Source organism: Bos taurus, chromosome 15 (assembly GCF_002263795.3).
Source record: "Bos taurus isolate L1 Dominette 01449 registration number 42190680 breed Hereford chromosome 15, ARS-UCD2.0, whole genome shotgun sequence".
In the NCBI taxonomy this organism is placed as follows: Eukaryota; Metazoa; Chordata; class Mammalia; order Artiodactyla; family Bovidae; genus Bos; species Bos taurus.
Window position 1 is genome coordinate 19,553,606 of NC_037342.1, and position 72,089 is coordinate 19,625,694.

General features: G+C 39.4%; 1 pseudogene; it reads right to left on the reverse strand.

Annotated features, from left to right (window-relative positions):
- Positions 1-25,381: 25,381 nt before the first annotated feature.
- Positions 25,382-35,794, reverse strand: LOC786394 (heterogeneous nuclear ribonucleoprotein A1-like; annotated as a pseudogene).
- Positions 35,795-72,089: the final 36,295 nt, after the last annotated feature.

The following is a 72,089-nucleotide window of genomic DNA, read 5'->3' on the forward strand; positions in this document are numbered from 1 at the left end:
AACTATCCCAAATCCTCAAAGATGATGCTGTGAAAGTGCGGCACTCAATATGCCAGCAAATTTGGAAAGCTCAGCAGTGGCCACAGGACTGGAAAAGGTCAGTTTTCATTCCAATCCCAAAGAAAGGCAATGCCAAAGAATGCTCAAACTACCTCACAATTGCACTCATCTCACATGCTAGTAAAGTAATGCTCAAAATTCTCCAAGTCAGGCTTCAGCAATACGTGAACTGTGAACTTCCTGATGTTCAAGCTGGTTTTAGAAAAGGCAGAGGAACCAGAGAAAAATTGCCAACATCCGCTGGATCATGGAAAAAGCAAGAGAGTTCCAGAAAAACATCTATTTCTGCTTTATTGACTATGCCAAAACCTTTGACTGTGTGGATCACAGTCAACTGTAGAAAATTCTGAAAGAGATGGGAATACCAGACCACCTGACCTACCTCTTGAGAAAAGTGTATGCAGGTCAGGAAGCAACAGTTAGAACTGGACATGGAACAACAGACTGGTTTCAAATAGGAAAAGGAGTATGTCAAGGCTGTATATTATCACCCTGCTTATTTAACTTATATGCAGAGTACATCATGAGAAACGCTGGACTGGAAGAAGCACAAGCTGGAATCAAGATTGCCGGGAGAAATATCAATAACCTCAGATATGCAGATGACACCACCCTTAAGGCAGAAAGTGAAGAGGAACTCAAAAGCCTCTTGATGAAAGTGAAAGTGGAGAGTGAAAAAGTTGGCTTGAAGCTCAACATTCAGAAAACGAAGATCATGGCATTTGGTCCCATCACTTCATGGGAAATAGATGGGGAAACAGTGGAAACAGTGTCAGACTTTATTTTGGGGGGCTCCAAAATCACTGCAGATGGTGACTGCAGCCATGAAATTAAAAGATGCTTACTTCTTAGAAGGAAAGTTATGACCAAGTTAGATAGCATATTCAAAAGCAGAGACATTACTTTGCCAACAAACGTTCGTCTAGTCAAGGCTTGGTTTTTCCTGTGGTTATGTATGGATGTGAGAGTTGGACTGTGAAGAAGGCTGAGCGCCAAAGAATTGATGCTTTTGAACTGCGGTGTTGGAGAAGACTCTTGAGAGTCCCTTGGACTGCAAGGAGATTCAACCAGTCCATTCTGAAGGAGATCAGCCCTGGGATTTCTTTGGAAGGAATGATACTAAAGCTGAAAGTCCAGTACTTTGGCCACCTCATGTGAAGCGTTGACTCATTGTAAAAGACTCTGATGCTGGGAGGGATTGGGGGCAGGAGGAGAAGGTGACGACCGAGGATGAGATGGCTGGATGGCATCACTGACTCGATGGACGTGAGTCTGAGTGAACTCCGCGAGTTGGTGATGGACAGGGAGGCCTGGCGTGCTGCAGTTCATGGGGTCGCAAAGAGTCAGACACGACTGAGCGACTGAACTGAACTGAACTGAACCCAAGTCAGAGGCCTTTATGTCATCCACCTATCCTATTCATCAGTGTTTATATTTTGTTGAATAATATTAAAAGGCAAAAGCCATGTCAACATTTTAATGCCTTTGAAAATCAAAGTGTCAGTGAGGAAGTAAGGAATAGAATTTTTCTTTTGAGCTTTCAGGAGGTTAAATCACATTCAGATCATCTGACATGGGTCAGTCCACTTTTAGTTACACAGTCTAGAAAAACTTGCATACTTATGCCCAGGATCCATAAAGAGGAATACACACACACACACACACACACACATAGCAGAATTGTAAAAAAATAAAATTGGAAAAGTCCAAATATCCAGAAAAAGTAGAAAGTATAAATCCTGCTGCTGCTGCTGCTGCTGCTAAGTTGCTTCAGTTGTGTCTGACTCTGTGCGACCTCATAGACAGCAGCCCACCAGGCTCCACTGTCCCTGGGATTCTCCAGGTAAGAGCACTGGAGTAGGTTGCCATTTCCTTCTCCAATGCAGGAAAGTGAAAAGTGAAAGTGAAGTCTCCCAGTCGTGTCCAACTCTTAGCAATCCCATGGACTGCAGCCTACCAGGCTCCTCCATCCATGGGATTATCAAGGCAAGAGTACTGGAATGGGGTACTATTGCCTTCTCTAAGAAAGCATAAATAAATTTCACATATTCATAATATAGTGTACCTACAGTAATAAACATGACGAAATTGCAACTTTGGCCGACAGTGTAAATAAAAATACCAATGAGTGAAAGAAGCAAAACCAAAAGAAAATAGTTGCTTTATCTGAATAAGGTCTAAAGTAAGCAGAGCTGCCATATTGTTGAGGGATGTAAACCATAAAGAAAATCAGGAATATGACCACCGAGAAAGTGAAGACAGCCATTACTGAAGGATTGGAGTTGGAATAAGGAAGAGACATGTGGGGCTGAGAGCTTCTGGAGATCTGTCAGTGCTCCATTTCTTGAAGCTTACTGATATACTTTCGGGGAGAGAAATGAACTATCTTGTTTTTAAAATTTGATTCTGAACTCAACAGGTAAACAAATGCCTTAATGTGGGTCCTGAAATCTCCATTTTTATCAAAAAAAGATGATTTGGAGTAGTAGATTTTGCTAAAGAAAAGTGGACCCAGGACTGACTGGTGCTGGGTTATGGTAACTGGTGAGGAAACACTGTAAGGGAAGCCTTTGACCAGCTTCATTCTCGGGACTGGCAAACTGCTGTCCCTGGAATTCAAGGGTCATACCTTTTTATCTCCCACATATTCCCTAGATGAGATGTCCTATGAGTTCATTCGTTCCTTTTAATTCAGTTCTCAGCCACAGTGGCTTTCCTTTCATTACAGGGTTGAACATGCCCCAGAGTCATCACCTTCCACACTATATTTATGTAGGCTGGTGGTTTCTTAAAAGTCTTTGGCTTGATTATGATTGCATGATCATGATTATTAATGTACTACATGAAATCTGTATATCAATAGATTAATTTATAAGGCCACTAAGGCATAACATTGAATGTGTTTAAAGTAAGTTACACATATGTTCCCATTTGAATGCAGAGTTCCAAAGAATAGCAAAGAGAGATAATAAAGCCTTCCTCAGACATCAATGCAAAGAAATAGAGGACAACAATAGAATGGGTAAGACTAGAGATCTCTTCAAGAATTAGAGACACCAAGACGCATACTCCTTGGAAGAAAAGTTATGACCAACCTGGATAGCATATTGGAAAGCAGAGACATTACTTTGCCAACAAAGGTCTGTCTAGTCAAGGCTATGGTTTTACAAGTGGTCATGTATGGATGTGAGAGTTGGACTGTGAAGAAAGCTGAGCACCAAAGCACTGATGCTTTTGAACTGTGGTGTTGGAGAAGACTCTTGAGAGTCCCTTGGAGTATAAGGAGATCTAACCAGTCCATTCTGAAGGAGATCAGCCCTGGGATTTCTTTGGAAGGAATGATGCTAAACCTCATGCAAAGAGTTGACTCATTGGAAAAGACTCTGATGCTGGGAGGGATTGGGGGCAAGAGGAGAAGGGGACGACAGAGGATGAGATGGCTGGATGGCATCACTACTCAATGGATGTGAGTTTGAGTGAACTCCAGGAGATGGTGATGGACAGGGAGGCCTGGCATGCTGCGATTCATGAGGTCACAAAGAGTCGAACACAACTGAGGGACTGAACTGAACTGAACTGAAGGGAATATTTCATGCAAAGATGGGCTCGATAAAGGACAGAAATGGTATGGACCTAAGAGAAGCAGAAGATATAAGAAGAGATGGCAAGAATACACAGAAGAACTGTACAAAAAAGATCTTCATGACCAAGATAATCACGATGGTGTGATCACTCACCTAGAGCCAGACATCCTGGAATGTGAAGTCAAGTGGGCCTTAGAAGCATCACTATGAACAAAGCTAGTGGAGGTGATGGAATTCCAGTTGAACTATCCCAAATCCTCAAAGATGATGCTGTGAAAGTGCGGCACTCAATATGCCAGCAAATTTGGAAAGCTCAGCAGTGGCCACAGGACTGGAAAAGGTCAGTTTTCATTCCAATCCCAAAGAAAGGCAATGCCAAAGAAGGCTCCAACTACTGCACAATTGCACTCCTCTCACTTGCTGGTAAAGTAATGCTCAAAATTCTCCAAGTCAGGCTTCAGCAATACGTGAACTGTGAACTTTCTGATGTTCAAGCTGGTTTTAGAAAAGGCAGAGGAACCAGAGATCGAATTGCCAACATCTGCTGGATCATGGAAAAAGCAAGAGAATTCCAGAAAAACATTTATTTCTGCTTTATTGACTATGCCAAAGCCTTTGACTGTGTGGATCACAATAAACTGTGGAAAATTCTGAAAGAGATGGGAATACCAGACCACCTGACCTGCCTCTTGAGAAATCTGTATGCTGGTCAGGAAGCAACAGTTAGAACTGGACATGGAACAACAGACTGGTTCCAAATAGGAAAAGGAGTACGTCAAGGCTGTATATTATCACCCTGCTTATTTAACTTATATGCAGAGTACATCATGAGAAACGCTGGACTGGAAGAAGCACAAGCTGGAATCAAGATTGCCGGGAGAAATATCAATAACCTCAGATATGCAGATGACACCACCCTTATGGCAGAAAGTGAAGAGGAACTAAAAAGCCTCTTGATGAAAGTGAAAGAGGAGAGTGAAAAAGTTGGCTTAAAGCTCAACATTGAGAAAACTATGATCATGGCATCTGGTCCCATCGCTTCATGGGAAATAGATGGGGAAACATTGGAAACAGTGGCTGACTTTATTTTTCTGGGCTCCAAGATCACTGCAGATGGTGACTGCAGCCATGAAATTAAAAGATGCTTACTCCTTGGAAGGAAAGTTATGACCAACCTAGATAGCTTATTAAAAAGCAGAGATATTACTTTGCCACCAAAGTCTGTCTTGTCAGGGCTATGGCTTTTCCAGTGGTCATGTATGGATGTGAGAGTTGTACTGTGAAGAAAGCTAGCACTGAAGAATTGATGTTTTTGAGCTGTGGTGCTAGATAAGGCTCTGTGAGTCACTTGGACTTCAACGAGATCCAAACAGTCCATCCTATAGGAGACTAGTCCTGGGTGTTCATTGGAAGGACTGATGCTGAGGCTGAAACTCCAATACTTGGGCCACCTCATGCAAAGAGTTGACTCACTGGAAAAGACCCTGATGCTGGGAGGGATTTGGGGGCAGGAGGAGAAGGGGACAACAGAGGATGAGATGGCTGGATGACATCACCGACTCGATGCACATCAGTGAACTTCCAGAGTTTGGGTGAACTCCAGGAGTTGGTGATGGACAGGGAGGCCTGGCATGCCGTGATTCATGTGATTGCAAAGAGTTGGACACGACTGAGTGACTGAACTAACTGAACTGATACATATGTTCAGAATAAGATAGTTTATATTTTAACTATATATTTCTATATGAGTATGTATGTGCACCAATACTAAGAAAAAAGGACTTGGAGGCTATACATCCGTGTTCTCAAAAAGAGGGGAATTTTGTCCGCTGAGACATTTGGGTGGTCATAACTGAGAGGTGGATGTTAAGGGCCTTTAGTGGATAGAGGACAAAGATGCTACAAGAATACCGTGCAAGGCCCAAAATGTCCATAAGTGCCACTTTTGAGTTACTCTGCTATTCATCAAAATTAGTAACAATGTTATTCTCTGGTGAGGGACTGAAATGGTTAGATATTTAAAGGGTATATCAATTCTAGCTGTAGAGTTTCAGTTTAAAATAAGACACTTATAGTCTCAGTTCAGTTCAGTGCAGCCACTCAGTCATGTCTGACTCTTCATGACCCCATGAATTGCAGCACACCAGGCCTCCCTGTTCATCACCAACTCCCGGAGTTTACCCAAACTCATGTCCATCGAGTCGGTGATGGCATCCAGCCATCTCATCCTCTGTCGTACCCCTCTCCTCCTGCCCCCAATCCCTCCCAGCATCAGGGTCTTTTCAAATGAGTCAACTCATCGCATGAGGTGGCCAAAGTATTGGAGTTTCAGCTTCAACATCAATCCTTCCAATGAACACTCAGGACTGATCTCCTTTAGGATGGACTGGTTGGATCTCCTTGCAGTCCAAGGGACTGTCAAGAGTCTTCTCCCACATGACAGTTCAAAAGCATCAATTCTTCAGTGCTCAGCTTTCTTCACAGTCCTACTCTCACATCCCTATATGACCACTGGAAAAACCATAGTCTGGACTAGACGGACCTTTGTTGACAAAGTAATATCTCTGCTTTTTAATATGCTGTCTAGGTTGCTCATAACTTTCCTTCCAAGGAGTAAGTGTCTTTTAATTTCATGGCTGCAGTCACCATCTGCAGGGGTCTTGGAGCCCAAAAAAATAAAGTCAGCCACTGTTTCCCCATATATTTGCCAAGAAGTGATGGGACCAGATGCCATGATCTTAGTTTTCTGAATGTTGAGCTTTAAGACTACTTTTTCACTCTCCTCTTTCACCTTCATCGAGAGTCTTTTTAGTTCTTCTTTACTTTCTGCCATAAACGTGGTGTCATCTGCATATCTGAGGCTATTGATATTTCTCCCGGCAATCAGCTTATGTTTCTCCCAGCCCAGCATTTTTCATGATGTGTTCTGCATATAAGTTAAATAAGCAGGGTGACAATATACAGCCTTGATGTACTCCTTTTCCTATTTGGAAACAGTCTGTTGTTCCATGTCCAGTTCTAACTTGTTGCTTCCTGACCTGCTTATATTCTACACACTATTAATAAACAAAACATGAAAATAATATATATCTATCACAAAAAAGAGAAAATACAGAAAAGTTTAAAAATTTAAAACTGTCTAAAACCCATCATCCAGAGATATCCAGCATATTTCTAGTTGCTTTCCCTATGTATATGCCTGTGAACGTACAGAATTATATTTTGAAAATAATGCTCATTCTCTACATAAACTCTATTTTCCCACTCACATTATATTATCAACATTATCTCATGTCAATAAATACAGGATTTTAAGTGACTGTGAAACATTCCATCTACATGGATGTACTAGAGCCACATTTCTAAAATATCAGAAATATTTATATATTTAGAACTTAAGTGGAAACTAACTTCTGAAGCAAGAGTTTTATTGGGAGAATAAGTTATAGTACATAACATCAATTTCAGATTTCAGTCAGATGACACCCTCTTTCCATTTTCAATAGGAAACAAAGTTAGCAGAAACTAATAAATACCACATTCACTTGAAAACAGAAATTTAAGAGCTGGTTAACTTAGAAAAAAATATTACTTGGTAATGTTGCTACAACTAGAAGCCCACTAAACTACAAGTAATTGCCTCTTGTGGTTTAATTAATCTATTTTCTCAAGAACATATTTTGGAGCTCAAGTACGCTTATTGGGGAGTGATTAACCTTCAGTAGTAATGTAGAGGACACCAAACAGCTTATTTAAGCATCTCCGTTCTTGAAATGCTACTAAAGTGAATTAAATTCCTATTTCTATTCATAGATCAGAGCAAATTGCTCATTATGGTCAGGCAGATGAAGACCCTGTGACACGTGGAGGCCACTGGAGCTAGAAATGCCTGGCTGCAAGGAGGTCTGTGACCGTGAAAAGACAGGAAGGTGAAAGCTGGCAAGCACCCTGCCTTTCCAAGTTCAGCTTTCCTGCCCATTGACACGTCTGTTAATTCAGCTCTACAAGGCTTGAAAATGCTTCAAGATCACCTCTGATTTCCCATTTGCCCTAACTCTGCCCCACGCACTTGACCTTACATGCCTTCAGAATAGCAGGAGGGTTCAGTGAAACAACTGAAATGAGTTTCCTAAAGTGCTGTCTGTTCAGAAAATATTTTTTCCCTTCTGGCAAAAAAGTGATGAGGTGATGGTTCTAAGATGAGGCAAAATTGTGAAAACATCCATATTTCTCAGTGGGGACTAAAGATGAGGACTCTGGAACCAGAAACCCCATTGGTTAGCTGTGCAACTGTAGACAAGTTACCTACCGTGTCTACACTTCAGTTTCCTCTTTTGCCTAGTGGTAAGAGCACTAATACCCGTTATTTTATGATCACTTGAGCGTTAGACAAGACAAGTTTAAATAAAGCAGCATGCTACCTGTAGGTACAGGCTTGATCTCAAGAAGTGCCTTTTGTTTCTGTTCTCATTTCACACTCTCTAAAGGCCTGCTGGGAAAAATATCAATAACCTCAAATATGCAGATGACACCACCCTTATGGCAGAAAGTGAAGAGGAACTAAAAAGCCTCTTGATGAAAGTGAAAGTGGAGAGTGAAAAAGTTGGCTTAAAGTTCAACATTCAGAAAACGAAGATCATGGCATCTGGTCCCATCACTTCATGGGAAATAGATGGGGAAACAGTGGAAACAGTGCCAGACTTTATTTTTGGGGACTCCAAAATCACTGCAGATGGTGACTGCAGCCATGAAATTAAAAGACTCTTACTCCTTGGAAGGAAAGTTATGTCCAACCTAGATGGCATACTCAAAAGCCGAGACATTACTTTGCCAACAAAGGTTCATCTAGTCAAGGCTATGGTTTTTCCTGTGGTCATGTATGGATGTGAGAGCTGGACTGTGAAGAAGGCTGAACGCCGAAGAATTGATGCTTTTGAACTGTGGTGTTGGAGAAGACTCTTGAGAGTCCCTTGGACTGCAAGGAGATCCAACCAGTCCATTCTGAAGGAGATCAGCCCTGGGATTTCTTTGGAAGGAATGATGCTAAAGCTGAAACTCCAGTACTTTGGCCACCTCATGCGAAGAGTTGACTCATTGGAAAAGACTCTGATGCTGGGAGGGATTGGGGGCAGGAGGAGAAGGGGATGACAGAGGAGGAGATGGCTGGATGGCATCACTGACTCAATGGACATGCGTCTGAGTGAACTCCACGAGTTGGTGATGGACAGGGAGGCCTGGCTGCTGCGATTTATGGGGTCGCAAAGAGTCGGACACAACTGAGAGACTGAACTGAACTGAACTGAAAGGCCTGATACTTCTAAGTCTCAAATGAGAAAAGGCTATGGTAAGTGCAGAGAAGTATTCAGGGCAACTGCAAAGAGAAGAGTGAAGGTGTTTGGGGAGGTGTCACAGAGAATAGTTCCCTCATAGCTAATTAATTTCTCTCTAAGCTGTTTGGACCAGTGTTCCTCTTGCTGGACCTGTTTCTGAGTGGTTCTGCTTTTAGCATGTCAGCTAGGCCAATTTATCCTTTCTTCCTCATGTAGGAAAGGGAATATCTTCCTGTCAGTGCTTCTTGGGGAATTATCATGTGCAAACTGATTTATTCATTCATTCATTCCATTGTTCAACAAATATTTATTGGATACCTGTTCTCTGTGTCACACAAGAGATAAGGAGGTGAGTGAAATGCAGTCCCTACTCTAAGAAAGCTCAGGGCTTATTGCAATAGGGAGATATTTCTACAGACCTCAGCAGAATAATGAAGGGTGTTTGCAAGCAAAACAAACAAATTACTGACCCCTTTCGCTATATAGCCTTTTCCTGCTTGCTTTAAAAAAAAAAAAAAAAAAAAAAACCTGTTGCCAACACGGCTGGAAAATGCTTTTGGAATTCTTAAATCAAGTAATTCTTCAACACTCCCAGTCTCTGAGAATGCATTGTCTCACTACTATTAAGTCCCCTTCCTTTATCTTTATGTTAAAATACATATATATATATATATATATATATATATATATCTCAACATGAAGGAAAAATTTGTGAAGTTTGAGTTAGATCCAATTCCAGGGCTTAAATACAAAGTTAGGAAGTATTGATTTCTGGACGAAACTCTCCATAAGGTTATCATGATGAATTCCTTATTTCTGTTATATATTTGACACTATTTTTGGTTGCTTGGCCTTATTTTGTCTAAAGACTAAGATCTTTTCTGGCTGATGTCAGTTAAAATGATTCCTTTCTGGCTTATCCAGAAGCTTTTTATTGGAGGCTTGACCAAATGGTAAATATCAGGATGGCATCTAGTGAAATATCATGAACAAATTCTTCTCTGAAATTCTTTGACCATGGACTGTCTCTCCTAAAAGTGTGATGACTCAGACCAAATCAGACATAGAATGTACCTTACAAATGTCATTTGGCAAGCACACCATCAGACAGGCATGAAAAGGACGAAAAGTTTTCTGAAAATTTTTTCTAGAATAAGACAGTCTTAGAGGAAATAATAAATATAGTGCACATTGCAGACGGGAGTCTGTTCTCGCCTTGCTTCCCTTGTCAGCACTGAAGTGGATTGCCCAGGGGATAGTCTGTGTGAAGGTGCAGCCTGGCTTCAAGTCAGTTTGGCTTTCCTGGTGATTGAATTCCCTAACAGGGGTAATAAATTCCTTGGTCCTTGTCCTCAAATTATTCTGATTATGGTATCCTTTCACTTTCATCTTCAGGTATAGCTTTCCCCAGGCTCTAAAGCCAAATATTTTCATCAATTTCAAGAAGTATAGGATTCCTAAGTTCTGTATCACTGGTCTTGCTCTAGCTCCATTCTGACCTTGTGTTTCAGGCCTCATAGCTGTGTTCACACTTTGTTCTGAATGCCCAACATGTGTATTAAACACCAATTCTGGTAATTGGATCCCTATCTTAGTTTAATATCTTGACCCAGACAGATTCCCCTAGGGCTAGACTTCTCCCTTACATTAGGCAACCTTCCCAAGGATCAGAGTCTGTGTTCTGAAGCTAATTCCCATATGAGGTACTTGAAACACAAAACCAGACCCCTGCCTGTGGGCATTGCTTGTCTCAGTGACAGTTACCTGCAGCCCTTAGCTAGTACCACTAACGTGTCTACCCAATACACTGTATTTTGGGTCAAACCTCTCTACTTAGCCTTCCTTAACACTCCACCTATCCACTTCTTTCACAATCACAGTGCTTCTCATTCATCAGGACGTGCAGGCAAGGAGATGGCAATCACAACTCTGTGAAAGTGCTGTGGAGGGGAAATGGGTGTTTTGGGTGTTGGAGCATTTAGGGAAAAACTGACATGAACTTTGGGTATGACAGAAAACATCCTGAAGGAAGTGACATTTAAACTGACACACGATTAAGCCAGACTACAGGCACAAGATGAGAGAAGGGATAAAGAGAGATTACATCAAGAAGAAAAACTAGATCAAAGACTGGGGGATGAGAGAAAGAGAGCATAGCACATTTGAAGCTGGTTGAAAACAAGCTTGAGAAGATGAGAAATGAGAGAGAAGCTGGTTGGAGCCCAGATCATACAGGTAAGAAGTCTGATCACTATGCATAAGCAATGGGAAAGCCTTGAGAATTTTGAGATAGGGAAGTGACATGCTATCTATGTGGGGATGTAGACTCCTATCCTGCCTCTGATCTGGTTCAATCTGTTTGCAACCAAAAACAGGATTTTGACAGCCAGTTATATAAATAGCTATTGAAGGTTTTGCCAAAATAGACCAGAAAAGATTTATTTATATCATTCAGATATAGTCTCATCTTGATAGTTGATATGGATGGTTCCTTTAAGAATGAATTGCCCTCACTTGATGACCACAAGCAACTTCAGGTGCTGATAACTTTGTTATCCTTTTCAACACTTATGAAATGTAATTTTAAATAATTCACAAGAGCCATCTTATTGTAGTAAATAAAGCCAAATTATTCTCCAGATGCTCTCCTCAGAAAGAAAACGTTGAAATCTGATTGAAGTATAATTTAGATTATGTTTCACAAGGCTTTATAATAAGTATTTCCAATAACTGGAAAAAAAGACCCTTCCTGTTCACACTCTTCCAGTCAGTCTTATGTTTATTTTTAAAATTGAAAGACAGAGCAAATGAACCCAGTCATATATTCTAAAATCCATAATATAATGAAAGGTTGTTGTTGAATCACGCAAAGACCCCAGGATTCTTGGCCCCCGGAGGAGAAGAATTCAATCCGGGGCCAGAGATGAGGCTTGATGGTCAGAGCTTTTGTGTAATAAAGTTTTATTAAAGTGTAAAGAAGATAGAGAAAGCTTCTGACATAGGCATCGGAAGGGGGCAAAGAGAGTACCCCCCTGCTAGTCTTCAGCTGGATGTTATTTAGTCACTAGCAGTCTGTTAATGAAAGAAAGGAATGTCTTAAAACTCAGAATGGCACCAGGCCTCTCACCCATAAGATGCATTTTGGGATAATCTTGGCACCAAATGGTTCATCCTGGGCCATAAAATGATTAACTTGAATCTTGAAGAAGGGCAGGCCATCATACAAATAGTTTCATTTATGTAGATTAGAGGAACAATATCTGAGTATAACATACTGGTTTGTCAGGTAGGTTCTGAGCCAAGAGGCGGAACCGACTTGAAGACAGAGTTTGGGGTAAATGCATAGCACATTAGCATAGCTTAAGACAAACATTTCCATAAGAAAAATGCACTGGTTATCTCTAGGTTTGAGAATAGTTAACTTCAGGTGAAACCAGGTGTCATTATGGCAACGCTGTATTTTAAGAGAAACCTCTTTTTAAATTTGTATAGAGAAGGAAAAAATATCGCTAGTTTGTTTCCTCCTGCCGCTTAAGAGAGATAAAAATGTCTGACACTTGCAGACACTATTTCCTCCATTTGGAGACCCCTGGCCTTCCTGCCTGTTACCCTCTCAATAATTTTATTATTTTATTTTAAAATTTTTATTCTAATTATTTAAAATTTTTAAAAAAGTTTTATGCCTTTGTCCCACTTCAACTTCCTTCAACTACCAGTCTGTTTTCTGTATCTATGAACTTGGCTTGTTTGTTTATAAGCTGTTTTTGTCTTTCAAATTCTTTATACAAGAGAGGTCATATTGTATTTGTCTTTCTCTGACTTATTTCACTTAGCATAATGCCTTCAAGGTCCATTCAGGTTGTCACAAATGGAAAATTTTAATTCTTTTTTATGGCTGAGTAATATTCATGTATATGTGTATATATATATATATCTCACATCTTCTTTATCCATTCATCCATTAATGAACACTTAAGTTATTTCCATGTCTTGACTATTGTATTAATACTGTAATGCATATATCTTTTCAAATTAGTGTTCTGGTTTTCTTTGAAAAATTACCCAGAAATGGAATTGTGTATCATATAGAAGTTCTTTTTTTAATATTTTAAAGAATTTCCATACTGTTTTCCATAGTGACTGCACTAAATTACATTCCTAGTAACAATGTACAAGTGTTCATTTTTCTCTACATCCTTGCCAACACTTATTATTTCTTGTCTTTTTGATAACAGCCTTTCTAACAGGTGTGAAGTGATATTTCATTATTTTGATTTGCATTTTTCCCTAATGATTGGTGATGTTGAGCACTTTTAGTGTTTTAATTTGCCTGTCTCTGATTATCAATGACATTGAGCATGTTTTCACATGCTTTGTGGCCATCTGTATATCTTCTTTTGGAGAGATGTCTGTTTAGATTCTCTGCCCAATTTTAATCGGATTTTTTTTTTTTTGCTAGTGAGTTGTATGAGTTCTCTATATATTTTGGATATTAACTCCCTATCAGATATACGATTTGCAAATATTTTTCCCATTCAGTAGGCTGTTCTGTTAATAGTTGCCTTTGCTGTACAGAAGCTTTTTAGTTTGATGTAGTCCCAGCTGTTTAGTTTTGCTTTTGTTGCTTTTTCTTTTGGTGTCAGGTTCAAGAAATCATCTGCAAAGCCTATATCAAGGACCTTACCACCCATGTTTTCTTTCAGTGGTTGTATGGTTTCAGTTTTTACATTCAAGACTTTCATTCATGTTGAGTTCATTTTTGTGCATGGTACAAGATAGTGATATAGTTTCATTCTTTTGAATGTGGCTGTCCAGTTTTTCGAACACTATTTATTGAAGAGACTGTCTTTTTTTCATTCTATATTCTTGGCTCATTTGTTGTAAATTAATTGACCACAGATTTATTTCAGGACTCTCTATTCTGTTCCATTTATCTATGTGTGTTTTTAGGCCAATACCATACTGCTTTAATTACTATAGCTTTATAATACAGTTCAAAATCAGGATGTGTGATACTTCCCAGGATTGTTATTTCTCAAGATTGCTTTGGAATTAATTAATAAAAAATTTCAGAAAATCTGTTAACTTCTAGGTAGCTTATGACGGTGACAGAAATATTTATTTCTCTTTCTGGAGAAAAATCAACTAAAACATTAGAACCAACTCTTAGTAAGAAAGAGTTAATATAATGAATAAATAAGATACTTCAGTCTGCAGTATTATAATATAATATTTTTTCATTTTTCTATTCTTTACTTAGAGCTACAGTGGATGACTGAGGCATAACCTATTTCACTCTTCTTAAACAGAAATGAAGAATATGTTTTCTATTCGAAGTCTTTGTGCTACCTTTAATCTTTACCCACCACCACAATCATATATATATGTGCAAGTGCTTGCACACATGCAATGAACTAGATGCTAGACAGGTAACAATTCTGTTTCTTTGTTGCTGTTGTTCATTGTTTTAATTAAGTAGAAACTTAAACAATTTCATTCATCTTTAAAAATTTTTAAATGACTCAGTTCAGTCAGCCATGTCCTACTCTTTGCGACCCCATGAACCACAGCATGCCAGGCCTCCCTGTCCACCACCAACTCCCGGAGTCCACCCAAACCCATATCCATTGAGTCGGTGATGCCATCCAACCATCTCATCTGCTGTCATCCCCTTCTCCTCCTGCCCTCAATCTTTCCCAGCATCAGGGTCTTTCAAATGAGTCAGCTGTTCGAATCAGGTGGCCAAAGTATTGCAGTTTCAGCTCCAACATCAGCCCTACCAATGAGCATCCAAGACTGATCTCCTTTAGGATGGACTAGTTGGATCTCCTTGCAGTCCAAGGGACTCTCAAGAGTCTTCTCCAACACCACAGTTCAAAAGCATCAATTCTTCGGCACTCAGCTTTCTTCATAGTCCAACTCTGGCATCCATACATGACCACAGGAAAAACCATAGCCTTGACTAGATGGACCTTTGTTGGCAAAGTAATGTCTCTGCTTTTGAATATGCTGTCTAGGTTGGTCATAACTTTCCTTCCAAGGAAAAAACATCTTTTAATTTCATGGCTCTGATCACCATCTGCAGTGATTTTGGAGCCCAGGAAAACAAAGTCAGCCACTGTTTCCACCATTTCCCCATCTATTTCCCATGAACTGACGGGACTGGATGCCATGATCTTTGTTTTCTGAATGTTGAGCTTTAAGCCAACTTTTTCACTCTCCTCTTTCACTTTCATCAATCGGCTCTTTAGTTCTTTACTTTCTGCCATAAGGGTGGTGTCATCTGCATATCTGAGGTTATTGATATTTTTCCCAGTAATCTTGATTCCAGCTTGTGCTCCTTCCAGCCCAGCGTTTCTCATGATGTACTCTGCATAGAAGTTAAATAAGCAGGGTGACAATATACAGCCTTGATGTACTCCTTTTCCTATTTGGAACCAGTTTGCTGTTCCATGTCCAGTTCTAACTGTTGTTTCCTGACCTGCCTATAGGTTTCTCAAGAGGAAGGTCAGGTGGTCTGGTATTCCCATCTCTTTAAGATTTTTCCACAGTTTGTTGTGATCCACACAGTCAAAGGCTTTGGCATAGTCAATAAAATAACTCAAGAGCTATAAAATATATGATATGTAAGAAACTATGCTATTCTAGTAATACAGAATATATTTTTAATTCTGTATACAGAAAACGCATGTATATGTACTCTATCTATATCTATATGCATGTATCTATCTATATATAAAGTGATACTACTTAGGGAAAGAGAATATATGACAGAAGGACACCACAAAGGGAAATCCACAGAGGCAAGTATACAGTGAAAAAGAGAAGTAGGAATACAGAAATCTACAGAGGCAGGAACAGCCTGAAAGCTTTGACAGATCTTCCTATTCACCAGGTTTAAGAGCATTAGAACAGGTGAGTGCAGCTTTCAATGCTCCAACAACTTCACAATTTGTAAATCATCCTTTTTCCAGGTCAAAAGTAATTCATTTGCACACATTTGATATATACATCTTGATGTATTTGGGCAAATGCATATACCTATTATACCATCACCACAACCAACCTACAAGTCCATCATCTCTAAAATTTTCTTTGTGTTCTTGTGTATGTATGTTTATATGTTAAGAATACTTAAGATGATATTTTTCCTGTAACATAAAATGCCCTCTCGCAACACCTACCATCTTACTTGGGTTTCTCTTAACTTGGACATGGGATATCTCTTCACAGCTGATCCAGCAAAGCGCAGCTGCTGCTCCTTACCTTGAACGAGGGGTATCTCCTCATGGCAGCCCCTCCTGACCTTGGATGTGGATTAGTTCCTCTTGGCCTTCCTGCATGTGGGTTCATGTCCAAGGTAAGAGAAACCCAAGCAAGATGGTAGGTGTTGAGAGAGGGCATCAGAGGGCAGACACACTAAAACCATAATCACAGAAAACTAGCCAATCTGATCCCACGGACCACAGCCTTGTCTAACTCGATGAAACTAAGCCATGCTGTGTGGGGCCACCCAAGATGGGGGCGGGGGCGGGGGGGTCATGATGCAGAGGTCTAACAGAATGTGGTCCACTGGAGAAGGGAATGGCAAACCACTTCAGTATTCTTGCCTTGAGAACCCTATGAACAGTATGAAAAGGCAAAATGATAGGATACTGAAAGGGGAACCCCCCGGGTCAGTAGGTGCCCAATATGCTACTGGAGATCAGTGGAGAAATAGCAACAGAAAGAATGAAGGGATGGAGCCAAAGCAAAAACAATACCCAGTTGTGGATGTGGATGGTGATAGAAGCAAAGTCCGTTGCTGTAAAGAGCAGTATTGCATAGGAACCTGGAATGTTAGGTCCATGAATCAAAACAAATTGGAAGTGGTCAAACAGGAGATGGCAAGAGTGAACGTCGACATTCTAGGAATCAGAAAACTAAAACGGACTGGAATGGGTGAATTTAACTCAGATGACCATTATATCTACTACTGTGGGCAGGAATCCCTTAGAAGAAATGGAGTAGCCATCATGGTCAACAAAAGAGTCCAAAATGCAGTACTTGGATGCAATCTCAAAAACAACAGCATGATCTCTGTTCGTTTCCAAGGCAAACCATTCAATATCACGGTAATCCAAGACTATGCCCCAACCAGTAACGCTGAAGAAGCTGAAGTTGAACAGTTCTATGAAGACCAACAAGACCTTTTAGAAATAACACTCAAAAAAAGATGTCCTTTTTATTATAGGGCACTGGAAGGCAAAAGTAAGAAGTCAAGAAACACCTGGAGTAAAAGGCAAATTTGACCTTGGAGTACGGAATGAAGCAGGGCAAAGGCTAATAGAGTTTTGTCAAGAGAACACACTGGTCATAACAAACACTTTCTTCCAACAACACAAAAGAAGACTCTACACATGGACATCACCAGATGGTCAACACCGAAATTAGAGTGATTATATTCTTTGCAGCCAAAGATGGAGAAGCTCTATACAGTCAGCAAAAACAAGACCAGGAGCTGACTGTGGCTCAGATCATGAACTCCTTATTGCCTAATTCAGGCTTAAATTGAAGAAAGTGGGGAAAACCACTAGACCATTCAGGTATGACCTAAATCGAATCTCTTATGATTATACAGTGGAAGTGAGAAATAGATTTAAGGCCCTAGATCTGATATAATGCCTGATGAATTATGATGGAAGTTCATGGCATTGTCAGGAGACAGGAATCAGGACCATCCCCATGGAAAAGAAATGCAAAAAAGCAAAAAGGCTGTCTGACGAGGCCTTACAAATAGCTGTGAAAAGAAGGGAAGTGAAAAGCAAAGGAGAAAAGGAAAGATATAAGCATCTGAATGCAGAATTCCAAAGAATAGCAAGGAGAGATAAGAAAGCCTTCCTCAGGGATCAAGGCAAAGAAATAGAGGAAAACAACGGAATGGGAAAGACGAGAGATCTCTTCAAGAAAATTAGAGATAGCAAGGGAAATTTCATGCAAAAATGGGCTTGTAAAAGGACAGAAATGGTATGGACCTAACAGAAGCAGAAGATATTAAGAAGAGGTGGCAAGAATACACAGAAGAACTGTACAAAAAAGATCTTCATGACCAAGATAATCACGATGGTGTGATCACTGACCTAGAGCCAGACATCCTTGAATGTGAAGTCAAGTGGGCCTTAGAAAGTATCACTACGAACAAAGCTAGTGGAGGTGATGGAATTCCTGTTAAGCTATTTCAAATCCTGGAAAATGATGCTGTGAAAGTGCTGCAGTCAATATGCCAGCAAATTTGGAAAACTCAGCAGTGGCCACAGGACTCGAAAAAGTCAGTTTTCACTCCAATCCCAAAGAAAGGCAATGCCAAAGAATGCTCAAACTACTGCACAATTGCACTCATCTTACATGCTAGGAAAGTAATGCTCAAAATTCTCCAAGCCAGACTTCAGCAATACGTGAACTATGAACTTTCTGATGTTCAAGCTGGTTTTAGAAAAGGCAGAGGAACCAGAGATCGAATTGCCAACATCTGCTGGGTCATTGAAAAAGCAAGAGAGTTGCAGAAAAACATCTATTTCTGCATTATTGACTATGCCAAAGCCTTTGACTGTGTGGATCACAGCAAACTGTGGACAATTCTTCAAGAGATGGGAATACCAGACCATCTGACCTTCCTCTTGAGAAACCTATATGCAGGTCAGGAAGCAACAGTTAGAACTGGACATGGAACAACAGACTGGCTTCAAATAGGAAAAGGAGTACGTCAAGGCTGTATATTGTCACCCTGTTATTTAACTTCTATGCAGAGTACATAATGAGAAACACTGGGCTGGTAAAGCACAAGCTAGAATCAAGATTGCTGGGACAAATATCAGTAGATGACACCACCCTATGGCAGAAAGTGAAGAGGAACTAAAAGCCTCTTGATGAAAGTGAAAGAGGAGAGTGAAAAAGTTGGCTTAAAGCTCAACATTCAGAAAACTAAAATCATGGCATCTGGTCCCATCAGTTCATGGGAAATAGATGGGGAAACAGTGGAAACAGTGGCTGACTTTGTTTTTTTGGGCTCCAAAATCACTGCAGGTGGTGATTGCAGCCATGAAATTAAAATATGCTTATTCTTTGAAAGGAAAGTTATGACCAACCTAGATAGTATATTGAAAAGCAGAGATATTACTTTGCCAACAAAGGTCTGTCTAGTCAAGGCTATGATTTTTCCAGTGGTCATGTATGGATGTGAGAGTTGGACTGTGAAGAAAGCCGAGCACCGAAGAATTGATGCTTTTGAACTGTGGTGTTGGAGAAGACTCTTGAGAGTCCCTTCGACTGCAAGGAGGTCCAACCAGTCCATCCTAAAGGTCAGTCCTGGGTGTTCTTTGGAAGGAGTGATGCTGAAGCTGAAACTGCAATACTTTGGCCACCTCATGCGAAGAGTTGACTCATTGGAAATGACCCTGATGCTGTGATGATTGGGGGCAGGAAGAGAAGGGGACGACAGAGGATGATATGGCTAGATGGCATCACCTCTCGATGGACATGAGTTTGAGTGAACTCCGGGATTTGATGATGGACAGGGAGGACTGGTGTGCTGTGATTCATAGGGTTGCAAAGTGTCGGACACAACTGAGTGACTGAAATAAAGTGAAATGAACTGAACATAAAATGCACAATACCACATTGTTAACAACAGATATTAGGTTGCACAGCAGTTCTCTATAACTTATTCATCTTGCATAGTTCAGTTCAGTTCAGTCGCTCAGTCATGTCTGACTCTTTGCGACCCCATGGACTTCAGCACTCCAGGCCTCCCTGTCTATTACCAACTCCCGGAGTTTACTCAAACTCATGTCCATTGAGTCAGTGATGCTGTAACTGAATCTCTGAAACTCATTGAATGATTCCTCATTTCTACACACCCCACCACAGTCCCTGGCAACCGTCATTCTATTCTCTGCTTCTATAAGTTTGACTATTTTAAATGTCCCATATAATAAGTGGAATTTTGCCTTATTTGTCTTTCTTTGACTAGCTTATTTCATTTGTCATAATGTTCTCTATGGTTCATCCCTTATTGAAAATGGCCGAATTTCCTTCTTCTTTAAGCCTGAATAATGTTCCATTGTATTTACATATCACATCAAAAATAATTGTTTCTCCTTCCAAGTTTGTACTTGTATGTGCTTATTCAAATTGTATTTGTACAGGTTTGTACTTGTCCTATGTAAGAATTAAAATTAATTTGAAGCTGAAATCAACTCTAGAAGTTATAAGTGTTCCAGGCCTGTTGTCTAGGGCTCTTGGATACACAGTACTTCCCCCACCCCACTGGTTGCTGTTGTTGCCTTTGCTATTGTTCTGATAGCCACTTCCTATGTTTTCTGGGTAGGCACCCTCCCTACGGGGCTACATGTGAGGCTGATGTTAAAAATCTGGCTTCTTTATGCTTTTGCCTCTTCAGAATCTTGCTTAATATTATTCCCTCTGTGGCTGCAATAAACATAACAAAGAGATATGGTGTCCTCACTACTCACCATGTGTTTGGTCTATGGTAGGCCACAAACAAATGTTTTAGGAATGTAAAATAAATTAGAAGCTGTACTTTTTGTTCCCACTAAAAGCTAACAAATCAAGCAGTTGCAGAAAAATCCCAGGGATTTACATTTCAAATCCTATTAGTTTTTAATGTTTCCAACTGAAGCTCCCTATATCATTCTATGTTGATAAATTCTTGAGATCAGCTTGGATTTTGGATTTCTTTTAGTCTCAAGTATTTTTAAGATCTAATTTAATTATTCAGGAATGTACTTTATTCTCCAAATATTTTTTATCTTATTTCCATGTTGAAACTGGAATGCTTGGTCATCTCCCTTTAAAAAACAGTTTCATACTATAATTTGTGTGTATTTTGGAATGTGACTTTCTTCCATGAGAATTTGAAAATAAATGCCCTGAGCCATTTACATGAATATGAGACACTGGAAGATAAAATTAATGCATTTGTATCTCAGGACTCTTGCTATAACCCCAAATATACTACTAGCCAAAAGTTGTATTTTCAAGTTTCAGTGCAACTCTTTTTGGCAAGAGATTTCATTTAAGTCTTTCTTTTTTCCCTCTGAAAGCTTTTCTGATATAAGATTTAAGATTAAGGTGAATCAATGGCCTTCACTGCTTTTTATTTTCTTCCCAACCATGAGCATCCACACAGGAGAATAAGAGGTGAACTTGAAGAAGCCAGCCTGCAGCCTTTCCATTCTTCTCACTTCCCCTGCTTTTCTCTTCCTTTGCCCTCGTTCAGCTTTCGAGATGAAAGTAGGCTATGAGAAAGGATGGTGGATTGTTCCTGGATGAAGTGGAGCCAAGTGACAACACAGCCCATAAAACAATGATGCAGTCCTCTATTTTTGCTACAGTCAAATTGCTTTTCAAGATTTTTGTGTTATAAAAATGCATGGATTTTTAGAAACTATACTGATTATATAACCTAATCCTCATTCCAACCCTGAAAGCCAGATGTAGGGCAAACAACTATCTAGCTTTTCTTGTTTTTCTGCTTCATCCCATAAAATAAGAACTTTTGACCTCTCAGAATTCTCAGAAGGGTGAGAAAATAGCTTATTTTTTTTCCTATCTCTCACTGCTTTCTCTCTATGGGAGAAGAGTGCTCTAATTTGTGATATGACTAGAGCCTGGAGTCTGATGGTCTGGGTTTTCCATTGTATTGAGTTTATGTGTTTATAGTTTAACACACAAAAGTGGTCCCAGAACATTGGGCTTTTAACTTCTCTCTGACTTGCTCTTTGGACTCTGTGTGCTCAATAACTGGTTCTCCTTGCTCCTGGCTCACTTACTGTCCTCACAGCAGTCCAAAGTCTCACCTCAGATGTTCATAAAATCTAGACGTTTTGTCCATTTAGAAACCCAGTGAAAGCTTTTATTATCTCCATGTTCAGACATGGAAAATGTCTCAGAGAGGTTAATAACTGTCCAAAGCCATACAGTTAGTGGATGGAAGAATGAAACTTTGAACCCCATGTACCTGGCTCTAAGAACATACTTTTTTATTCTTACTGTCCCATAACACATGCCCTGTAGTTCTTGGACCAGTACTAAGGCTGGGAAGCACCAGAAATCATTTTTCTGATTTCACAGTGTCAACTTGCTTTTATACCTGAGTGTGGAGCTCATAGAGAAAGCGGTGGCCAGAATACCCAACTTCTATTTCTGCCTTCCCTCTATGCCTGACTCTTGAGAAACCTAGGATATCATTCATGTCTGGCAGGCTTGTCACATAACTATTCCAGAAATATCAAAGAATTTAGCCTTTTGAGGACCTTCCTGAACTGTGCTGGTTTTCCATCCAAACCTCCTGCCCAACACATGTTCTATAAGGGTCACTCTTTAACTGGGTACATAAATGAGAAAATCCAAACCATCTATGGCCTTACATTAAAAAAAGAAGATTTCACTTTTTAAAAATGGTGTAGAGGTTGGACAGTTTAGGGCAGGTATAATCACTTCATTCCATGGTCTTCAGGACCCAAGTACTTCCTATCTTTCTTGTCCACCATCACTCCCATGTCTTTTACGCATTCAGATTGGCTGCTGAAGTCCCAGCTATCATATTCATATCCAGGAAAGAAGTAGGGACGGAGACCAAAGGAGTTTTCCTAGATACTCTACCAGTAACTTTTGTTAATATCCCACTGACATCAAGCTACCAGGAAAATGTTTCTTTTTAGCTGGGCATTCTATAACCCAGAAGGAAAACCAGCATGTTATTAGTAGGGAGGAAAGACGAAATGGACATTGGGTAGGCAACTTGCAGTTTTACCGTATCTGCAAATACATCCACCTCCCCCACACATACAAGGCTGTCATGTTGTACAGCTCCAGGTGTCATTCACACTATTCTGTGAGCACAGAAATTTAACTATTAGCTGCACTCACATGGTTCAGGTGCTTTTCTGAATGAGTTTATTTAAATGATACTTTTATACATTCAACATCAGAATTATTTAAGAATTACTGATCTTGAGCTTTGGAAGAATTTTTATAAAATGGCTAATTTAAATTTTAAAATACACAGATGAAACAATTATTGATAATCTTCAGATAACACTTCAATATGTTTCCGTATTTAGTGCCATTAGTCAAGAAAATTGGAAGAGACAAAATTCTGTGTCTCACTCAAAAATTTTCCCAGCCCCTCATGGGCAGAAAGTGAACCTAACGTCTCTCCTCCTGTTGTCTAACTAAATTTTTGCTCTTTAATCATTTATATGTATCTATTTACATTATGTATCACACACCTTAGATAGGACATATCTTAAAGTCACGGTTCTTTGAAGGTCAACAACCATACTGACCAACAAAGGCCCCTCCAAAAAAGAATTACTTTTTCAGAGAGGCAAGAATCCTCTCCTCTGGTTATAAGGCTTAAACTATTTTTAAAAATAGTTTAAATTGTGGTATGTTATCATATGTGAAACAGATTGCCAGTCCAGGTTCGATGCATGAGACAGGGTGCTCAGGGCTGGTGCACTGGGATGACCCAGAAGTATGGTATGGGGAGGGATGTGGGAGGGGGTCTCAGGATGGGGAACACATGTACACCTGTGGCAGATTCATGTCAATGTATGGTAAAAAAAACACTACAATATTTTAAGTAATTAGCCTCCAATTAAAATAAATACATTTTAAAAAATAATAAAATAAAACAAAACAAAACAAATTCTGGTGACTCTTGTTGCCATGGGGCACAAGGACAATCAGCCAAAGAGAATGGAGTTGATGAAGGAGATGTAGAAGAGAGAGAATGTCCTGAGGGGATACAAGTCCCTGGAGTTCTTTCCTATCCTTCAAGGATAGAAATCCATATTTTCCTTGAGTCAGATATCGGAAGAGCCTTCTGTCGTGGAAAGGTGGTTATGCAACTCTAACCAGGTTTATAAGATCACAGGTGTGATATATAATGGAGTGCCACCAGGGACTGAGGGTATTTTCACTCTTCTGGGAGAAGATGTTTTCAACTCAGAGCATAGCCATGAGAATTATAACCAAACCTGAAATTGGAGGCCCCGTTCTTAACACTAAGGAGTTTCTTGAGCCTTCAGCAGCAACACCACATCTCTGAATGGGTGGAAGGCTGCATCACTTTGCCCAAGCATTATATCAAGGAGCAATAAAAGTCACAGATTAACTGGTTCTCCTTCATAAAAACACAGCAAATTCCAGCATCTTCCCTCACCAATGCTATTTTCACTAAAAGTTGCATTGTGTTATGGCTTGTGCTTCATTCCTCTATAGTTTCCTTTTTACCTCACAACCAGCTACTAATAAGTAATAAAATAAGCAAAGGTAGGCAACAGGAAAGAGACACAGAGAAGTAAATGGATAACCCAAAGTAACATGGACTTTCCCTCAATAATCCAAAGCTGCTGATTTGCAAAACTATGATGTATCCCAAACAGTCCTTTGCTTTTTTAAAAGCTGCAAACTCTACAGTAATTACCTAATCAGTAAGCATGACCCCTGCATTGAGGAGATCTGCAATTTGCAGGCAGAGAAATGAGAAATAGAGTCACTGAAGAAATTCCTTTATTAAGAAATCCTTGCATGTTACTGGATTTTATAGCTCACAGTGAACTTTCATATTCATTGTCTTATATCTTCCAGGAATACTATAAGATAGTTAGAAGAGCATGGTTATTCACTTCCAGTGGATGGGAAAGCTCAGACTCTGAGAGGTCTGTCCTATGGTCAGGCCAAGATTACACTCATGGAATGAGTTAGAGGTGGGACTTCACAAACGAACTCTTTTTTATTAAGTGTCCCTATAGACCGCTCCATTTTTCCCTTGAACATTAGTTAACCCAAGGCTTTTATAAAATTCTTGTAACACAAAATAAAATGCATACAAATCACTCAAAACCAATAGCCTGGAGACTGAATGTTGAAAATATTTTAGCATGCATTTTTTCCTCACATTTTTGTTGCATAACAGTAATTATTAGCATAAAAGAATGCTAGGCACTTATGTTCTTTATACATATTAATTTATTTAATCATCATAATAATCCTTTAAAGAAGGTATTGTTATTATTGTTATTATCCTTATTTTAGGAATAAAGAAACTGAGGAACAGAAGGGATAGAAAACTTGCTCATTGGTACATTGCTACTGTTTGTGATTCAAGCTTATGCTCTTACAATAATATATAAATACTTCCCACAACAACACACATGTACATACTCACACATATACATACATAAATACATAAATTTTAGATCATGTTCTATAATTCTTTGGACGTTTCCTTTTGTATATATCTATATTTATTGCATATTTTCACATTATTAACATACAATAAAATGTGTATATGTATAGATTTTAGATTTATTGTAGTATCTTGGACTTCTCTTATTAATAAATATTTAATTTGCTTCTACTTTTTCATTATAAATAAAAATGAACATTCTTAAATATAGCCCCCTGTATCCAGCTGATTATTTCTTAAGATAAATGCTTAGCCCCTGATCAAAGTTGATGCATTTCCTTCCAACAATTTTTTAAAGAGGGTATTAAATCTTTTATTGATTACACATTATAAAGGATGATACCCAAGCTTCATTCCCATCTATAACTTTATCTGGTACCATAATTCAATTTAGATATATTTCATAGGATGTGCCAACAATCATTAATAACCAAAAAAAAAAACCTCCATGACTTTGTATGGGTGACCCTTTTAATGGTGAACTCCAGGTCACAACACAGTAACTGTCAGTTCAACTACACCAAGGTTCTGAAGACAACAGCTTCTCCACCAAAGCCAGCTGTAGATAAATTTCAAATGGAACTTGGCATCATTCCTGAAGGAATTCTAACATTACACTGTTGGGGTAGTTTACCAAAATGGCTTCAGAGGAGACTACACAGCACATTAAAAAAGAAAAAAAAAAAAGACATTTATCCAGCATCATGATCAGACTATTACATTTAGCAATCAACAGCATGAGTGTAAAAAAAAAAATCTACATTAAAACCCTTTGTTGGAATGCTTTACACTTTCCACAGAACAGAAACTAAAATAACCTGTTATACAATTAGTCACAAGTACAGTCCTTGAGTTTTTTGCCCAAACACATGAGTACTGTCTAAAACATGTCTTCTTTGTAGCAGCTAGGCCCTGCTACCGCTGTTGGTGGAGTTCACAAATCTGTTTTAACCTGTAGCTTCCCTGTCACTTCCCTGACCCTCCTATCCTGCTAAGCTTTGTTTCCTAGCAGTAATTAAAACCTTCGGCCACTGCCATAGCTACTGCTACTGCTGGAACCACCATAGCCACCTTGGTTTTGTGCTTTGGCAAAGTATTGGCCTCCACCACCACAGGGGCCAGGACTTCTCCAAAGTTTCCTCCTTTCATGGGTCCAAAATTGGAAGATTGATTGCTGTAATTGCCAAAATATTTGTAGCTTCCGCCACCTCCAAAATTGCTTCCATCATTACCAAATCCATCATAACCATCTCCACTGCCACCATATCCACCACCACCATGGCTGCCACCAAAGCCATCTTGACCACTGAAGTTTCCTCCACAACCAAAGCTGTCATTCCCACCAAAACCACCTCCATGACCACCACCAAAGTTTCCAGAACTACTTCGACCTCTCTGGCTGGATGAAGCACTAGCCATCTCTTGCTTCAGTTCAGTTCAGTTCAGTCACTCAGTCATGTCTGACTTTTGCGACCCCATGAATCGCAGCATCCCAGGCCTCCCTGTCCATCACCAACTCCTGGAGTTCACCCAAACTCATGTCCATTGAGTCGGCGATGCCATCCAGCCATCTCATCCTCTGTCATCCCTTTCTCCTCCTGCCCCCAATCCCTCTCAGTATCAGGGTCTTTTCCAATGACTCAACTCTTTGCATCAGGTGGCCAAAATATTGGAGTTTCAGCTTCGACACCAGTCCTTACAATGAACACCCAGGACCGATCTCCTTTAGGATGGACTGGTTGGATCTCCTTGCAGTCCAAGGGACTCTCAAGAGTCTTCTCCAACACCACAGTTCAAAAGCATCAATTCTTCAGGGCTCAGCTTAGGGCTTTTCTCACTTCACAGTTGTGGCCATTAACAGTGTAGTATTTTCTGAATGACAGTCTTGTCTATGGAGTCATGGTCATCAAAGGTTACAAAAGCAAAGGCTCTCTTTTTGCCACTGCCTCAGTCAATCATGATTTCAATCACTTCAGTTTTCTTATACCCTTCAAAATAATCTCTCAGGTAATGTTCTTCCTGTCTTCTTTAATGCCACCAATAAAAATCTTTTTCACAGTTAAGTGGGCACCAGGTCTTTGGGAACCTTCTCTCGAGACAGCCCTCTTTGGTTCCACAACTCTTCCGTCCACCTTGTGTGGCCTTGCATTCATGGCTATATTCACCTTCTCCACCGTGGCGTATGTGACAAACCTGAAGCCTCTGGAGCGCTTGGTGTTTGAATCCCTCATTACCACACAGTCTGTGACCATTCTCCACTGCTCAAAATGGCTCCTCAAACTCTCATTGGTTGTTTCAAAGCTCAGTCCTCCAATGAAGAGCTTCCACAGCTGTTTGGACTCTTTGGGAGACTCTGACTTAGACGTGATGGCAGTGGACAGGGGGGAAAGACTTCAATGATGCTTTCCCGGCTGCCTCCACAAGCAGAAAAGCACCTTCCATAATTTTTATTTGCCTTTATACATGGTTGAGATCAAACTGTACCCCGAATTTTATATCCTACTTTTTAACTTACCAACGTTTTATAATAATCATTTTTCCATTTTATTTAAAAATTCTATGTGTTAATACAACAAAAGCTAAACAATAAAAAGACAGTAAAGGAGGCAATGAGACATGAAAAGAAGGTGTCTATGACAGTGACTTGCTCCCAGTTTTGCTCCCTCAAATCTGTCCTCCACACCACAGCTAGTTTTCTCTCTAATGTTAAGGCTATCATGATATTCCTTTGCTTACAATTCCCAGTGGCTCCTACTTCCTATAGACATCCTAGTTCCTTTGCAGGGCACACCATGTGCCATATGAGCCAGCTATACTTCAGGCTTGGAGGCCTTGAAGAAACCTTTAAGGCTCCCTCCCACATTCCCATACCCTAGTTTTTTTTTTGTTTTTCTTAATTGAGGTTTAATTGGAATATAACATTATATTAGTTCCATGTATACAAAGTAGTGATTGAATATTTTTATATATTTCAAAATGATCACCATAATAAGTCTAATTAACATTCAACACTGCATACAGTTTAAAAGGGCTTCCCTGGTGGTTCATCTGGGAAAGAATCTACCTGCAATACAGGAGACCTAGGTTCCATCCCTTCGTTGGAAAGAGCTCCTGGAGAAGGGAAAGGCTACCCACTCTAATATTCTGGCCTAGAGAATCAGTCCAGGGTCGAAAAGAGTCGGACACAACTGAGTGACTTCCACTTTCACTTTCTATAGTTTACAAACAGTTGATGTGTGTGTGATGAGGACTTTTATGATCTACTCTGTTAGGAACTTTCAAATATTCAATACAATATTGTTCACCATGGTCACCATGCTATACATTACCTCCTCATGACTTATTTTATAACTGGACATTTGTACCTTTTGCCATTTTACTCACCCCTACCTCACCCCATACTTCACCTCCCCACTGTAGGCAACTGTCAATCTCTTCTCTGTATCTATGAGCTTGTTTTTTTTTTTTTTTTTTTTAAATTCTAATTCCACATGTAAATAAGAATATGTAGTATTTTTATTTCTGACTTATTTCACTTTGCATTATGCCCTCAAGTTTCATCCTCACAAATGGCAAGATTTAGTTCTTTTTTTATATCTAAATAGTATTTAGACATAAAATAAAAAATAAAAATAAATAAATAAAACACCCATACCCTAGTTTTTGATAGTCCTTTTTCTTGGAATGCTTTCTCTTTCCTTTCCCCCCAGATTAACCTGTTAAAGAATCAACAGTTTAATCCTTTAAGCTTCTACTCAGAAATTGTTTCCTCCAGGAAGAATTTTTCCTTGGACTCCACCACACTCTGAGCTGGATATCTGAGCCCCATTTGTGGCATTATGTGACACCCTGGAGCAAGAAAAAATTGGGGGAATAAACGCATTCAAGGACAAGGCCAGCCTAGACATTACATTTGAATATTCCCCAGCCTTGCTTTATGGAGTCTAATTCAACTCTGGAGTGATCTTGTGGAATTCCATAGGAATCTCGGAACAGAATTTCCCTAGATCATGAGAGATCCCTGGGGGAGGGCAGCTTGTGACTGTCTCTCTTTTTCTATCTCTCCCAATAGACTACCAGGTTTCCTACTACAGAAGTCAGTCTGTGTCTTAGAAGAGTTTTCAAAAAGTTTTTTTTTTGTTTGTTTTTCCCCTTGCTGCTGGGATCACCAATAGTTCTCTTTAGCTTCTGGCTTAGGTTAGTAAGAAAAATTCCCTGCAAGTTAATACTACTTTTATTAGTTCTCTATTCCTTAGTATGAATGAGGGTCTGAAAGAAGGATTCAGTGAAGGAAGATAAAACAGAACACCCTGAAATTTGCCAAAGTCCCTCCTTGACTACATCTCACCCTCAGAGTTGTAATCAACCCCAAGAGAGTGAGCCTGGGGACCTGGGCCTGCAAACCCACCAGTACTTCTACTAGGCCATAAGAGCAATTCCTACACGTTTGCTTTCACTTTCTGCTAAAGCAGCTAGCCAACACCCACTGGGCCTGATGTGGCTGTCTAAGCCCCATTCCTCCTCATTTAGAGATCATGCAGGGACTATTTTTGTACCCCACTCTGATATCTGGACATCTCCAAATGTGGTTTGAAAAATTCCTCTTGCCTGAGGATTTGTTCCCTGTGGAGGATGCAGCAGCTAAAATCGTAAGGAATGTATCTGCCATTCTCTGAATCCTTTGTAGCTAAGTTAAGTCACTTATTTAAGCAATCCCTGCCTCTTTATGAATGGGACAGAGTCTATCTATAGCTATTTTTTACCTTAATGTCTTGTTCAAAATCAAGGTACCCTGTTGCAAACATTACCTCCAGTCCATTTAATGAAGATTTTTTTTTTTTTTTGCAGGGGGGGCGGCGGGTGTTGGGGGAATCTCTTCATGAGACAGCTTACTGAAACCAGCATCCAAAATAGCTTAGCTCTCTAAGAAAATATCATACCATTAACAGAAGGAACTGGGACCAGAGGCCAGGCTGGGAATTAAGGTTGCTGGGGTGATATTCTGCTTTCTTATACAAGCTGTGGTATTTTTGAATAAAATCATTTCACCAATGAGTTTCAATTTCTTCCTAAATTAGAAAACTGGTACCTCCTTCCTTCTTCCAGAGGCTGATGGAGAGCAGTTGACAAATGTCCCCAAGGCTTTGGAGTTATGTAGTTGCTTTTTCTAGCAGCATCTCTTTCTCAGTAAAGGTTCTCAGAGGCTCAGTGTGGCTCAGGTAAAAATTGCCTTTCATCTATTTCTTCCTTGCTTTCCAGATAATCTGTGGCTAAAATTAGCAATGCTTAGTTCAGTAAAAAATATTGTTACAGCGGCAGCCATGGAAACGGTGTCTGAGCAGCTTCCCCTTCAGGGAGCTGACTTTTGTGGGATATGCTTTCTTGCTGATTAAATGAAACAACTCACTGCTTTTGAAGCTGAGGTCTGAAATTAGTTAAGAGTACGGGCAAATCTTCCAAAAGAACCATCCTCCCCATTTCTCCTCTTTCTTTCCATTAAGGAAAGAAAAAAGTATATCTCAAATTAGGTGTCAGATTTTGCTTTGAATAGAGTATAGGAAGATTAATCTGTTGACCCATCATCCTACATTTGAGTTGTCTTTTCACAGAAATAGTGGATAATGTTATTAATGCTGATGCCTTCCTCATATATCTTCTTATAGTTTACCAAAAATGCTTTCCTGTGTGCTCAAATGCCACTGAAGTCTTCTGATCAGTGGAGAAGATAGAGAGAGCATAATGAGGACATTCCTGATCAGACAAGGAAAGAGGCTCAGCCATTCTAGCCCACATGGCAAGTAATTAGAGGAGATGGGATGAAAATTCTCTCACCTCTGATTGCATTATTCTTTTACATTCCCTGGCCAATCTCCTTGTGCCTGAGGTAGTGAATTCAAGCGGCCAAGGTCAGACTCACATCCAGTTGAGTCTGAATTTGGTAAACTTTCAACTGTGCCTTTGTCAACTTCCCTGACTAGCAGGGTCTCCCCTGCTTCAGAGAGCCCTCCTGATGCTCCCTGGGAAGAAGTCGGCATTTGAATTCCACTTTCTGATCTGTCTGCCTTCCCTCCAAATGACTCTTCCTCTGGGTCCTTATTTTCCTCCAGTTTCCATCATCTTAATTCATCAGTTCTCATGTCTTTCTTTATGGTCTCTGTTCTCCTGGCAACTTCTCTGAGAAGTTTATTTTTCTAAATGTGTTTATAAGGCTAACGAATTAATGAGTGCCAGGACAGGGGCACTTCTTTTAACAGACTCTAATTACTTTGGTTCTAGTAAAGGGTTCCTTCACATAACTTTGGCCAACCCAGGAAAGAGCAGGAGCCAGGCTCCAAAGTTTTCCCCTGTGGCCAGAGTGGAGATTGAAGGAAGGGTAATGATTTTAGGGAGAAGGAGGGCAGTAAACTATTCTTGTGGGAAATTTTTTCTTTTTGCCTTTTGATAGAGTATCCTTAGGAAATTGTAGTTCACAGTATTTGAAGGATTTAAGCCCTTACTGCCACTATGAATCATCATAGGTTTCTCCCCCTTCTTCATTCTACCTCCCCTATCCTAAATGCTCCAGTAGTTCCCCAAGAGGCTCAGGGCCAGAGCAGGGTTCCTGATCATGACAGTCCTTGAAGTCAGACATAGCTGGCTCCTTCTCTCCCTCCAGTGCCAGACCAGAGATTCATCACTGATTCTCATCCCGCAATCCACATGCCACTTTATGAGGTAGGAACAGGGACAAACTCATCACAGTGTGGTTTCCTTGGCCCAGCAAGCAACCAAACCTGCATGCTAAGTTTTGTTCCCACTTTATGTAAGAGACAAAATGATGATTATTTGCTGGGCTTTCAAACTCTGTGTCCTTATCAAATGCTCCCTGGCAGCAGAGGGTTCTTTGTCCTCAGAAGTGGTGGAGGACAGCTGGATTATGGAAGTCCTCTCAGGTATATGATGCATTCACAGCTGCAGGAGAAGATGTGTCAGGCCAGCAGTAATGCACAACTGTCATTGTGCATTACCAGTCGTCAGAGAAAACAGCCATACACATGACTTGCATTTCTGTGTCAGAAATTGTTTATCCTGAGTCTATGAGCTTAATGGCTTCCTCTTCCATGAAATCCTCCCTGTGTCACTTCTACGCTCCTCTCTGTTTTCCTCTGGGTTCTCACAGTATCCCATGCTCGGCTCTAATGCCTCTTCAAACTGTGTTGTATTTACCTTGTTTTTAGCTTCCTCCTGGGAGAAACATATACTAATGCATCTGTTAAATGAGTTTAGACTAAAGGTTTATATGAAAAGTCAAATGATAAATACATCTCATTTTACAAATTAATTCTCATCAGCCAAAAGTGTCTGACAAGAAAGAGACTATGAAGCGTAGTTGATGCCATTGTTGTCGTTTTGGTCGCTAAGTCTTGTCCGACAGGTGCAAAGAGAATAAAGAGATCACTGTGTAGAGGCCAATCTCTACTCAGGTGGGAGGACTACTGATTCCTGGGCTGCTTGTTGATTCAGGGTAAACTCCTAGACAGCAGCTAGCTGCTGCTGACAGCTGAGTACAGCCACCCGGGCCAGACAGTCCAACAAGGAGAGAGGCCTCAATTATGGGGTGAAAGCTGAGGAGCATAATAAAGACAAGGCCTGAATAGAATGTAAGCCCACCTAACCCTGTGTTGAGCCAAAATTTTATCCATTCACAGAGATGGGCTTTTTCTTATATACTTGTTTTAAATCTGCATCAATGCACAGAGACTCGGGCTGTCAAGGAAGTAGACACCTCAGAGATGCTTCCTCCCCACCGACTTCTCTTACCAGCACAGTTTTTCTTGGTTTCCTGCTCACCTTCATACACACCTCTGACCCAGTTCTGTCCACGCCTGACATACACACTCATTCAGTTGCTTTTTCCTTTCCTTGGTGATTTCTACCAGACCTGTGAGGATTCTTCTGATGCATCTGGCTGTCAGCTCTGCTTACATTAGAAAGAGTTAAGAGAGAGTATAAGGGATAGCAAAGGAAATTTGGAGATAATATGGAAATTAAAGGAATTAAGTAACTTAAGTAGAATTATAAATTTCACCTACATTGGGCTGAACTTAACTACCACAGGAAAACAATCATATGGATTTGAAACTACAGGGGAAATACTTGAAAACAGTTACTCTCAGATATTTGAGCACAGATATAAGCAATAATATGGACTTCCCTGGTGGCTCAGATGGTAAAGCGTTTGCCTACAATGCAGGAGACCCGGATTCAGTCCCTGGGTTGGGAAGATCTCTTGGAGAAGGATATGGCAACCCACTCCAGTATTCTTGCCTGGAAAATCCCACAGATGGAGGAACCCAGTAGGCTACAGTCCATGGGGGTCACAAAGAGTTGGACACGACTGAGTGACTTCACTTTCACTTTCCATAAGCAATGAATGGAAGGATTTTGCTACACTTTCTATCTGACTCTGGAGCACAAATGAGGTTAGGGATGTTGACCTGGCATTTCAGTTGCAGTCTCAGTTCAGTTGCTCAGTTGTGTCCGACTCTTTGTGACCCCATGGACTACAGCACGCCAGGCTTCCCTGTCCATCATCCATCCTGGAGCCTACTCAAACTCATGTCCATCGCATCGGTGATGCCATCCAACCATCTCATCCTCTGTCATCCCCTTCTCTTCCCACCTTCAATCTTTCCCAGCAGCAGGGTCTTTTCCAGTGAGTTGGTTCTTCATATTAGGTGGCCAAAGTATTGGAATTCAGCTTCATCATCAGTCCTCCCAATGAATATTCAGAACTGATTTCCTTTAGGATGGACTGGTTGGATCACCTTGCAGTCCAAGGGACTCTCAAGAGTCTTCTCCAACACTAAGGTTCAAAAGCATCAATTATTCTGTGCTCAGCTTTCTTCATACTCCAACCCTTACATCCATACATGACTACTGGAAAAAGTATAGCTTTGACTGGCATTCCAAAAGTTGGGCAAAACTGAATCTGGTCTACTGAATAACAAGTAGCACTCTCAATATATTCTTAAAACCTGACTGATACAGATCTATGCCTTCTTTGTTTCAACAACAGATTTTATTGTTCATTAAATCTTAGTTAAGTGTCTTACATATGCAGGGTTGTTTATGCCAGTTCAGTGAGTAAACAAGAGTGGATTCTTCCTCTAAAGAGCATGATGAATACTGACCTGAGCCAGCACTTCCTACATATGAATTCTTACTGGCACTGTATATGCACCTTTCTCTCCACCCAACCAACCAATGTACACATTCACCCACTCCATTCCCTGCCACTTATACACTCTATATTCCTCTGATGCAAGGACAAATATTTTTATAGCTCCATTTACCCCTTGGTGTCAGCAGACTTAAAATAGAACATACCTTTAAATTGTATTTTTCAAAGATGACTGCACCAATATACTCCATCCCAGATCCTCTGCTTACAAAGTGATGTTGACCCTCCTTCCATTGAGAAGTAGGGTCTTGTTCCCTCCCCTTGATTCTTAGTGGTCCTGTAACTACAAGCAAAGTAACACTATGTGACTTCTGAGGCTAAGGTGTAAACTGGCAATATGCCTCCAACTTGGTCCTTTTCAGATGCCTGAACTTGAAACTAGCCACTGTGTTGTGAGGAAGCCTGAGCTACATGGAGAGGCCACAGGTAAGCATTTCCACTGATAGCCCAGAGGAGGTGCTAAGAACTCAATTATGAGCTCACATCAACATCTTTAGACATGTAAGTGAATTACCCTTAATTATTCAACCCCTCCCTCCCACTCCTGAACCCCTCTACTGATTAATGCTTATAAAATCAATTTTCTCTGCTAAACTCTGCTCAAATTGCAGATCCAGGAGCTACACAAATGATCATTGTTTTAAGACTAAGTTTTGGGGTGGTGTGTTCAGAACAATGCCTATCTTATCCACTCCTTTGATGTATTAATTAGCAGTCACATCTTCTCATCCCAGCCGGACTGTAGGTTCCTTGGAGTCTGGAGTTTTAAGTCTAAACTTCCAGAACATTCTTTCATACTATGTTATATTTCAGTCAAACTAAATTTCTTCTTCTCTCTGTATTTAATCTTAGACTCCCAGTCTTTGTATACTTGATCATCCTATCTTTTTTTTTTTTTTGTGCACACTCTTTTTTCCATCTATATTCTCCAAAGTCTCATTGATTTTCAAGACTGAGTCACATGCCAGGAAGAATTTCCTGATTCCTCCAGTCAGAAGAGATGCCTCCGTTTTCTGAACTCCCAGAGCATTATAGATAAATTTCTTTTATCAATATTATCATCTTTTACCTTATATCACAGTTACTTGTTTACAGATGTTTCTCTACTTCTAGACTGTCTTATTTGTCCTTTTTTTTTTTTTTTAAGAAAAAAAATTTCCACCGCGATACTGCGCGCCACTAACATGGCTGCGCCGGGCCCCTCCCGCCTCCGACACGGCGGCGCGGCGGCTCGCGGACCGCAGCCCACCCGGACCGGCGCCGGGGCGCGCACGGCGGTGCTTCCCGCGTGCTGCTCGGGCGCCCCGGGCTGCGCTCGCCCCGCCCCCTGGCCCGTCATCTTATTTGTCCTTACATCCATTTATACAAAAGTATCTATGGAAAGTCTACTACTTGCCATACAATCTACAAGGCACAGGGAAAAGAAGAGTGAACAAAGAAAGACATGATCCTGTCCTGATAGATCTTCCCATTTAGTGAAGGAAGCACAATAAATAAATACACAAACGTTTGACAATCACTCTCTTTTAAGGGTTTTAACCACGTCAGTCACACCCAGGACCTCATGCAATACCCTATTTCCTTTGCAGTCTTGGAAGGCAATGTGGGATCATCAGAGAGATCAGTTTGAACTCTGTCTCACCTGTGAATATGAAGCAAGGGCTTCACCTCTCCATGCTTGATTTCTCTCATGGAGCAAATGAAGGTAACTTTATCTGCTTTATACTTTTTAAAGTATTAATGAGAAAATTTATGTGAGCTCTGCCTTTGTGCTGGTCACACAACGAAATCATATAGCCTTTTGTCCCCAGCTTCTCTTGCTTAATATAGAGCTCAGCCTTCAGTTTGTATTCACCTAATGAGGCTGACCATGACATCAAATACTCAGACCCCATGCTTCCCTTGTACATGAAACTCCTTTGATGGTTGAATAGCACTCAATTTTTTTTCTTGGGGCAACTTCAGCCAGTGGCACTGGAGGGAAAGAAAGACCTCAGTCTTCGTCATATGGCTGACTCCTACTCATTGTACAAAATGTAACCAAAATGGCATTTCTTTAGGGAGACTGTGACCACCACCCACTCCAGTCCTCATTAGACTGTGTCAGTTCCCTCCTTTTCAGACTACACAGAACCCTACAGCTCTCCTTCACAATACTTGTCACAACTGGAACTGATTGAATTAAAAAAAAAAAAAAAGAATTTTAAAAACTATCTATCACACTCCCATTAGATTCTAAGCATGATTAAGGCAGGGGCCAAGGTCTATTGCTGCCATGACGACTAATACTGGCAAGTAAAGTCAAGTCCTTGCCATATAGAAAATACTCAAGAAATATTTATACAATTAATGAATTGGAAAAAGCTTTGCAGCTGGAACCCCAAGAAAGAAGTGAGCTCAACAATTGTTAGAAACCATTTTCTTTCAGCATTTTTTCATGATCAATTCTCAGAAGATTCTGAAGTCAGAAGGTGGGATCTTCCTTTAATGGGCCCAAAGAAAGAATGATTAATTTTATTTTGTCAGTAAACAAGTGTTTCTGAACAGTGCCTCTGGGTTTCCTGATATGATCTATGAAAGGTATAAGAAATTAACGTCCTAAAGTTAGATGGTTTAGTCAGACCAGCAAGCTGTTTTAAGCCATGTCTGTAATAACAAACCTAAAAGGTAACTGACAATTTGAGAGACTCATGCTGTACTAACTACAGTTCCTGAGACAGTTATACTGTGGTACCATAAGCCTTCTAGAGATGTAAAACCCCAAGATCTTTTGAAACTAAGAGGCTTACAAATGTTTAACTTAAAAAAAAATAAGTAGCAGCTGTCTTGCCTGCATATGTGTGTGCTCAGTTGCCTCAGTCGTGTCTGACTCATTACCATCTATGGACTGTAGACCGCCAGACTCCTCTGTCCATGAGACTTTCCATGCAAGAATACTGGAGTGAGTTGCTGTGCCCTCCTCCAGGGGATCTTCCCAACCCAGGAACTGAACCCATATCTCCTGTATCTCTTGCATTGCAGGCAGATTCTTTACCCTCTGAGCCCCTAGGGAAGCCCATCTTGCCCTGCCATGGGCATTTAACTGGCCATTGTCCCAACACATACTAAAATATTTTTATATTTCATATATGTATATATATTATATTATATATTATAGTTGTGTTTTTTGCTCAAAGCCAAAAAGTTGTAATAAAATATTTTTTTTTTTCTTGGAAGTATGAGACCAGTTATAGCAAAGTAAACAAGAAAAGTAAAACTTGGATCCTTTTTTTTGTTGTTGCAAATATTAGCATTGATTATTTCTCTAGCAATATGAGGACAAAATCCCTGTAGGGTCTAGCTAAATAAACACTATATTTCTTACTACTAAAACACAGGGCATGGTTCCAGATCTGCTTCCCAGCTTGTAACTGGACTTGCTGAATCTTCACTGTCTAAGGTTGAATTTAATCAAAATTAACACATCTACTGACCTAATTCCCCTATGAAAAGAAAGATTTGTTAGAAGATTAGACCATGATTTTAACTCAAGTTCTATAAATACATAAAATCTCATTTATTGTTTGTATTTTAATATGTTGAAAGTGGCTCTTCACTTTCTGCCATAAGGGTGCTGTCATCTGCATATCTGAGGTTATTGAGATTTCTCCCGGCAATCCTGATTCCAGCTTGTATTTCTTCCAGTCCAGCGTTTCTCATGATGTACTCTGCATAGAAGTTAAATAAGCAGGGTGATAATATACAGCCTTGACGTACTCCTTTTAGTTCACCTTAATTAAAAAAAACACTTATGATTTGCACTTGACTATGAAATCCCTGCTTTGTCTCAATCATTAATATGATAAAATGAACTTTTTCTCTTGTTAGTAAGTTTTTTGAGCCAAAAATTAAAAACTTTGATTTAAAGAATCACACTAACATTAATTTGCAGAGGAGGAAACAGAACCCCCCAAAAGCATCTGTCTCGAAGACAGTGAGGAAGACTGCAGCAGTGCTCAGGAAAAAAGGCAGACATTCTGACCCTGATTGTAATACATTTAATACTACCTCATAGCATAATTATTCAAAAATTATTTAACAGGTCCAGACAAAATTTATAAAATCTAGAAAAGTAAAATAAATTATCATAGGTAAATTTGAACAATTCACATTCTGTAACAAAATAGAATCCTAACATTGTCTTCAAGATGATGTATCTAGACTTCATGGTTTAATCCAAAAATGTACTTCAATGTTCTTTTAAAAATAAGCCATACTATGAAATGATATGGGAGAAGGCAATGGCACCCCACTCCAGTACTCTTGCCTGAAAAATCCCATGGACGGAGGAGCCTGGTAGGCTGCAGTCCATGGGGTCGTTAGGAGTCGTACACGACTGAGCAACTTCACCTTCACTTTTCACTTTCATGCATTGGAGAAGGAAATGGCAACCCACTCCAGTGTTCTTACCTGGAGAATCCCAGAGACGAGGGAGCCTGGTGGGCTGCCATCTGTGGGGTCACACAGAGTTGGACATGACTGAAATGACTTAGCAGCAGCAGCAGCAGCATGACATGATATGCTGACTTAGCATTAGCGGCAATAATATGTTTGGGGTGGAAAACAGTTTTACACTACATGTGATAATGTACTGTTATTAATTCAGCACAGTTACTAAGTATCCCATATGTGACAGCAGGGTCCTGAATTATTTTCTGATGGAAATTTGAGGAATGAGTCACCACTTAGTCACTTTAAATGGCTTACTTTTTCCATCCACTTATAATTATGAGTTAGCATTATAGTCAATATTATGTTTTCATGATATAGCCTATGTTTAAAAAATCATAGAATTACGATACTGGACTAAGCCATGAAGCTTAGGTACCAGGCCTTAGTGTTAGAAATCCATTTCCTTATCTAATAGAACTGGAGCTTTTGTTTAAGCTTAATTTACTTATTTTATTTTACCTTTTTAATGCTTTTATAAATTTAACTTAAAGATTTTGGGATAAATTACAATGTCGTGTTAAAAGTGTTGAGTGTTGAGGCTCCAAATGAATCAAATTCAATGTGCAAGTAGTGGTTCTCTGTGATTCATGAAAAGTGAAAACGAAAGTCGCTCAGTCTGTCTGAGCGACCCCATGGACTACACAGCCCATGGAATTCTCCAGGCCAGAATACTGGCATGGGCAGCCTTTCTCTTCTCCAGGGGATCTCCCCAACCCAGGGATCAAACCCAGGTCTCCCACATTGCAGGCAGATTCTTTACCAACTAAGGCACCAGGGGAGCCCAAGAATACTGGAGTGGGTAGCCTATCCCTTCTCCAGGGGATCTTCCCGACCCAGGAATCGAACTGGGGTCTCCTGCATTGCAGGCAGATTATTTACCAGCTATGATTCATAAATGGATACAAAATAACAAATGTTTCCCAGATAATAAGCAGATACAGAGCCTGATCTCTCTCTCTCCCCCTGAAATGACTAAAAGGGAAGAGCCAAAGAGTAAGCAGGCTTCAGGTCTGACATTCTAGATAACAGCTGTTCATGTTTGTAGTAATTTCCAGTCTGTATACAATCCCAGCTGCTCTGGGTAGAATCAGATGCTAGATGCTCTCATAGTATCCTTGATACCTCTTGCTTCCTGAAACATCCTCTGTGTTTGGACAGCTCCAAATTACTACCCTACTGTACCTGCCAATGCAGGAGACGTAAGAGACTTGGGTTTGATCCCTGGGTCGGGAATATCCCCTGGAGGAGGAAATGGCAACCTACTCCGGTATTCTTGCTCCCATGTACAGAGGAGCCTGGCGGGCTACAGTCCATGGGATCGCAGAGTCGGACACCACCGAACTAACTTGGTCACTTGCCAGGGCACCACCTCTAAAGGGTGCTTTATATCTGGGTGTGTATTGATCCCTCTGGAACAGAGTAGCTTTCAAACCTTGAGGGAAATCTACAGTTAGGAACACACTTAACACTGTGATTCACTAAACATATATATAATATCAAAATAAAAATCACAAAAAATACTCATTATTGATACCTGTGATTTTATATTCTATTTAATTCTTAAATGAGAATCACAGCCACCTGACTATTCCATGTTTAAATGTGGATGGAATTCCCAGGTGGTGCAGTGGTAAAGGATCTCCCTACCAATGCAGGAGACATAGGTTCGATCCCTGGGTGGGGAAGATGCCGTGGGATGGGAAACGGCACCCCACTCAAGTATTCTTGCCTGGGAAATCCTGTGGACAGAGGAGCCTGATGGGCTACAGTTCTTGGGTTTGCAAAGAGTCGGACATGACTGAGCACTGCATCTTGCCTCACCCCACCAATGTGGATCAACTTGCCATCTGAAGAACATTGCTTTAGAAGAAGCAACTATATGGAGACATCATTTTCAATAAATATATTTTTTTAAGAATTTAAAGAAATTTCAGGTTTAGAAGAGTGAAATTTTTCCAATGCTTTGAGTATAAAAATTCTGTATATACAGTGAACTAATTAGGGATTCTTATAATGCAGAAGGTGGAGAACAGCACTGTTGAAAATTATATACTTATGCTTTCTGCAGTACCACTGGGCATTTATGTTAACAGTTTTTGTTTATCTCAGGATACATCATTATATAATCACCGGCTCCACCTCCTGAAAATGTTTACTTTTTATGTTAATACATAAAAGAACATAACTGGCCTTTTTAGTTTATTAGAGAATATCTTCTACTTTTTTTCCTTTTTTCTTGTAAGGAAAATTCACTTTAGTGTAGTATTTTGGAATAACATGTTTAGGGTTGGATAAATTCAGATAAGTGTGTATACATACACACAGACCCCTCAGCTTTGTTCTCTACTTCCAGCCACTGTCAACTCAGCTCCCCAATTGGGCACACTGTTTCCACTTCCTACCCAAGAGTTAGGTCTAGGCTCAGGGCATGAGGCCAGAATTCCCCATGGAGATAACTATCCATGAAAATTCCCTTAGGAAGGCAACTTGCACTGCTTAGCAAATCCAACACAAGCAGACTTTCCTCCAGTATCAGAACACATTATGCTCTCTGATGAGCACCCCAGGAACTATGGCTTGTGTTGGGGGTCAAGCTGTATGAAAAATATGAAACCTTAAAAACTAGACTCACAGCAATCCAGTGAGATGCATATACATTGAAAGGCAAAGTCAGCTCTATCTCATGCAGAGCAGACAGTCACTGAGAGGACCAGCAGGTGGAATCATCTATTGTTTCTGTTAGAACTGTGTTTGCCTCAGCTGAGAACAACAACACAAGACAGATATTTCAGTAGTACAAGCAAATGGAAACTGATTTGCTCATTACAATAAGAAGAACTCCATAAACAGTTTAAAGCTGGTTTTGCGGGGCTTAGCCACACAGCCAGAGACCTGGTCTTTAGCTCATCACTCCACTGTCCTTAACACATTGGCCTTTGTCCTCATCCTTAGAGTTGTGTGGTTTAAACGTGACATGGGCTCAGGCCTTACATTCATACCTAGGCAGAAAAGGAAGAAAGGCAAAAAGGTTAAGAGGAAAAGTACCTTCTCCAGGGAGACTATGTAGATGCTCTCCTCAAGGATTATTTTAGAGATTGTTTTGAACAGAACATGGCCATTCCCTTGCTGTTAGAGAAAATGTGAAATCAAGTATTTTCAATGGTGCATGTTTTTGCCTTGTATTAAAAAAAGTAAAATGAAAACTTTTACATGACAGTCTCTCTCCCCATTCCTTTCCTTTTTCTGAGAGCATATAGCTGAAGTCAGTTAAATAAGTTACACATATATATGACTTTACTATAATTCATTTATGAATATCTGAGAAGGGAATGTGAAAGGGAATTAAAATTTATTAAGTACCTTGTATGTGCTAGGCATATTGTTATTCCTTTTGCATATATATATGTATACATATATATTGATACATATATATGCATGCTATATATTTCTACATATATTAATTTTTATGTTGACATTCTATATATAATTCTTAATTATCTATTATCATATATACATATTGCTATATATAATATATATATATATTATCCTCAAAACCTAAGAGAAGGTATCTAAAGACACCACTATGTCCATGTTGTCCATATTACAGATTAAGAAAATGATGCTCAGACAGATTAAGCAAGTTGCCTGTAGGCTTTCAGTGGCAAAACTGGAGTCAAGATTCAGACATAATTCTGTTCATAACCTATTCTGCCTCATACCTAGAAGATAAAACAGGCAAGAGAAAATATGCATGTGGTGTAAAGCAGGCTGTCCATAATTTTAAATTGAACATTACCAAGGCACTCAAGTCACTGGGACAATATATTCAGTCAGAAAATAGCCTCCTGTGCCCAATAGTTCATATGAAAGTTTTAAGTATCTTCCAGGTCCAAGTCTAATGTGACAGGGTCTTAGGTGACCTGTTGCCAAGTTAGCAGCAGGGCTACATTTTTTACTTTATTGACTAACTGTGCTAGTGTCACAAAGGAACAGCCTGAGGGTAAATGCCTCTTCTTGCTCCTGTTTCCTGAATCCCAAGTGAACAGGGTGTTGTCATAGCCCCATGCCAGGCACAGCTTTGGCACAAGTCCCAGAGTCACCATGTGGCTACCACAGCCCTCAAACTCTTTCCATTCTGGCATAGTGTAAGCAAGATCTGTTCTGAATTGGAAGAGAGAGTTCTACATTGTTCCCCAGCAGAAGAGATGGTGGAGAGCAAATAAATTTCACTGATATTATAAAAATATAGCTTGCAAATTTCATCACAAGGGAATTTAGGCTCATTTCAGATACTGTTTCTTTAACACAAGCTCTGGAATAATTTTCACCATGGTCCACAATGGCCTGCAAAAATAATAGAGCTTCCCTTTTACATAATGCACAATTATTTAAAGCTATGCTATCTCTGGAAAAAATGAAACTTTGATTCATGAAAATATACAACAAGAAACGGCTTGAGTTTAAAAATGGATTGGATTCAGCACAGATATGCAAAACAAGTGCTAGAATATTTACATCTCACCTCCTTTAAGAAAACAACCAGGGTGGCTCACACAGTCATTTGAAAAGCTGAGTCTGTCAGGCCATTATTACTTAGTTGCTGGTACACTGCCTCTATTACCTGTAGTGATCAGTTCTCATGGCAGCAGCATATACTGTTTCATCAAGTGAAAGGGGAAATGACAGTCATTCTTCTTCCTTGTGCTTAATGCCTATTGAGAACAATCATATGGGGGGAAGTAGAGAAATGAGCTATGGAAAGTAATTTCCTCTGTGATTTTCCACAGAACTAGAGAATATCTGCATCCAGGTGAAATGGGGCACTCTGCATTAGTGGTCAGGAATAAGAAGTGGGGAAACAATCATGGGGTACCTCTAGACCCACAAACATGCCTTTTAAGGCTCTGAAAATCAGCTGAAAGAGCAGAAAACCACTAACCGTGAACTTTGCTATTAAGATCAGAAATATAGGAAAAGCTAGGGATTTTTTTTTCCCTTGATGTTTTATGGGTATGCCATTTTATTCTGTGCTCTCCAAACTGAGGGGAAATGGTGGGAGCAAGAATTATTTACAAAGCCCCAATTTATTGCTTCTCAAGGCTCTTGCTGCTGCTAAGTCACCTCAGTCGTGTCCTACTCTGTGCGATCCCATAGACGGCAGCCCACCAGGCTCCCCCATCCCTGGGATTCTCCAGGCAAGAACACTGGAGTGGCTTGCCATTTCCTTCTCCAATGCATGAAAGTGAAAAGTGAAAGTGAAGTCGCTCAGTCGTGTTCAACTCTTAGCGACCCCAAGGACTGCAGCCTACCAGGCTCCTCTGTCTATAAGATTTTCCAGGCAAGAGTACTAGAGTGGGTGCCATTGCCTTCTCCTCTCAAGGTTCTTAGCATACTTTTTTTTTTCTTATAGGAAATAGGTATTCCTATTATTAATACTTCCATTTTACAGCAGAAGAAACTGAAATTATAAATGGTAAAGAAATGTGTGCATGGTCTCTAGAAGATAAACACCAGAGTTGAAATACTAAGACAGATCAAACTAGTTCTAGAAGCCAGTTTCCCTCCTCTATATCATGCCAGCATATAGGAAAAAATAGACTAATTAATTTCCTCATTATAACCAATTGTAAGAGTTGCGATTGCAAGGTGACACCCCTATAGCAAAGTATGTGGTGATACACATTCTTATAGTCTTAGTTGGGGCCACAGTAAATAAGCTTGAAGGTCATTTTGAAGAGTGACCAGGATGGGGAAGAATCTGGACATTTTGATATAACAAAAGTCAAATAAAGGGAGAAGTAGAGGAGTCCCAATCAAGAAGACTGATGGGCATCTTCAGTGTAAGAAGGGCTTATATAGGACAGAAAGATTGCACACATTCTGAGGATGAATGTGTAACTATAGAAAAAGGAAAATATCAGCCCACCACAAGAAATGATTTATTGTAAGTTGATTAATATTTCCAAACCTGACAGGCTCATGATACGGTGTTGACACAGAGGTTTAACAATCCTGTCTGAGAGACTGAAGGGAAACTTTTGTAATGGGCAGAGCATAGGATGAGTAGACCTCCTTGTAGCACCCACCATTATTCTTTGACTCTGTGATTATAATTCTGTAGGAACAAGGAGCAGTACGTGACTTTTAGCTTTGGGTGTACAAGTATCATTGGTTTCAGCAGATCCAAAGCAAAAAGAGATGATGCACAGAAATGAGCATGAAAAAGAACATGAGTAAAAGATGATCTAGTCTGGAAGGCATGTCCTAAATGAGATTATGACCTAAATCATATCCCTTATGATTATATAGTGGAAGTGAGAAATAGATTTAAGGGGCTAGATCTGATAGAATGCCTGATGAACTATGATGGAGGCTCGTGACATTGACAGGAGACAGGGAGCAAGACCATCCCCAAGAAAAAGGAATGCAAAAAAGCAAAATGGCTGTCTGAGGAGGCCTTACAAATAGCTGTGAAAAGAAGAGATGTGAAAAGGAAAGATATATGCATTTGAATGCAGAGTTCCAAAGAATAGCAAGGAGAGATAAGAAAGCCTTCCTCAGTGATCAATGCAAAGAAATAGAGGAAAACAATAGTATGGGGAAGACTAGAGACCTCTTCAAGAAAATTGGAGATACCAAGGGAAAATTTCATGTATAGATGGGCTCAATAAAGGGCAGAAACTGTATGGACCTAATAGAAGCAGAAGATATTAAGAAGAGGTGGAAAGAATACACAGAAAACTGTACAAAAAGATCTTCATGACCCAGATAATCATGATGGTGTGATCACTCACCTAGAGCCAGACATCCTGGAATGTGAAGTCAAGTGGGACTTGGAAGCATCACTAAGAACAAAGCTAGTGGATGCAATGGAATTTCAGTGGAGCTATTTCAAATCCTGAAAGATGATGCTGTGAAAGTGCTGCCCTCAACATGCCAGCAAATTTGGAAAACTCAGCAGTGGGCACAGGACTGGAAAAGGTCAGTTTTCATTCCAATCCCTAAGAAAGGCATGCCAAAGAATGCTCAAAATACCACACAATTGTACTCATCTCTTACACTAGTAAAGTAATGCTCAAAATTCTCCAAGCCAGGCTTCAGCAATATGTGAACCGTGAACTTCCAGATGTTCAAGCAGGATTTAGATAAGGTAGAGGAACCAGAGATCAAATTGCCAACATCTGCTGGATCATCAAAAAAGCAAGAGAGTTCCAGAAAAACATCTACTTCTGCTTTATTGACTGCGCCAAAGCCTTTGACTGTGTGGATCACAATAAACTGTGGAAAATTCTGAAAGAGATGGGAATACCAGACCACCTGACCTGCCTCTTGAGAAATCCGTATGCAGGTCAGGAAGCAACAGTTAGAACTGGACATGGAACAACAGACTGGTTCCAAATAGGAAAAGGAGCACGTCAAGGCTGTAAAATGTCACCCTGCTTATTTAACTTATATGCAGTGTACATCATGAGAAATGCTGGACTGGTAAAGCACAAGCTAGAATCAAGATTGCCGGGAGAAATATCAATAACCTCAGATATGCAGATGACACCACCCTTATGGCATAAAGTGAAGAACTAAAGAGCCTCTTGATGAAAGTGAAAGAGGAGAGTGAAAAAGTTGGCTTAAAGCTCAACATTCAGAAAACGAAGATCATGGCATCCAGTCCCATCACTTCATGGCAAATAGATGGGGAAACAGTGGAGACAGTGGCAGACTTTAATTTGGAGGGCTCCAAAATCACTGCAGATTGTGACTGCAGCCTTGAAATTAAAACTTCCTTCCAACTCCTTGGAAGAAAAGTTATGACCAACCTAGACAGCATATTAAAAAGCAGACATTACTTTGCCAACAAAGATCCATCTATTCAAGGCTCTGGTTTTTCCAGTAGTTATGCTTGGATGTGAGAGTTGGACTATAAAGAAAGCTGAGCACTGAAGAATTGATGCTTTTGAACTGTGGTTTTGGAGAAGACTCTTAAGAGTTCCTTAGACAGCAAGGAGATCCAACCAGTCCATCCTAAAGGAGATCAGTCCTGAGTGTTCATTGGTAGGACTGATGCTGAAGCTGAAACTCCAATACTTTGGCCACCTGATGTGAAGAACTGACTCATTTGAAAAGACCCTGATACTGGGAAATATTGAAGGCAAGAGTAGAAGGGGATGACAGAGGATGAGATGGTTGGATGGCATCACTGACTCAATGGACATGAGTTTGAGTAAACTCTGGGAGTTGGTGATGGCCTGGAGTGCTGCAGTCCATGGGGTCGCAAAGAGTTGGACATGACTGAGTGGCTGAACTGAACTGAGCTGAACTGAAAGATGTTTCCTTCGTACATTAGACATTTTTGAGAAAGGGGGAAAAGGAAACAGAATGGGGAATGACAAGATTAGACAATTAGATTGTACAATTAGATTACAGAATTTAAATAAATTAGAATAGATTTTAGGGTTCCTCGAGCTTAGTGAGTAGGCCTTATTCTACTACTTGTCCAGTGCAACATCTACCATGTATTCTTCGTGCAGAGAAGAATTGTATACTTGTTGGATCTCTCAGAAAAGGAGATAAAACCTAACAAAAGACAATATTTAAACAAATGGAGATAAATTAGAAGACATTATGTGCAAAAGAAGACATTTTATTCTATGTACACTCTACCCATGGTAGAGGTCAACAAATGCCTGCTGGAAAATAAGCTTATTTTGTTCTTAGAAAAATAGATGCCATGGAATCTTTGATATAAACAAGTATGAAAGAGACTGAAGGAAATCAGCATATCTGAACAAGCATTCATGTCTGCTATCTAAAAGAAACTGCATAGCATATAAATATGCTTTTTTTGTTGAACAAAACCCAATCCTCTGGGAATTCCATTCCCACAGAGTACTTGACTGGGCTGAAGAATCAAGAAATTCCTTAAGTATTTGTTTCCATGCACTGTCCACATGAGCCTACCATAGAGATCTAAGATGACTGGGCTAAGGTTAGATTTCTAAGGCAGAGTTTTCTATCTATGTGCTGGTCAGAGGTCTATCTGGTGGAATGATAGACCTCCAAAGACTATCTCTACTGATGATTAGCCAAATAGATCAGCTTTAAGACTATTGGATTTAGGCAAATGAAAATACAGAACTCCCAATTAAATTTGAATTTCAGATAGATAACAGCATTGTTTAGCATAAGTATGTCACAAATATTGCATGGGCCATGTTTATACAAAAATATAATGGATGTTTATTAGAATTAAATTTCACTGAGTGTCCTATATTTCATCTGGCAACTCTAGTCAGATTGGACTTCAAGACAGAAAGGTTCACAGTAATAGAGGGAAAAAAAAAAAAAAACAGAAGTAATAGAAGAAAAGATGGAAATAAGAAAATGGATGGAATTCATAAGTAGGAAGTAACAAGTAACCGACTACTGGAGGAACTAAAAGATGATCCAACCACTAGATCTGCTGCTTTGTGAAAAGGATGCTGTGTACCCCTAAGAACATCCCAGTTCCTCAAGAACTCCAAAATATGCTCTGTTGAAACTGTTGCTTGGGTTTTCTACTCTTTCATGATTTTCTGGAAAAAAAAAATCCCACTGAGGGAATTGGCTGCATTTCTACCATTGATAATCTAAATGCTACAGGCACTGTTATTAACATGTTTTATTATACTGTTTAGTTAATAAGTCGTGTCTGACTATTTTGTGATCCCGTGGATTGTAGCCACCAGGCTCCTTTGTCTACAGGATTTCCCAGGTAAGAATATTGGAGTGAGTTGCCATTTCCTTCTCGAGGGGATCTTCCCAATTCAGGGATTGCACCTGTGCCTGCATTGCAGGTGGGTTCTATATCACTGAGCCACCAGGGAAGCCCCAACTTATTAGCATAGTCATTAATTTCCCCTTTTTCATTACTGTTAACATCTTGACTTTAACTAGAATCGTAATGTACTTCTGTGATCTAAATCAACCACAGCAATCTGGTCCCCTGTTTCCCAGTCTCTCCCAGAGGAAAAGGGCAGGTGCTACTGGTGTTTTCCCTCTCACCACATTTTTCTTGCCTCAAATAAGAACAGGTATATTAAATGGCAGCAACTTTCAGGTGATGCAACAGACATAAATAATGAAAGCTAACATGCTAAATGACAGAGTCATTGAGCAACTGAAGCAGTACCAGTAAACACCTTTTAATGATTACAGCTTATTATGTAAGAAAGGCAAACCCTTGTTTGTTTAAGCCACTATAAATTGAAGTTTCAGTGACTTTCAGTTGTATCCAACCCTAACTGATAAATCAACCAAAGGAATCATCTTAGGATCCACTAAAGATACTATACTTCCTGACTTCATGAATCTTTTTAGAATTGCTCCTACATGTAGTTTCTTCTCGTTCCTCTCTTCTTATCTGAATTTCATCTTTCGTTAAATATTATGTCCTTTCTGAGAGGTTATATTGCCTTACGCCACATTGATTCCTTTCTATTTTGATGGTATTGACAGCCTAAAATTGGAAACTTTTATATTATACCTGGGGAATGCAACCCTCTGTTGTCTTGTTTTATTTTTATCTTGTTATATATGCACTATATCTCTTTATTGGATGCTAAGTCTCTGGAGGGCAAACACAGCACTCATATATCTTTATGTTTAGTATCTAAGGAAGAGTTTTCTTGGTATTATTGATAAATAAGTATTTCTATTGACAACGACAGCAATAATAATGTTGTTAGAGGATATTTGAGGGGGAGATTTGGTAAGATCTCTAACCATGGGTTCTAGAGTAGAGACTTAGATTAGATGAATTTGCCAAATCAGGCATAACCTGAGGGAGAACCAAGAAGGACAGAAAATTAGCAGGTTTTGTTACTTGAGCAAGTTGCTTAACACCTGTGAGCTTCATTTTTCTTCTGTAAAATATAGTGTTAAGATGAAGATCAGAAATAATGTTGGTAATTATTAATACATCCACAGTGATTGTTACAGGATAGACATTAGAATTCAGCTTTAATCTCCTAATATATATGGCAACCAAATTAACTTTTTGCAAGGTTGAGAAATGATAAATTTGTATAGTTTCCTCAACAAAATGGCTGCAAAGAAAGAAAGAACAATACATTTAAAAGGCACTGGACTAGTAAACCAAAGATCTAGCTCTAACTCTAATTTGGTGCCAAACCTCTAATTCAGGTAAGTCTGAATCTGTTTTCTGTTTGTAAAACACAGATAATAAGACTTTATTTGCTTGCCTTATAGAATTATTACAAAAACTATGTGAAATAATATATGAATATATACCTTGAGAAATACAAAGCATTAATATTCACTTAAGGAATGGAGAAGGGAAACTATAGATTTGAAAATCAGCACCGGATGCAAATTTATTCATAGCTTGAAAAAATCTTGTCCAAATTTCAATCACATTGAGTGATTTAGTAAAATTTTAGCAATTAAGAAAGTGTTCAATGACAAAATGAGCTAGATTTTAATTAAATGGAACTGAGATGAAATTAAAACAGAAAACTCATTTCTTTGAATGGAATGCAAAAGCATTTAAATGCACAAAATGCTAGTACTATTTCATTTTCTAAGGGATACTTATGAAAAAATGTAACCACATTTAGAAGTACTGTCAATACTTCCTACCTATAGTGTTAGACTGGAAGAGATAGGAGCCAATAGTTTTACCTGGTACTGTTGTTGTTCAGTTGCCAACTTGATCTGACTCTTTGCAATCCCATGGACAGCAGCACATCAGGCTTCCCTGTTCTTCACTATTTCCCAGTTAGCTCAGACTCATTGATTCAGTGATGTCATTCAACCATCTTACTCTCTGTCGCCCATTTTTCCTCCTGTCCTCAATCTTTTCTAGCATCAGGGTCTTTTCTAATGAGCTGGCTCTTCCAATCAGGTGGCCAAAGTATTGTAGCTTCCTCTTTGATATCAGTCTTTCCAATGAATATTCAGGGTTGATTTCCTTTAGGATTGACTGCTTTGATCTCATTGCTGTCCAGGGGACTCTCAAGAGTCTTCTCCAGCATCACAGTTTGAAAACATCATTTCTTCAGTGCCCAGCCTTCTTTATGGCCCTACTCTCAATCCGTACATGTCTCCTGGGAAAACCATAGCTTGAATTATATGGACATTTGCCAGGAAAGTAATGTCTCTGCTTTTTAATACACTATATAGGTTTGTCATGGCTTTTCTTCCAAAGGACAAGTGTCTTTTAATTTCATGGCTGCAGTCACCATTTTGGAGCCCAAGAAAATAAAATCTGCCACTGTTTCCTTTTTCTCACCAAGTACTCGCCATGAAGTGATGGGACCAGATGCCATGATCTTAGTTTTCTGAATGTTGAGTTTTAAGCCAGCTTTTTCACTCTCTTTTTTCACCTTCATCAAGAGGCTCTTTAGTTCCTCTTTACTTTCTGCCATTAGAGTGGTGTCATCTGCGTTTCTGAAGCTATTGATATTTCTCCCAGTAATCTTGATTCCAGCTTGTGAGTTATCCAGCCGTGCATTTTGCATGATGTACTCTGCATAGAAGTTAAATAAGCAAGGTGACAAAATATAGCCTTGATGTATTCCTTTCTCTATTTTGAATCAGCCAATTGTTCCATATCCAGTTCTAACTGTTGCTACTTGACCTGCATACAGGTTTCTCAGGAGGCAGGTAAGGTGGTCTTGTATTCCCATCTTTTTAAGAATTTTCCACAGTTTGTACTGATCCACACAGTCAAAAGCTTTGGTGTAGTCAAGGAAGCAGAAATAGATCTTTTTCTGGAATTTCCTTGCTTTTTCTATGATCCAACAGATGCTGGCAATTTGATCTCTGGTTCCACTGCCTTTCCTAAATCCAGCTTGTACATCTGGAAGTTCTCGGTTCACATATTGCTGAAGCCTAGCTTGAGGGATTTTGAGCATTAACTTGCTAGCATGTGAAATGAGCACAATTGTACAGAATTTTAAACATCCTTTGGTGTTGCCCTTCTTCGGGATTGGAATGAAAACCGACATGTTCCAGTCCTGTGGACATTTCTGAGTTTTTCAGGTTTGCTGGCATATTGAGTACAGCATTTTCACAGCATCATATTTTAGGATTTGAAATAGCTCACCTTGAATTCCATCACTTCCACTAGCTTTGTTCGTACTAACGCTTCCTAAGGCTCACTGGACTTCACACTCCAGGAAGTCTGGCTCTAGATGAGTGACTACACCATTGTGGTAGTCTGGGTCATTAAGACCTTTTTGTACAGTTCTTCTGTGTATTCTTGCCACATCTTGTTTATGTCTTCTGCTTATGTTAGGTTGTGGCATACTATGAGTGAACTGTCAAATTTATGCTTTGATTGAAAAGATGTAGATTTAGGACCAAAAAAATAAAAATAAAAACTGTCTATCAATACTAGCTATCATTTTGTTTCAAAAATGCATAGACATATGATCATGAATTTTTGTTTATTTTGGTGATGGGTAAGGTGAGGAAGGGGACTTCCCTGGTGGCTCAGATGGTTAAGCATCTATCTACAATGTAGGAGACTCGGGTTCGATCCCTGGGTCAGGAAGATCCCCTGGAGAAGGAAATGGCAATCCACTCCAGTACTATTGCCTGGAAAATCCCATGGACAGAGGAGCCTGGTAGGCTACAGTACATGGGGTCACAAAGAGTCAGACATGACTGAGCGACTTCACTTTCACTTTCAAGGCGAGGAAGAAAGTGCAAATGAGCTCAACCCAGGACTCTGTGGCAACATAGAGGTGTATGATGGCGTGCGTGGGAAGGGAGATCTTAGAGGGAGGGGATACATATACATTTTATCCCCTTATGGCTTAGGCTGATTCATGTTGTTGTATGGCAAAAACGAACACAGCATTGTAAAGCAATTTTCCTCCAATTAATTTTTTTAATTGAAGTGGTATATTGAAAATATAGTTTACCCATAACCTACAAACAATATAATCATGCAAAACTGCATTTTTCTGAAAGGCATAAAGTGTTAACTCTGCCAGATCTCTTTCCCACCTTGAGTCAGCAGGCCTCTCTGGAGAAGAGTCTTTACAGTGAAGGAAGTCTGTAACTCCAGTGCATTTGGCATTTCCTGTCTAAGATGATCATTCCATCTTCTTGATGGAATTCTCCCTCATTTTCCCAGATGGAATAAATTGCTTGTATTTTAAACTACTGGAGCAGATCTAATCTGTGCTAAACATCTGGCTCTTGTCGTGAAGTATTTATGTGCATGTCCTATGGCCCATAGTACGTTGTAAACCTTTTTAAAGATCTGCTATATACATTTTTTTTCAACTCTACTCCAAGCGTTTCCAGGCCAATGTCTTTAACAGAGGAAATAAATGATAAGCACATTGTCTGATGAGTTAATTATGTCACCTGAGCCTCTAGCTTTGCTAGAACTCTAACAGTGGTTATTAGCATGAGGTTCATTGACTCCTACAAGGTCTATGAGTTATCTTTCATAGTATTCACGAATCTCAGTTCTATCTATCCATATATCTACCTATGTTAATTAGTCTTGTAAGATGAATAATCTACAACTTTCATGAGAGGTTAAAAAGAATTAAGAATCATTGCTTCTTTTTATTGTAGACTTTCATCCAACAGTTCATGATTTTGACTCTACATTAGACGGTTTTTTAAAAAACAATATATGAGTAGCACTTCAAAATCTATTATATAATTGATCTGGGCTGAATTTTAAGTATAAATGTGTTTTAAAATTCCCTAGAAGTTTCTAAAGAATCTAACGCAGTTTGTCCTTAATCTCAGAACTGCCTTTAGTCATTGGATATCAGAGCTGTCATGGGTTAGCCTACTACAGTGATGTCCATTCTGCAGAAGTTCTGACCATTCCTACAAGTATTATGTGCCTAGGGTATGCTCTTAAGTCAGTGCTTAATCAGGGAGCTTTGTGTCTCAGACTCCAAAACACTCCCTTTAGTTATTTAAAATTTCTACCACTATTCTCAATGCTCTGTTATTCTTTTCATTCTAGCAGGGAACACAACATATTAATATTTTCTTAATATCAGCTGTGTACCTAGAGAAAGAAAACACATTAACTGCAGTTCTCAGGGGAATATGTCCATATATAATCACATGTAAACACAAAACAACCTTGGAACAAACAGGGCTAGTGATAATTATAACAGCACCTTCAGACAGCTGGTGTTACAACCAAGGCAAGAGCAGCCTTTAGTCCACTGGGTTTGATTTCATGACTTACAAGGAGACTCAAAGATTGATTTCCTTCTCTTTCCCCTGCTTTAAGAATCAGCAGCATTTGGATTTGAAACAGATTTCTGGGACATTGTCAGGTATCTTCTGGGTATTTTTTGTGACTACAGTGTTTATCCCAATTTGTCGTTTCATATAATTAGGCAACACATTGCACATCTGATTCTTTGAGAGATAATTATTCACTGCATGGATCATACAGACTCTTTGCTTTTCTGCCTTTCTGAAGCAACCTCTTTAGACATTTCACTCATTATTAGCAATTCTGTCAAATCGTTAGATGTCGAGAAGAGAAAAGAAATTCAGATCTTAGTGTTTTTCTTTCTCACATTTTCTCCTTGTCAGAGAGGTAGAGAGGTCAGATTTCAGGGCTCAATTTTAATTTAGATGTACACAGATGCCCATAGATATACGATATCTTTATACTGTCCTAGTCCAAAAGATATACAGATGTTTAAAAGGTTAGTTTACTTCATAAACATGTTTTTAATTATATTTTTCTTCCTTTACTGAAAATGGCAAGTGATCTTCATTTATATTTTTATTGCCCCTGAATGACCCTTTTGATGATCAATGTGATATCAAGCAAAATCAATGACAGCCTGTGTGTGACCATGATGAGCTGACCAACATAAGAGATAGCCAGAGAGGGGGGAAAAGGGAAATTCCAAGGTCCTACATGTAAGAAGGAGTAATTATTGCAAGCAGAGGCTAAAGAATGAGTGGTTAAAATGTGACCAAAATGTGTTTGTGAATAGAGAAAAATCACAAAATAGTAGAAATTTCTGTATTTTAAGTCAGTTGGTAGTTCTGACAGAGCACCCACAGGATGCCAAGTGTTAATCAGCATCAACTTAAATGGGTTGTGAACAACAGCAGGATGTGAGCAGCACTAGCAACCTTTACATTCACTAAAAACCAAAGTCATTGGGAGTGCAGGTCCAGTTTCATTATGAAATATACAGATCCCAGGGGAAAGATGATTAATACTTAGAAAAATAAAGCTCATTGGTGAAGCATGTTGGCCTTCCCATCAGTCTTTCATCTGGAGATACTGACCTATACTGCTACATTTTAGCGAGTACTATATCACAAAAATTTAAGATATAGTTTTCAGACTTAGACAGCCCAGAGTTCAAGTCCAAACTCTCCCGCTTATTAGCTATTTCATTCTGATATGCCTTTACCTCTGTACTGCTACTGCTACTGCTAAGTCACTTCAGTCGTGTCCAACTCTGTGTGACCCCATAGACGGCAGCCCACCAGGCTTCCCCGTCCCTGGGATTCTCCAGGCAAGAACACTGGAGTGGGTTGCCACTTCCTTCTCCAATGCATGAAAGTGAAAAGTGAAAGTGAAGTCGCTCAGTCATGTCTGACTCTTAGCGACCCCATGGACTGCAGCCTACCAGGCTCCTCCATCCATGGGATTTTCCATGCAGGAGTACTGGAGTGTAAGCTGGACACAAATAAGAATTGATATCTATTCAGTTCAGTTCAGTCCTCAGTTGTGTCTGACTCTTTGCAACCCTATGGACTGAAGCACACCAGGACTCCCTGTCCATAGCCAACTCCTGGAGTTTACTCAGACTCATGTTCATTGAATCGGTGATGCCATCCAACCATCTCATCCTCTGTCATCCCCTTCTCCTGCCTTCAATCTTTCCTAGCATCAGGGTCTTTTCAAATGAGTCAGTTCTTCCCATCAGGTGGCCAAAGTATTGGAGTTTCAGCTTCAGCATCAGTCCTTCCAAAGAATATTCAGGACTGATTTCCTTTAGCATTGACTGGTTGGATCTCCTTGCAGTCCAAGGGACTCTCAAGAGTCTTCTCCAACACCACAGTTCAAAAGCATCAATTCTTTGGCACTCAGCTTTCTTTATAGTCCAACTCTCACATCCATATATGACTACTGGAAAAACCATAGCATTGACTAGACATACCTTTGTCGGCAAAGTAATGTCTCTGCTTTTTAATATGCTGTCTAGATTGGTCATAACTTTTCTTCCAAGGAACAGGCATCTTTTTTTTTTTTTTTAATAATATTTAACATTTTTAAATTTCAGGTATACACATGCTCCCCATCCTGAACCCTCCTCCCTCCCCCATCCCCATACCATCCCCCTGGGCCGTCCCAGCGCACCAGCCCCAAGCATCCAGCATCGTGCACTGAACCTGGACTGGCATCTCGTTTCATACATGACATTTCACATGTTTCAATGCCATTCTCTCAAATCTTCCCACCCTCTCCCTCTCCCACAGAGTCCATAAGACTGTTCTATACATCAGTGTCTCTTTTGCTGTCTCGTATACAGGGTTATCGTTACCATCTTTCTAAATTCCATATATATGCGTTAGTATACTGTATTTATGTTTTTCCTTCTGGCTTACTTCACTCTGTATAATAGGCTCCAGTTTCATCCACCTCATTAGAACTGATTCAAATGTATTCTTTTTAATGGCTGAGTAATACTCCATTGTGTATATGTACCACTGCTTTCTTATCCATTCATCTGCTGATGGACATCTAGGTTGCTTCCATGTCCTGGCTATTATAAACAGTGCTGCGATGAACATTGGGGTACACGTGTCTCTTTCCCTTCTGGTTTCCTCAGTGTGTATGCCCAGCAGTGGGATTGCTGGATCATAAGGCAGTTCTATTTCCAGTTTTTTAAGGAATCTCCACACTGTTCTCCATAGTGGCTGTACTAGTTTGCATTCCCACCAACAGTGTAAGAGGGTTCCCTTTTCTCCACACCCTCTCCAGCATTTATTATTTGTAGACTTTTGGATCGCAGCCATTCTGACTGGTGTGAAATGGTACCTCATAGTGGTTTTGATTTGCATTTCTCTGATAATGAGTGATGTTGAGCATCTTTTCAAGTGTTTGTTAGCCATCTGTATGTCTTCTTTAGAGAAATGTCTATTTAGATCTTGGGCCCATTTTTTGATTGGGTCATTTATTTTTCTGGAGTTGAGCTGTAGGAGTTGCTTGTATATTTTTGAGATTAGTTGTTTGTCGGTTGCTTCATTTGCTATTATTTTCTCCCATTCTGAAGGCTGTCTTTTCACCTTGCTAATAGTTTCCTTTGATGTGCAGAAGCTTTTAATTTTAATTAGGTCCCATTTGTTTAATTTTGCTTTTATTTCCAATATTGGAATATTTCCATATTTCCATACCAATATTCAATATTTCCATACCAATATTCCAATATTTCCAATATTCATAGAGGATCCTGCTGTGATGTATGTCAGAGAGTGTTTTGCCTATGTTCTCCTCTAGGAGTTTTATAGTTTCTGGTCTTATGTTGAGATCTTTAATCCATTTTGAGTTTATTTTTGTATATGGTGTTAGAAAGTGTTCTAGTTTCATTCTTTTGTTCATGGATTGGAAGAATCAATATAGTGAAAATGAGTATACTACCCAAAGCAATTTATAGATTCAATGCAATCCCTATCAAGCTACCAACAGTATTCTTCACAGAGCTAGAACAAATAATTTCACAATTTGTATGGAAATACAAAAAACCTCGAATAGCCAAAGCGATCTTGAGAAAGAAAAATGGAACTGGAGGAATCAACCTACCTGACTTCAGGCTCTACTACAAAGCCACAGTTATCAAGACAGTATGGTACTGGCACAAAGACAGAAATATAGATCAATGGAACAAAATAGAAATCCCAGAGATAAATCCACGCGCATATGGACACCTTATCTTTGACAAAGGAGGCAAGAATATACAGTGGATTAAAGACAATCTCTTTAACAAGTGGTGCTGGGAAATCTGGTCAACCACTTGTAAAAGAATGGAACAGGCATCTTTTAATTTCATGGCTGCAGTCACCATCTACAGTGATATCTATTATTTTTCATTATTATTAACAGCCATCAAAAACAATATTTACTAAGAATCTAGTGTTACCTTAGGCACTAAGTTAATTAATGCACCTAACTCCTTACCTCTACAATTAATGCACCTAACTCCTTACCTCTGCAAGCAGTCCATCGTAATAAAGTGGGTAAGCTTTCATGATTTGGAGATTTTGACTTGAGACTGAACCCCACCAATTGCTCCTTTATGACTTGGAGCAAATTATCTTGCCACTTTAAAATCTCAATTACTTCATTATTAAAATGGAGGTGATAATACTTATATAACAGTTCTGTAAGAATTAATAAGATAACATATGCTACATGGTTAGTGACATGCCTGCCATAAAATGGGTTCACAAAATAATGAGGCCTTTTTTACCTTCTGCAATCTTTCATCCACTAAGTGACAAGGTTGATGTGGAGAGTGGAAAGGCACATTCAGGCACAAGCATGAGCACTGAATAAGTGCACAAATTAAAGTCAGATTGAATGCACGTGTGCATGGTCAAATAGCAGAATCAGAATAGAACAATGAATGATTAAACCAGCATTGAATTTGACACTTTAGACATGGAAAGGTCAAGAAACATTCACTATTAGTAGATGAGATGATTTTAAAGTATTTATTAAGAAAATGTAGGGGAAGACTAATTTCTAGAGGCTTCCAAAAATCTTATGAAAAGCTAAAAGTTAATCATCTTATAACTATATCTCTGATTGTCTGGTTTAGAAGATTTGGCTATTTTATAACATCTAGTACTAAAAGCCTGTGTAGAGGTCCAGTGAATGTGAAAGAATTATTTTGTTGCTATTATTCTAAATATAACCATGAGAAAATTAATAGGCTGGGTCTATTACCTTGGACTTTTCATGATGGTGTATACCTTGCTTATTTAATTAATGTCCCATTGTCTTCAACACAGTTAGTGTTTCAAAATGGTATTGATTGAGAATTGAATTGAATTGACCATGAAGCATTGTGTTTGTATTTACTCTTTTCTTCTCAAGATTAATTTTTAAAATCAAATCTCCTTTTTGATAGACTGAGTCTCTAACAAAATGGTTAAATACACAAATCATTAGGCTGAGAACAGAAGTGCCTGCACAAGCCCTACAGCCTAATTTAACTTGTCACTGATGCATCTTAGACATGAGATATGACATCCAACTTTCAAGAAAGCAAAATGCCTGCACTGTTTTGTCAATTATTATAAAGAGTGGCAGCTTACAAATATGTTAAACCAAGAGAAAGAAAAGTTGTAAAATGTCTCTGGTGCTTGTTTTCTGAGATCCATTCTCTTTCTCCTGTCAATAATACCTTATTTCTGTCAGATTACATAAATACAGCTTGCTGTAATCAGTATCTGCCCTGTATGAACACGCTTTTAGGAACAGGCAGTGGCTGTAACATTTGTTATTCAACCCTCCAATTTTCCTTCAATTGAATAACAACTTTTATTTGTAGCAGTAGCATTGATTTTGTTCCAACATCTTTTCTCAAGATGGAGGAGGATTGGGTTCCTGGGGTCCTTACACTGCTTTGCCAGCTAGGAATTATTTTCTAATAATGTAGGCAGGTAGAGATTTATTTCCAAGGGCAAAGCATTAACTCCCAACACTTGTCTTCCTGGGGGCCTTCACTGAGTTCTGAGTGCTCTTGCTGAGTCAACTTCAGGAAAGGAATCAGGTCTCTTTGTATTCAATAGATGTGCTTGGCATATGAGAGGAAACATCACATCTTCAAGGGCATTGGATATATATTTTTGCAAACCTTAGTTAAGAGTTATGACAGAAGTGAGACAAAGGACCTTGGTTGTTTCTTAGAGAAATTATCTAAAGAAGACATAGATTTGGAGAGGAGGGGACAGTTTATCCCCCTCTTGGCTGGTGTGCTAATTTAAAAAAAAAAAAAATGGGCTTGGCAAAGTGTTTTTCTAATTTCTCACTTCCATGGAAACAATACTCAAGCATGATCATATAGTGTCCAACATATACTTAATGTGGGAAGGCAAAAATATTAGAGTTTGTCCTATTACAGAGTGTTTTCTAGAAAAATACATTCATGCCCTAGTATCAGATCAGATCAGATCAGTCGCTCAGTCGTGTCCAACTCTTTGCGACCCCATGAATCACAGCACACCAGGCCTCCCTGTCCATCACCAACTCCCGGAGTTCACTCAGACTCACATCCATCGAGTCAGTGATGCCATCCAGCCATCTCATCCTCTGTCATCCCCTTCTCCTCCTGCCCCCAATCCCTCCCAACATCAGAGTCTTTTCCAATGAGTCAACTCTTCGCATGAGGTGGCCAAAGTACTGGAGTTTCAGCTTTAGCATCATTCCTTCCAAAGAAATCTCAAGGCTGATCTCCTTTAGAATGGACTGGTTGGATCTCCTTGCAGTCCAAGGGACTCTCAAGAGTCTTCTCCAACACCACAGTTCAAAAGCATCAATTCTTCAGCACTCAGCCTTCTTCACAGTCCTAGTATGGGGTATAATTAATGCTTTTTAAAAACATTCATAAGGTTTTTTAAAAATCAGATTTTTAGAAGCATACAATGTCTTCTTTAAATCCAAGTCCTCTTCCCAGAGGCTAGTTTGTTAAAAACTGAAGTATAGTTGATTTCCAATATTATGTTAGTTTCAGGTATACAGCACAATGATTCAGATTATAGGTTTAGATTGTTACAAAATACAGAGAGTAGTTCCCTGTGCTATACAGTGGGTATTTGTTGGCTATCTATTTTATGTATAGTATTCTGTATATATTAATCTTAAAGAAAATCAACTGAATATTCATTGGAAGTTCAAATAGTCATCGGACTGATCCTGAAACTGAAGCTCCAATACTTTGGCCACCTGAAGTAAACAATTGACTCATCGAACGAGACCCTGATGCTGGGAAAGATTGAAGGCAGGAGGAGAAGGGGACAACAGAGGATGAGATGGTTGGATGGCATCACCGACTTAATGGACATGAGTTTGAGCAAACTCTAGGAGATGGTAAAGGACAGGGAAGCCTGTCATCCTGCAGTCTATGGGATTGCGAAGAGTCAGACATGACTTAGTGACTAAACAATAGCATGTTAATCCCAACTTTCTAATTTATCTCTTCACCCACTGTCCTATCCCCTTTGGTAACCATAAGTTTGTTTTCTATGTCTGTGAGTCTCCATTTTGTTAATAAATCTATTAGTCTCTTTTTTTTAGATTCCATAAATAAGTGATATCATATGATTTTTTTCTTTGTTTGCTTTACTTAATATGATAATCTCTAGGTCCATCTTTTGCTGCAAATGGCATTGTTTCACTTTTTTATAGCTGAATAATTTCCATTATATATATATTTATATATTATATATATTACATCTTCATATATATTATATATATAAATATATATATATAGTTCATATATATATTACATCTTTCTTTTTCAATTCCTCTGTTGATGAATATTTAGGCTGCTTCCATGTCTTGGCTATTGTAAATAGTGCTGCAATAAACATCAGGGTACATATATCTTTTCAAATTATGGTTTTGTCTGGATATATCCCCAGGGGAGGAGAAGGAACTGGCAACCCACTCCAGTGTTCTTGCCTGGAGAATCCCAGGAATAGGGGAGCCTGGTGGGCTGCCATCCATGGGGTCGCACAGGGTCGGACACGACTGAAGTGACTTAGCAGTAGCAGGCCCAGGGGTGGGATTGCAGGATCTATAACTAGCTCTCAGGGTGTATGTTTAACATCTCAACAGGTATAAAAATTTGATGACAGGACTGCATGGGTATAGATTTTATGCTTTTCCAAAAACAGTGAAGATAATAATCATTCATTGAAATAGTTATTATGTGTCAGTCTCAGGCTAAACAGTTCACACAAGTAACTCATTTACTCCTTCCAGCTACAGAATGAGGGAGATGGAGCCCCTTTTTTGAGATGGAGAAAGAACAGTTAAAGTGATTTAGAGAAGTTTCCATGGTTTAAAAACGACATGGAAGCAACCTAGATGTCCATCAACAGATGAATGGATAAAAAAGATGTGGTACATATATACAATGGAATATTAATCAGTCTTGAAAAAGAATCAATTTGAGTCAGTTCTAGTGAGTTGAATAAATCTAGAGCCTGTTATACAGAGTGAAGTAACTCAAAAAGAGAAAAACAAATATAGTATTTAATATATTAACAGTTATACATGGAATCTAGAAAAATGGTGTTGATGAACCTATTTGCAGGGAAGGAGTGGAGATGCAGATACAGAGAACAGACTTGTGGGCACAGTGGGGAAGGAAAGAGTGGGACAAATAGAGAAAGTAGCATTGACATATATATACTCCATGGGTAAATAGATAGCTGGTAAGATGTTTCTATATAATACAGGAAGCCCAGCCTGGTACTCTGTGATGACCTAGAGAGATGGAATGGGGTAGGGGAGGGAGGTTTCCAAGGGAGGATATATATATATGTATAACTAAGGCTGATTTGTGTTTTACAGCAGAAACCAACACATTGTAAAACAACTTCCATCCAATTAAAAATTAAATTTATAAAAAGTGGTAGAGAAACAAATTGAATCCAAGTTTATCTGACATCAAATTTTGCACTCTAATCCTATAATAGTTAATTTTGTGTGTGTCAGTTTGACTGGACTAAGGAACTCTGAGGTAAATAGAGGACCTATAATGGTCCAGACTTGAGTGAGGCAGCTCAGCTGGAATCCACACATCTCTCATCTTTCTCTTGTGACTAGTGAGGAAGCAGAGCAGTAACTGGGATGTAAGAAAGCCCCAGTGTGTAAGTAGTTTTTAAGCCTTTTCTCATGTCTAGTCCACTAACATTCCTGTGGTCAAACTAAGTCACATGGCTAAACCCAAAGTTGGAGGTGAAGCAATTGTAAAGTCACTGGCAAATATCCTGGCTTCAGGGGCAGTGAAGAGTTGGAGCCATTAATGCAACCTTGCATTAATATAAACGTGCTTTAAATACAAAGCAAATTATCCATTTTCCCCTATGAAGTGAAAGTTGCCCAGTCATGTCTGACTCTGCAATCCCACGGAATTCTCCAGGCCAGAATACTGGAGTGGGTAGCCTTTCCCTTCTCCAGGGGATCTTCCCAACCCAGGGATCGAACCCAGGTCTCCCGCATTGCAGGTGGATTCTTTACTAGCTGAGCCGCAAGGGAAGCCCTTTCCCCCTATAACCAGATGTAAAATTAATGCCCTAGAAGACTAGCTATCCTTACGTTATCAACCTCCTTATTACAATATGTGGCTACAGCATGTGACATTATATTATTAAGAAGAGTATATTACTTGGCCCAGAGCTTGACACACAGTAACCATTTGACAGGTGTTAACTGTTATCAATATCACTACTTCTGGAGTTAAGTTGAAATAAATTCTCTCATAATATCTCCGTCAGCTTTTTAAAATTGGGGTGTCACTAACATTGTTGTTGTCATTTAGTCACTAAGTCATGTCTGAGTCTTTTGCAACCCCATGAACTGTAGCCCCCTAGAGTCCTCTGTCCATAGGATTTCCCAGGCAACAACATTGGAGTGGGTTTCCATTTCCTTCTCCAGGGGGTCTTCCCAACCTAGGGATCAAATCTGCATCCCTTGCATTGACAAGAGGATTCTTTACTACTGAGCCACCGAGGAAGCCTATCACTAACATACGCTCTCAGAATTAGCCGTGGCTTTTGAAACGAATCTGATTTGCTTTCCAGACTATACCATATTTATGTCTCCTAGCACATTATCACATATGTCATTTTGAGAAGCAAGATCGTATAAATTTTTATACTACATTCACGAAGGAAGTGGTGAATGTTACATCTTCTCCAGTTCTTTTCTCTAAGCCTGCTTTCTCAGAAACCTGCAAGTTCAGAGGCACCTGCAACTGAATTTCCCCAGTAGATTTCTCTCTCCCTCCTTGATGAATAGGGACCACTTCTAAATAAATTCTCCCCTACCCATATTACATTTATTAACTGGAAATAAAAAGTAATTTGGCCATAAATTAATTATAAATAGATCAATATTCCCTCTGCTCCCTGCTGCAATTTCGTTACACAAGACTGTAACACATTTACTACCTAGGCCTTCAGTGTTTATATTCTGTAAATCAATGCCTTGTAATATAATTCAAACTAATCCCATAATTGAGTCTAATTAAGAACAACTTCAGACAATTGTTATAGAATTATTGAAAGCAGAGATTGAAGAGATTTGTTCATTTATCCAATATCTCCCTGCTGAGACTAGGGCTCCCTGTAGCTTTTCTTTCTAGTGATCTGTCTGGTCTTGTTTTGAAATCTTAAAAGGATTGGTCTATCTGATTTTTTGTTTGTTTGTTTGAGACCTCACTTAGGAATATAATAGGTCTCATTTGGTATTTTAGCATAATATTTATTTTCAGTGATACTTATCTCTCATTCTTTTAAGATATGTGTTTCATCTTGGAAGTTATAAGGCAATCTAGGCTACAATACATGTTCAAGAGGGGAAATGAAATCCTTAAGAGAAAAAGGTATAGACACTCAAAATAAGATAATGCATTGGTTTATTTAATGGAAAGCACATCCAGGTCCAAATATTCACACAGTACTTTATTTCTTCCTCCTCTCTTGGCTGTTTTTCTCTGATCAGTTTCCATTTCTGCCAATCCCTAAGGAGTAGCAAAGGTGGATCTTTTTTTTTTTTTTTTAATTTTATTTTATTTTTAAATTTTACATAATTGTATTAGTTTTGCCAAATAGCAAAGGTGGATCTTGATAGCTTCTGGTTTCCACAGGAAATTTTTTTTCCTACTATTGATATCAGACCTCCAAAGGATGCTGATTGGTTTGGGGTTATGTGCCTATCTTTGACCAATCATATCCCTAATGGGATATTCTGATTGGCAAACCTAGGTCACATATCTACCATGGTGGTAAGAATGGTAAGATCCCTTGATTAATAACTCCACAGAATCAATAGGAGCCGAGGAAGGGGTTTAGTTCCATACAGAATGAAATTAAAATTCGCTTTATTTAATACAATTAAATATATAGATATTTTTTACTTATCTTAGTCTTATTCTATGATATTTTGAATGAATAGCTACTTCTTTGATTTTATTTCCTCACAAGGTGAAACTGCAAGGATGCCTATCTGCTATTCTCACTATCTGGAGAACACAATAAAAGTGCTTAAGTGCTGAATTCTGAATTCACATTTGGGAGTCAAGTGAATTAACAGGTTATCTGTGCAAGGAACACCCTGACATTTCAAGAATCCAGGTGAGCTTGATCTGATAAGGATACGAAAGGGAGTTTATTAAGGCAGGCTGAAGGGGAAAGGAATTAAAAGAATTATATATTCTCCTCCAAATTTGAAAACCTACAAATGGTTTTCTTATAAAAGAAAGATTCCTTACAGCCAGCTAAAATACAAGATAAATTCCCTCATGAATTTTCCTTTTTCCCGAGAGCTAACTTCTAATCAACAGTGGGTCTGGTTTCTGTTCGGTCTGGAGAAGTTGTAGGGGAAGTTGTAGGGTAGATACAAAGATAGGCATAATTCATGTAGCCTACAGCAAACTGCTGAGGAAAGATGCTGCCACCGGAAGGATGGTCTTTGAATGTTTTCTCCACTTGGGATTCAGTTAAGGAAAAGATGGATTTTCATACCATGATAACCATCTCCCTGGATATTCTTTGTTAACAAGAAATAGAATTATTTGGCTATTATTGTCTTCTCTTCTTCTCCTCAGCAAAGTCACTCAGTTTACTTTACATATATGTAAATATCACTTTAAATATATATATACATATATATACCACTTTATATGTATATATATATATATATATGTGTGTGTGTGTGTGTGTGTGTGTGTGTGTGCTTCAATTGTGTCCAACTCTATGCGACCTCATGGACGGTAGCCTGTCAGGCTCCTCTGTCCATGGAGATTCTCCAGGCAAGAATACTGGAGTAGATTGCCATGCCCTTCTCCAGGGGATCTTCCCAACCCAGGGATCAAACCCATGTCTCTTACATCTCCTGCATTGGCAGGTGGGTTCTTTACCACTAGTGCCACATGGGATGCTGGGACTAGTGGTAAAGAATATATATATATATTCTTTCCCTATCTTTTATCTCTTCAATGAATTGGCATCATACTATAGAAAAGACCTAGTGGCAATAAACTTATTTTTGAGCTGTGATTTTTGGGGAGGAAAATGGCTCTATCACTAGTATTTTCATTAAAATATATTTAATATGAATCAAATAACAAGTTTTAATAAATAAACAGGCTGGTTCCTGTGAGTTTATCTTGTGTATCATTTTCAAAAGGTTAAGCAAAGATTCCAAGAATGGTTATTAGCTAAGAAAAAATTTCCATGTAATTTTTCTGGCATTCTTAAATATTAGAATATGTGCAGTTTAAAAATATTGACCAAATCTGAGATGTCAGTTAAAATATTGAGATACTGATTGAGATACTGATTTTCAATAAACTGGTTTGAAAATCAGAGATTGGCATTAGGGAATGAGACTTCTCCCAGGAAGAAGACTTCTCTGCCTTCTTAGCTAGCATCAAATCATACAGTTATTCCAAGTTTAAAGAGGATTCAGTTCAGTTCAGTTCAGTTCAGTCACTCTTTGCTCAGCTCAGTCGTGTCCGACTCTTTGCGACCCCATGAATCGCAGCACACCAGGCCTAGTGTTATTTAAAATAGCCGGTTAGTAGTTTCTGGCCTTACATTTAAGTCTTTAATCCATTTTTAGTTTATTTTTCTGTATGATGTTAGGCGATGTTCTAGTTTTATTCTTTTACATGTGACTGTCCTGTTTTCCCAGCACCACTTATTGAAGAGGCTGTCTTTTCTCCACTGTACATTCTTGCCTCCTTGTCCCAGGTAAGTTGCCCATAGGTGCATGGGTTTATCTCTGGGCTTTCTATCTTGTTTCATTGGTCTATATTTCTGTTTTTGTACCAGTACCATACTGTTTTGATGACTATAGCTTTGTAGCATAATCTGAAGTCATAAAGATTGATTCCTTCAGCTCCATTTTTCTTTCTCAAGATTACTTTGGTTATTCAAGGTTTTTTCTGTTTCCATACAAATTTTGAATTTTTTTTGTTCTAGTTCTGTGAAAAATGCTATTGGTAATTTGATAGGGATTGTATTGAATCTGTAAATTGTTTGGGGTAGTTAGTCATTTTCATAACATTGATCCTTCAAATCCAAGAACATGGTAGATCTTTCCATCTGTTGGTGTCGTCTTTGATTCTTTCATTTTTTTCAGTGCCTTATAGCTTTCTGAATACAGGCCTTTTGTCTCTTTAGGTAGATTTATTCCTAAGTATTTTATTCTTTTTGTTGCAATAGTAAATGGGATTGTTTCCTTAAATTCTGTTTCTGAGGGGAGGAGCCAAGATGGCGGAGGAGTAGGACGGGGAGAACACTTTCTCCCCCACAAATTCATCAAAAGAGCATTTAAACGTCGAGTAAATTCCACAAAACAACTTCTGAATGCCGGCAGAGGACATCAGGCACCCAGAAAAGCAACCCAACTCTTCGAAAGGAGGTAGGAAAAAATATTAAAAACAAAAAAAAAAGAGACAAAAGAGGGAGGGACGGAGTTCCGTCCCGGGAAGGGAATCTTAAAAAGAGAGAAGTTTCCAAACATCAGGAAACCTTCTCACTGCCGAATCTGTGCCGAGCTTTGGAAGCACAGAGGGCAACATAACAGGGAGAAAAAATAAATAAACAATTTAAAACTCGCAGATTGCGAGCCCTACAGTAACTCCCCCAGCAGAGAAGCAGCGCAGACGCCTGCATCCGCCATTAGCAAACCGGGGCTGGGCAGGGAGGCGCGGCGTGGGCTGCATCGCTGAGAGTAAGAATCTGGCCTGAATACCCTGAGCACTATCTGAGCGAAATAATTTGGGCTAGCAAACCAGACTGTGGGATACCTACCACGCGAAAAGCCAGCCCTAACCTAAGACCGCCAGGCCCGCGCACGGAACAAAGGACTGAACAGAGATAGCCGGCTGCAGACCTTCCCCCTCCGGTGACAGGCAGCCAGAGCCGGAAGGGGGTAATCGCAGCCCCAGAGAGACATTATCTATAAAACTGTAAGCAGGCTTCTTTGCTAACTAAAACTTCTTGGGGGTCTGGACGGTCAACATCTGCCTGAGAACGTGCGCCGGTTTTACATCCAGATAACCGAGTGGCGGGGAGGCGGTAAGTCGCAGCATTGGCGCTCGCCTGGGAAGAGCAAATTGGCGCTTGGTCCTAGGAAGAGTACAAAATGCAGGCCCAACTGAGTCTGCGCCTCTGAGGACTACCCGAGTGCCTGAACCTGAGCAGCTTGGACCTGGGAGGTGCATGCAGCCCAGGGCCAGCCTCGGATTGTTCCCGGCGGAACAACCTAGAGTCCGAGCAGTGTGGACAGGGAGGCTACACGCGCCGTGAGCGGGGGCAGACCCAGGGTGGCTGAGGCACTGCGAGCCCACGCCAGTGTTATTTGTTTGCAGCATCCCTCTCTCCCTCCCCACAGCGCGACTGAACAAGTAAGCCTAAAAAAAAAAAAAAAGTGTCCTCCACCATGCCCTTTGAGTCAGGGCGGAAACCAGATACTGAAGAGACTAGCAAACAGAAGAAGATATAACAGAGGGAAACGCCTTGGAAGCTACAGGCAATAGATCAAAACCCTGTGGTTACTACGGACTACATAGGAAGGGGCCTATAGATCTTGAGAAATATAAATCTGACCAAGGAACTAGCCAAAAATGAACTGAACCCACAACACCCACAAAAAAAAAAAAACAAAAAAGTCCTAGATATATTTTTATTATTTTTACGATCATTCTTTCTTTTTTTTTTTTAATTAAAAAAAAATTTTAAGTCCTCTATTGTTCCTTTAATTTTCACTTTTATAACCTATTACTTTGCAAAAAAAAAAAAAAAGACCCTATTTTTTTCTTCTTCAGCAAACTTCATATATATATATTTTATAATTTTTTGACCTTGTTTTTTTTTTGTTGTTTTTTTCTTCTTTTCTTTAACATTGTATTTTTGAAATTCCAAACTCTACTCTAGATTTTTAATTTTCGCTTTTTGGTATGTTATCAATTTTGTACCTATAGTTTTTTTTATATAATTTCTGTGACTTTTTTTTTTCTTTTTCTCTGTTTCTTTCTCTTCTTCTTTTATATAACATTGTATATCTGAAATTCCAAACTTTACTATAGATTTTTAATTTATGCTTTTTGGTATTTGATATCAATTTTGTACCTGTATTTTCTTTATAATTTTTGTGACATTGTTCGTATTTGTTTGTTTGTTTTCTCTCTTTATTTTTCTTCTTCTTCTTTTTTTTTTAACATTGTATTTTTGAAATTCCAAACTCTACTCTGGATTTTTAATTTTTGCTTTCTGGTATTAGTTATCAATTTTGTACCTGTACTTTCTTTATAATTTTCGCGACCTTGTTTGTTTTTGTTTGTTCGTTTTTTCTCTCTTTCTTTTCCCTCTTCTTTTCTTTAACATCGTATTTTTGAAATTCCAAACTCTACTCTAGATTTTTAATTTTCGCTTTCTGGTATTAGTTATCAATTTTGTACCTGTACTTTCTTTATAATTTTCGCGACATTGTTTGTTTTTGTTTGTTCGTTCTTTCTCTCTTTCTTTTCCTTCTACTTTTCTTTAACATCATATTTTTGAAATTCCAAACTCTACTCTAGATTTTTAATTTTTGCTTTTATGTATTTGTTACCAATTTTGTACCTTTAAGGACCCAATCTTCAGGACCCATTTTTCACTAGGGAGTGAGATTACTGGCTTGACTGCTCTCTCTCCCTTTGGACCCTCCTTTTTCTCCACCAGGTCGCCTGTGTCTCCTCCCTAACCCCTCTCTACTCTACCCAACTCTGTGAATTTCTGTGTGTTCCAGACAGTGGAGAACACTTAGGGAACTGATTACTGGCTGGATCTGTCTCCCTCCTTTTCATTCCCCCCTTTTATCCTTCTGGCCACCTCTGTTACCTTCCTCCTTCTTCTCTTCTCTGTATAACCCCGTGAACATCTCTGAGTGGTCCAGTTGTGGAGTGCACATAAGGAAGTGACTACTGGCTAGCCCACTCTCTCCACTATTGATTCACCTCATCTCATTTGGGTCACCTCTAACTCCCTCCTCCCTCTTCTCTTCTCCATGTAACCCTGTGAACCTCTCTGAGTGACCCTCACTGTAGAGAAACTTATCATCTTTAATGTAGATGTTTTATAAATGGTGCTGTATAGAAGGAGAAGTTTTGAAACTACTGTAAAAATAAGACCGATAATCGGAAGCAGGAGACTTAAGTCCAAACCCTGACTCCAGGGAACTCCTGACTCCAAGGAACATTCATTGACAGGAGCTCATCAAATGCCTCCATACCGACACTGAAACCAAGTACCACACAAGGGCCAATAAGCTCCAGAGCAAGACATACCAAGCAAATTCTCCAGCAACAAAGGAACACAGCCCTGAGCTTCAAGATACAGGCTGCCCAAAGTCACCCCAAAACTATAGACATCTCATAACTCATTACTGGACATTTCATTGCACTCCAGAGAGAAGAAATACAGCTCCACCCACCAGAACACCGACACAAGCTTCCCTAACCAGGAAACCTTGACAAGCCACCTGTACAAACCCACACACAGTGAGGAAACGCCACAATAAAGAGAACTCCACAAACTGCCAGAATACAGAAAGGACACCCCAAACTCAGCAATTTAAACAAGATGAAGAGACAGAGGAATACTCAGCAGATAAAGGAACAGGATAAATGCCCACCAAACCAAACAAAAGAGGAAGAGATAGGGAATTTACCTGATAAAGAATTCCGAATAATGATAGTGAAATTGATCCAAAATCTTGAAACTAAAATGGAATCACAGATAAATAGCCTGGAGACAAGGATTGAGAAGATGCAAGAAAGGTTTAACAAGGACCTAGAAGAAATAAAAAAGAGTCAATATATAATGAATAATGCAATAAGTGAAATTTAAAACACTCTGGAGGCAACAAATAGTAGAATAACAGAGGCAGAAGACAGGATTAGTGAATTAGAAGATAGAATGGTAGAAATAAATGAATCAGAGAGGATAAAAGAAAAACGAATTAAAAGAAACGACCCAATCAAAAAATGGGCCAAAGAACTAAATAGACATTTCTCCAAAAAAGACATACAGATGGCTAACAAACACATGAAAAGATGCTCAACATCACTCATTATCAGAGAAATGCAAATCAAAACCACTATGAGGTACCATTTCACACCAGTCAGAATGGCTGCGATCCAAAAGTCTACAAATAATAAATGCTGGAGAGGGTGTGGAGAAAAGGGAACCCTCTTACACTGTTGGTGGGAATGCAAACTAGTACAGCCACTATGGAGAACAGTGTGGAGATTCCTTAAAAAACTGGAAATAGAACTGCCTTATGATCCAGCAATCCCACTGCTGGGCATACACACTGAGAAAACCAGAAGGGAAAGAGACACGTGTACCCCAATGTTCATCGCAGCACTGTTTATAATAGCCAAGACATGGAAGCAACCTAGATGTCCATCAGCAGATGAATGGATAAGAAAGCTGTGGTACATTTACACAATGGAGTATTACTCAGCCATTAAAAAGAATACATTTGAATCAGTTCTAATGAGGTGGATGAAACTGGAGCCTATTATACAGAGTGAAGTAAGCCAGAAGGAAAAACATAAATACAGTATACTAACGCATATATATGGAATTTAGAAAGATGGTAACAATAACCCGGTGTACGAGACAGCAAAAGAGACACTGATGTATAGAACAGTCTTATGGACTCTGTGGGAGAGGGAGAGGGTGGGAAGATTTGGGAGAATGGCAATGAAACATGTAAAATATCATGTAGGAAACGAGTTGCCAGTCCAGGTTCGATGCATGATGCTGGATGCTTGGGGCTGGTGCACTGGGACGGCCCAGAGGGATGGTATGGGGAGGGAGGAGGGAGGAGG